The following is a 60,957-nucleotide window of genomic DNA, read 5'->3' on the forward strand; positions in this document are numbered from 1 at the left end:
AGTTGCTCTACATCTTAGTGCACCAGCAATATGGGCCTCAGGGGAATGTTGAAAAATATTATCCCATATCAAAAAGTATTATTTGGCCCAGGGATTATTCCCCCATCCGCCCTAGCCCCTCTCATTGGCTATGATTGTATATAACATTCTCTTATACCTGTGAATTTAAGCATAACTATCATGTTTTTATATTTAATTATAGAGTTAAGTTTATTGTACAAAAATAGTCACTATTTTAACATAATGTATTTATAGCTTCAACTATTCAAATTTTCTCAGGCAACCAAGACAAAAAAGATGGCACGATTGGCGATTAGAGATAGCAAAGTAGCACGATTTGCTAATAAGTGATCTCTGGCTCTAATGATTTGCTGCGATAAGACAGAAGTTTCAATGGAGGAAGATAAGAAGGAAGACAGTGAAGAAAGTAGTGAGGAAGAAAGTAATAACGAACCTTAAAAATAAAGCGGAAGATTATGTTTTAAGTAAATATTGATATCATGTGATAATATTAATACTATGTAAATGATAATGGTAATTTTTATTATATTTTATTAATAAAATAAAAATTTATAAAACGATCACGCTCTATTACTCTTTTTTAAATATAAAAATTGAATCTTCTTCAATTAAGTGAAGATTCAATTTTTCTCATAGTACCTATATGGTTTAATAAACCATATATGTACTATGAGATGTCTCGTTAAAGACCTCTTCAAGGAGCTCCTGGATGAGCTATGTGAAAACCAAATGAAGAGCTCAGTAAGAAGAGCTCTTGGCGGACTGTCTCCTTTAAGACCTCTTAAAGAAGCTCTTGGATGAGCTGCTGGGTTACTATAAAAAGAGCTCTTTGAAGAGCTCTTTTTTCTCAGTGGGAATATTTATATTTTGGCAAGAAAAATAATTAATGGGATAAATTGCAAAAAATATAACATTTCTACTTCAACGATACGGAATATTATAAAAAAGGAAGAAACTGGAAGTGTGGTCAATTGGAAACAATTAGGACGTCAGTACCTCTGGTACTGAAGACAAAAGCAGTATTACTTCGAGAAAAGAGAGACTATAAACTGCCCCAAAAATTTAAGTTTAATGAATTGCTCCCGAAAAGATCCAGTATCTGTGACAACAGTGAAGAAGAGATTTATGGAGGAGGGCTTGGTGGGAGAATAGCCGTAAGAAAACCATTTCTTTAGCGCCAAAATAAGAAAAGAAGATTACAGTAGATAAAACAAATTGAACATTGGACTTTTGATGCCAGTAATTGTTCTTATTGTCTTACCCACTATAGTCTTCTTTGGACCGAAAACTCATAATACCAAATTTTGGGTTCAAAGAAAAAAGTATTTTTTCGAAGAAAATTTTGTGAACGAATGATGAGACAGTCTTTGGTGTTAACTGTGCATGGTGGAGGTAATGATTTGGGGTTGTTTTGGTGTTAATTATACTAGTGATATTTTTAAGACAGAAGGAATAATGACGAAAGAAGTCCATTTTGAATTTTAAAAAATCGTACTATTCTTCAAGAAAATTTGATGATGGAAAACCATTCGTTTTTAGAGAAGATAATGACCCAAAGCTTTTCTCAAAAAATTGTAGAAATCATTTAAGTGAAATTAGAAAATGATAAAAAAATTTAAAGAATGATTTGGCCTCCCTAACTATCCGATCTTTCCCCAATTGAACTTTTATGGGATGAATTAGACAGAAATGTAAAAAAATTAATACACAAGAGTGAAAAAGATGTGGGAAAAACCTTAAAGTGATAAAAAAAGACTTTCAAAAATTGGAAAGTGTGTTATGCAGAATGCCGCAAGTATGTAAAGCAGTTATTGCCGCTAAAGGTAGCATGTCGCAGTTATTGCCGCTAAAGGTAACACGGTGCATAGGAACATACTCTAAGACCTTGCAACACATCCCCAGAAATTTTATTTTTGATTATCATTAGAAAACATTTCCTCATTCAAAAAATGAAGACTCCACGGGAAGAAACGGCAGGGTCACATTTTTTCATTTTGAGATAAATCATTATTAAACTTTTAAACCTTTATAAGTTTCGAAGTTTTAGGAAAATTTAGAAAAACTTTAAATATGCATCAAATCATTTATTTGTTTTGAATTCAAATACAAAATATGCTATTATGGTTAGTAAAGCTAGAAAGTGTAAAAAGTCGAAACTTTCAAAATGTGACCCTGCCGTTTCTTCCCGTGGAGTCTTCAAATGTAAACGACAACTTTTTTTAGTGGGGGCCTGGGGAGAAAACACATATTTTAGGGCAGTGCCCAGGAATTTTGTTGTTCAAGATAGGTAACTAAGAAGCATGTGGCATACTCAAATTTTTAGTATGTTGATACTGGTAGCAAATGAGGATGACTTGCAAAAAATTAAGGTTATTGGAGCTAAACCAACCACGCTCCGATCCCTAACTGCCCTCTTCCTAGAACTACGTCTCCTTTAATCGTAAAATTTTTTTTTTGTTCTATCATAAACTAGATCAAAATTCATCGACAGATTTCAAATTTCATCAAAAAATCTCTTTTCGTTGAAGATTTATAACAATGCAAAGCTTAAAATTACCCCCTGAAATAACTTTAAATGGTCTCAACTTTTAAACGAAAAATTTTTTTTTGATGTAATTTAAAATCTGTCGATGAACTTTGATCTAGTTTAATATAAAACAAGCAAAAAATTGAAAAGTGTTTTTAGGAACCATACCCTGGGGGGATTTGGGGGATCTTCACGAACACCACAAAATCGAGCCTATGCCCCATATTTAGATTTTCAGAAATGTTTATGATAGATTTATCAACTTTTTTTTTAAAGTTTTTAAAAATTTTTGTTTAACATTGAAATTTACAGATGGATAAATAATTTTTATTACTTTCTATTTACATTTTTATTGAAATAAAAACAAAGCAAAGCAACCTTTAATTATTAACAATTAGTAAAAGCTAGCAGTTGCTAATTGTTAACAGTTGCATAATAATTCTTTGCACGCGTTGATATACGAACTCAAAGCATATTTTTAGCCATGATATTGACATGTGTTTATAGCCATTATATTGACATTTGATTGATATGATAGATATATCATGCTAATATTATCAATCCATATCAGAAGTTTTTATTTGAAGCATTCATTTAAAATGCCTAAACATGAAAAAGAACATAGTGATTTTGTAAAAAAATTTTGCATTTGCTGCTTCAGGAAAGGCACGGATTTAAGACCAATAAATAATCCTGAAACAACTTATTTAAATCTAAATAAAAAGAAAAATGACTACTCAAACCTTATCAAAACTATATTCTGGAAAGATTATTCAGCGGATAATCCTGACCTTCCTACCATGCTTTGCTCAAAATGTAGAAAAAGGCTGGCAGGGACTGATTCTTACTTCATTATGCGGCCGTGTTATGAAGGTAATTATAACTATATTGATGTTTAATTTACTTCATTTAAAATTTAGTTTCGCTATTTTAGTTATTATAGTTGCTATACATGTGCTATAAAATTTAGACCTGAATACCAGAGTTATTAGAAGGAAAAAATGTGAGTGTTTTATTTGTGAAAATGGGCGCAAATCAAAAATGGAAAAAATATTGGCCCCTATGGTTGAATGTGTTTCGGGAAAGCTTGTTTATCAAGGCGCTGAAGATGTTTCAAATAAACCTGCAGAAAGACTAGTTTGGTCCGAAGCAACTCATTGTCTCTTTCGGAAAGACTGAGGTTAAAAAACCTTTCTTTTCTTTAGACAAATTGAACAAATTTCAATTAAAACTACATTCTAGGTAAGTTTTTGTTGCTTAAAAATACTTTTAAAAATAAATTTGTTTTGAGTTTAATGCCAATTTTTGTAATAACTTTATTATGATTTCTAAGTAATCGCAACATGATTGAAGTTGCACGATTTCTGAGAAGTGAGGCAGGACGAAAAAGTGTGGAATCTGGTTTCAATATTAAACTGATTGAGAAAAACGAAATGATTGGAAACTTATTCAATGGTGATAAACTCCCATTGCTATTAGAATTAAAGGAAAGCGAAGAGGTAAGCAAACTATTTCCACAAAAAAAAAATTTATAGCTAGATTGCAATTTGTATTACTCATTTTGATTTTTTATGAATGTATAGTTGGTAGAAAAAGATACTCCTATTGTGTATTGCAATGACATTGAAGAATTCGTAGCAATGGTACTTCATCACAGAAGTCAAGAAACAAATGATGTTGATATCAAATTAGGGGTAGATGGAGGGCAGGGATTCCTAAAAGTTACACTGTCAATAACCCTAAAACCAGAGTTAAAAAATAATAAAATTCCAGAGAAACTGAGCAAGTGTGACGGATATGCGTGCAAAGATTTTAAAGATTCAAGCGTCCACAAAACTATCATATTGGCCATTTTGCCTTGATTGAACGAAAAATACCATAATTTGCGGTTAATATTGGATAAACTAAACATTTCATCCTTAGATTACACAGTATCTGAAGATCTAAAGGTATTGCTTCAAATGGTTGGAAAACAAACTGCAACATCAAAACACCCTTGTCCGTCTTGCATGACGTCATCTCCTGACTTTCAAAAAGCTAATTATTATACTCTAGAGTCTTTGTGTACATTGTACGACCAATGGATGGCTGATGGTGCAAATTTTAAAAAAGCAAAAAAAGTACACTAATGTTGTTAACCCCCCTTTATTAACAGGCAACGAAAACAAAAAAAATACTAGAACTTGTAAATATTCCTGGACTACATATACTGCTAGGTGTTGTAGACAAAATTTTAAAAGAGATTGAAAAAAATTTATTTGAAAATAAGGAGTGTGAGTTACAGTTTGTTAACCAATATCTGTCTAAAATAAACATCTGCATAGTGTCCTACCAAGGGCAGCATCGTTTGGAAGGCAATGCTTGTCATAAATTTCAAAAAAAATAGACAGCTTTGAACTGTTTTTTCAAGAGTTTAGTCTTGGAGTTTCCGCTGCCAAATATATTAAGGTACTTAGAGATTTTGAAAAAATAGTCCATGGTTGTTTTGGAAAATCATTAAGCTCCACGTATGTTAAAGATCTAGAGGAGTTCTCTACGAGCTATAGAAATCTAAGGGCTACAATTTCTTTGAAGGTACACATAATTGAGCAACATGTTATTGAATTTATCAACATGAAAGGTGGAGTCTTTGGTATGATAAATAACTTTTAAATTTGATTAAAAATAATTTATAATCTTAGTAATTAAATACTCTATTTCAACTGTTGAATCGTAGTATTTGCATAATTTACAACGAATATTTATTAAATAAACTTGCATTTCTTTTTTACTTCTACTATTCTATAGGCTTAGGTTACTGGACTGAACAACCTCTCGAATCCATTCATCAGGATTTCAATCAGTTTTGGCGAATGAGAAAAGTTGGAGAGCACTGCCCAAACTATATAGAGGCGCTGAAAAACGCGTTTGTTGCTTACAACTACAAGCACTTTTAAAGTAGCTTTCTATTTGCAAGAATGTAGTTTGTAAAAAGTAAAGTGTTAAATCTCCTATGAACAAACTTTTAGTATGACTTTGAAATGTAAAATATCAATCATAATGTAACCATAAAAAGAGTTTTTTTTTTTTTTTACTGTAATAATAAATAGCCCTCCCCAGGGTATGGTTCCTAAAAACACTTTTCAATTTTTTGCTTGTTTTATATTAAACTAGATCAAAGTTCATCGACAGATTTTAAATTACATCAAAAAAAAATTTTTCGTTTAAAAGTTGAGACCATTTAAAGTTATTTCAGGGGGTAATTTTAAGCTTTGCATTGTTATAAATCTTCAACGAAAAGAGATTTTTTGATGAAATTTGAAATCTGTCGATGAATTTTGATCAAGTTTATGATAGAACAAAAAAAAAATTTTACGATTAAAGGAGACGTAGTTCTAGGAAGAGGGCAGTTAGGGATCGGAGCGGGGTTGGTTTAGCTCCAATTACCTTAATTTTTTGCAAGTCATCCTCATTTGCTACCAGTATCAACATACTAAAAATTTGAGTATGCCACATGCTTCTTAGTTACCTATCTTGAACAACAAAATTCCTGGGCACTGCCCTAAAATATGTGTTTTCTCCCCAGGCCCCCACTAAAAAAAGTTGTCGTTTACATTTTTTGAATGAGGAAATGTTTTCTAATGATAATCAAAAATAAAATTTCTGGGGATGTGTTGCAAAGTCTTAGAGTATGTTCCTATGCACCGTGTACATAGATGAGAATTATGAATTAAATTGGTTTATTAATTTATTTTTTATGTATTTTTAATTAGTATTTAAGAGCATATATTTCAAGTGATTTTCTTTTTGATTTTTCTCTTCATTTTTTAGGAAAACATTGAAAACATTAAAAAATAGTGTCTTTTGAATAATTATCTTTATACAGTTCCTTCAAGCTAGTGACCGGAACCGGGGCTATAGACAATGCCCAGCAAACATGTCTGCGTTGAATCAACGTTGAAAACCGGTCGCAGCGTAGAAAAAGCGTTACAGTGACAAAAACAATGTCTTTTCAACGTTGAATCAATGTCCGTTTTTGTATACTAAATCGCGGTAAATTGAAACGTTGAATAAGCGTTGAAATTGTAACGTAATTTAGCTTCTCAAAATGAAACGTTTATTCAACGTGGAATCACTTTACGCAAAAAGCCACTTTAAAAACGTTTCAAAATTTATGCTTTATCAACGTTAAAAATAAACCGCTTTTTAAACGTTACATTTTCAACGTTGAAAAAGCGTATAAATTTCAACGTATACTTTCTTCTCAAAAAATCGCGTTTATTCAACGTTGAATAAAAGTACGCAAATAATCACAGTAAAAACGTCGCAAAGTTTAAGGTTTATCAACGTTACACATTAGCTGCTTTTTCAACGTATTTAAGCTATTTATAAAACAACGTTTATTCAACGTTACATATACCAACGTTGAAAATGTGGTAATTAAAAAACGTTGAAAAAGTATTTTTTTGCCAACGTTAATAAAACGTTGCTTTTGCAACGTTGAGGAAGTAGCACATTGACAATCTTTGTCTCATTGATGTAGCCATTACAAAAATAATTTGCCGTAATGGAAAGGCAAGGAAAATTTAATAGAATGCATGCAGATGGTATAAAAAATAATTTAAAGTTATATTTTATAACCTATTTTTATTGCGACTAATTTAAAACTTTTAGATTTTATATCAAATTGTATATAATATACATAAATCTCAGGGTAAATTCGATTTATTCAGGTTATTTTTGTCTATATTTTTATTTTATTTTAAGTTGACCATTTTAATAAAAAGCTCAACTTTTTAAAAAAATGTTATTTCTTAGTTAGAAATAGTACTTTATTTTAATAATGTTCAGATGTACAAAGTAATATCAAAACTAATAATATATAATAAGTCAGACTAAATTTGTTAAGTTAACAGACTAAATTTTAGAGACATATTGTGTGTTTGTTTGTCTGTATAATATATACATGCTTTTTTTTAAATTTCACATAAATGTATATAAATATCTACACAAAATGAATTTCAGCTCAGTCAGTAGCAAACTTTGGACATTTTTAAATTAGTTGTTGGAGTAATAAGCCATTAAAAAACTTTTGGTCGGAGGAGGTATTTTAGTGGGCAAACATCCTGTGGTAGAAAAGTTTTTCAAACATTTTCAAAACATGACAGCTATTTGTATATATACATGTAAATTATGTGTGTGTGTGTGTGTGTGTGTGTGTGTGTGTGTGTGTGTGTGTGTGTGTGTGTGTGTGTGTGTGTGTGTGTGTGTGTGTAAATAAAAATATATATATCTATTTAGATAATCTATTATAATGGCTTCACAATCTTGGGCTTTAGTTGTTTATTTTGAAAATAAGATTGAAACAGAGGCAGTTGTTCCATCTTGTTGGGTAAAAGATGGTTATTTTGGCCAACTGGTGTTCATGCAATGAAAGCTGCCTATAATAAGTTTCCAATTGATGATTCCTGGAACAAGCTCAGAGTTAAAAGAATTAAAGTAACTGGAGGTCATTAAATTTTACTGTATTCATCGCTATTTTAATTGTTTATTATAAATAAAAAAAACTATTATTAATGTTTTATATTAATAGTGAAGTACAATAACAAATAAACTTTTTTCTTTCTAATTTGGGATAAGTAATATTTTGAATCTGTTTATTTTATTATTATTGCCTAGATATATATTGAATCTGTTTACACTTATTCTACATTTTAGTTTTTATATTCATTGTTTATATTTATTTTACTAAATAATTACTAATAGATAAAGAAGTATGTGAAGGAGTTAACTTCACAATTACAGAGGAATCTGAAGAAGAATGTGAGTAATTATGTTTGTGAATAATTGGTTTCTTTTTGAATTTGTCTTTTCTTTTTTTTTTATATGGTAAAGAATAAAAATAAAAAAAAGAACTGTATGTATTTAAAAAAAAAATGTGTATACATGCTTAATAAATTGCTTTTTTTTTTAAAAAATTTCAGAAAAAGGTTTTTAAACAACTTTTAGAAATTAAAAGTATGGTAAAGGATCTTCAAAATGTTTCTTCATTTCGCGAGGTTAGAATTATTTTGTTCTATCTCCAAGTTTACACGTTGGGAGAAAGTTTTTGATTTTTTTCTTTAAGTAAAAATTATTTAAAATTTTAGCCTTAATTTTTAAAGATATAATAACTTATGCTTTAAATGATTTATGTTTAAACAAATTATTTAGAAAAAAAACTTGTAAAATAGAGCTTATTTCAGAAGTAATCATTACATACTAAAATTAATAACTCATTTTCTCCCAACTTTTAAAATAGGAGATAGAGCAAAATAATTCTAACCTCGTGATTTGTATCCAAAGATCTGCAAATAAATGCATGGAGTTCAATAGAACAACTTATTGATCTAGATACTACGTTAAATGACAGTGTCATTTTTTCTAAATGGGTAAGTTGCCCTGTTGCTATTGCTAGTTTGAATTTTTTGAATTTTTCTTTATGTTGTCATGGTAAATTTATTTATATTATTAACTGAAAAGTTGATTAAACAATATAATTTTATTTTATTTATTATAATTTGTCATTCTATACATAATTACTTTTTGTTTTTTCAACTTTCAATGTTTTTTAATTTGTTTAAAAATGTAAGGGATTTTACAAAAGATTGCCTCTAATTATATAATTATTTAAACATTGATTAAAGATTTTTTTGAAAGCAGGTATCGCAAATAGCGAAAATTGGTGGAGTTAACTTAAAAGATAGTGTAAAACGTGTTATTGAGTGGTAGGTCAATTTTCTACACCTTTTCAAGCCAAAATGGCAATGGTTTTTAATGGATTATTTAAAAAGTGTTTGCAAAATATATTTATTATATTAAATATAATTATACGCTTTTTTAAGCATATCATTATATGCTTTCTTTCCTGTAGCATGAATGTTGTATTGTACAATATTGTAAATATTGATTCAAATAATTACTAACCTTTTAGGCTGTTAACGATTGAGTTGCGCTGTTTGTTAAACATGAAGGGGCAAACCAATACCACGAACAAAACCAAACAAAAGTTTGTTTCTTCAAAGACAAAATTGTATCGTGTTTTAGTTGGTAATATGTTTTGTTTAAACTTTTTAAGTATGCAGATTTTTACTAATAGTATTTAAGCAAGAAGTTTGAATTTTATATTTTAAAGAGTGTCTCAAAAAGATACCCAGATGAAGCAGGGATTTATGAAGCTGTAAAATCAGTTCTGAAATATTCGCCAATAAATTTTTGTAGAAAGCAGAAATCGGAAGATTAGAGTTTTTTAATGACATTTTAGGATATGTTATATGATTTTGTTTGTGTCTTCTGTAAAGCGCTTTTTCTAAAATACACGTTTATTTATTTAATCTTTCATTGTATTATAAATTGTATTATAAAAGTTTTATTTTTTGGTTTAGATTCTGTATCTCAATGATATCCTGGCCTATCGATACGATATCCTGTAAATTGTATTTTTATATATTGTATAAATATATATACAGACACTCACACACATAAATCTTTAAAAAAATCTTTATATTTTTATATATATCTATGAATTGTATATTTTAGGCTTTTTTTATATTTATCATTCTATATTACTGTTGTATTAAAAATCGATTTTGGAAATATTGCAAGTGTAGAGTTCAACAAACAATTTTGTTTTATTTGCCAATTCAATATATATATATATATATATATATATATATATATATATATATATATATATATATATATATATATATATATATATATATACATACATATATAAGCATTGTTTCAACGTTATATTTCAACCTTGATTCGACGTCTTTTAGTAACGTTAAATCGACGTTTTACTATCAACGTTACAAATCCTTGCAAAATCGACTGCTTTAACAACGCTTAAGCAACGCTTTTTTAGTAACGTCTTTTCAAAGTTATGTTGCGACGTTTATGCAACGCTTTTTTAGTAACATTTTTTCAACGTTTAGTTGCGACATTTTTGTAACGTCTTTTAGTAACGTTTTTTCAACGTTACGCAACAATGTTTAATCAACGTGTCTTTAACAACGTTACATATCTTTGCAAAATCGATTACTTTGTCAACGTTTCCGCAACATCTTTTGCGACCGGTTTTCAACGTTGATTCAACGCTGTGATGTTTGCTGGGTATATACAACACATATCTATATATAAACCTACACACACACGTAAATGTATATATGTTTAAACTTTTACTATTTATTTTTATTAATACACCGTTAATACCTCTGTTATGTTTAGTGATGCACAATTGTTGATTATGCAGGTTTTCAAAACTGCATTTAGTTTGGAAGAAGCACACAATTTCATTAAAGATCATGAACTTAAGTATACTGTTCGATTTAGTACATCCTTTTCTACCAAAGACTTCGGAAATACTGGTATATTAAATATATATATATATATATATATATATATATATATATATATATATATATATATATATATATATATATATATATATATATACCCAGCAAACATGTCAGCGTTGAATCAACGTTGAAAACCGGTCGCAAAAGATGTTGCGGAAACGTTGACAAAGTAATCGATTTTGCAAAGATATGTAACGTTGTTAAAGACACGTTGATTAAACGTTGTTGCGTAACGTTGAAAAAACGTTACTAAAAGACGTTACAAAAATGTCGCAACTAAACGTTGAAAAAATGTTACTAAAAAAGCGTTGCATAAACGTCGCAACATAACGTTGAAAAAACGTTACTAAAAAAGCGTTGCTTAAGCGTTGTTAAAGCAGTCGATTTTGCAAGGATTTGTAACGTTGATAGCAAAACGTCGATTTAACGTTACTAAAAGACGTCGAATCAAGGTTGAAATATAACGTTGAAACAATGCTTATATATGTGTATATATATATATATATATATATATATATATATATATATATATATATATATATATATATATATATATATATATATAAATACATACATATATATGCATATATATATACATACATATATATGCATATATATATATACATATATATGTATATATATATATCTTGAATTGGCAAATAAAACAAAATTGTTTGTTGAACTCTACACTTGCAATATTTCCAAAATCGATTTTTAATACAACAGTAATATAGAATGATAAATATAAAAAAAGCCTAAAATATACAATTCATAGATATACATAAAAATATAAAGATTTTTTTAAAGATTTATGTGTGTGAGTGTCTGTATATATATTTATACAATATATAAAAACACAATTTACAGGATATCGTATCGATAGGCCAGGATATCATTGAGATACAGAATCTAAACCAAAAAATAAAACTTTTATAATTCAATTTATAGTACAATGAAAGATTAAATAAATAAACGTGTATTTTAGAAAAAGCGCTTTACACAAGACACAAACAAAATTATATAACATATTCTAAAATGTCATTAAAAAACTCTAATCTTCCGATTTCTGCTTTCTACAAAAATTTATTGGCGAATATTTCAGAACTGATTTTACAGCTTCATAAATCCCTGCTTCATCTGGGTATCTTTTTGAGACACTCTTTAAAATATAAAATTCAAACTTCTTGCTTAAATACTATTAGTAAAAATCTGCATACTTAAAAAGTTTAAACAAAACATATTACCAACTAAAACACGATACAATTTTGTCTTTGAAGAAACAAACTTTTGTTTGGTTTTGTTCGTGGTATTGGTTTGCCCCTTCATGTTTAACAAACAGCGCAACTCAATCGTTAACAGCCTAAAAGGTTAGTAATTATTTGAATCAATATTTACAATATTGTACAATACAACATTCATGCTACAGGAAAGAAAGCATATAATGATATGCTTAAAAAAACGTATAATTATATTTATTATAATAAATATATTTCGCAAACACTTTTTAAATAATCCATTAAAAACCATTGCCATTTTGGCTTGAAAAGGTGTAGAAAATTGACCTACCACTCAATAACACATTTTACACTATCTTTTAAGTTAACTCCACCAATTTTCGCTATTTGCGATACCTGCTTTCAAAAAAATCTTTAATCAATGTTTAAATAATTATATAATTAGAGGCAATCTTTTATAAAATCCCTTACATTTTTAAACAAATTAAAAAACATTGAAAGTTGAAAAAACAAAAAGTAATTATGTAAAGAATGACAAATTATAATAAATAAAATAAAATTATATTCTTTAATCAACTTTTCAGTTAATAATATAAATAAATTTACCATGACAACATAAAGAAAAATTCAAAAAATTCAAACTAGCAATAGCAACAGGGCAACTTACCCATTTAGAAAAAATGACACTGTCATTTAACGTAGTATCTAGCTCAATAAGTTGTTCTATTGAACTCAATGCATTTATTTGCAGATCTTTGGATACCAATGAAGAAACATTTTGAAGATCCTTTACCATATATTTAATTTCTAAAAGTTGTTTAAAAACCTTTTTCTGAAATTTTTTTTAAAAAAAAGCAATTTATTAAGCATCTATATACATTTTTTTTTTTAAATACATACAGTTCTTTTTTTTATTTTTATTCTTTATCATATAAAAAAAAAAAGAAAAGACAAATTCAAAAAGAAACCAATTATTCACAAACATAATTACTCACATTCTTCTTCAGATTCCTCTGTAATTGTGAAGTTAACTCCTTCACATACTTCTTTATCTATTAGTAATTATTTAGTAAAATAAATATAAACAATGAATATAAAAACTAAAATGTAGAATAAGTGTAAACAGAGGCAATAATAATAAAATAAACAGATTCAAAATATTACTTATCCCAAATTAGAAAGAAAAAAGTTTATTTGTTATTGTACTTCACTATTAATATAAAACATTAATAATAGTTTTTTTTATTCATAATAAACAATTAAAATAGCAATGAATACAGTAAAATTTAATGACCTCCAGTTACTTTAATTCTTTTAACTCTGAGCTTGTTCCAGGAATCATTAATTGGAAACTTATTATAGGCAGCTTTCATTGCATGAACACCAGTTGGCCAAAATAACCATCTTTTACCCAACAAGATGGAACAACTGCCTCTGTTTCAATCTTATTTTCAAAATAAACAACTAAAGCCCAAGATTGTGAAGCCATTATAATAGATTATCTAAATAGATATATATTTTTTTATTTACACACACACACACACACACACACACACACACACACACATCTATACATATATAATTTACATGTATATATACAAATAGCTGTCATGTTTTGAAAATGTTTGAAAAACTTTTCTACCACAGGATGTTTGCCCACTAAAATACCTCCTCCGACCAAAAGTTTTTTAATGGTTTATTACTGCAACAACTAATTTAAAAATGTCCAAAGTTTGCTACTGACTGAGCTGAAATTCATTTTGTGTAGATATATTTATATACATTTATGTGAAATTTAAAAAAAAGCATGTATATATTATACAGACAAACAAACACACAATATGTCTCTAAAATTTAGTCTGTTAAATTACCAAATTTAGTCTGACTAATTATATATTATTAGTTTTGATATTACTTTGTACATCTGAACATTATTAAAATAAAGTACTATTTCTAACTAAGAAATAACATTTTTTTAAAAAGTTGAGTATTTTATTAAAAATGGTCAACTTAAAATAAAATAAAAATATAGACAAAAATAACCTGAATAAATCGAATTTACCCTGAGATTTATGTATATTATATACAATTTGATATAAAATCTAAAAGTTTTAAATTAGTCGCAATAAAAATAGGTTATAAAATATAACTTTAAATTATTTTTTTTACCATCTGCATGCATTCTATTAGGTTTTCCTTGCCTTTCCATTACGGCAAATTTTTTTTCTAATGGCTACATCAATGAGACAAAAATTGTCAATGTGCTACTTCCTCAACGTTGCAAAAGCAACGTTTTATTAACGTTGGCAAAAAAACAACTTTTTCAACGTTTTTTAATTACCACATTTTCAACGTTGGTATATGTAACGTTGAATAAACGTTGTTTTATAAATAGCTTAAATACGTTGAAAAAGCAGCTAATGTGTAACGTTGATAAACCTTAAACTTTGCGACGTTTTTACTGTGATTATTTGCGTACTTTTATTCAACGTTGAATAAACGCGATTTTTTTAGAAGATAATATACGTTGAAATTTATACGCTTTTTCAACGTTGAAAATGTAACGTTTAAAAAGCGGTTTATTTTTAACGTTGATAAAGCATAAATTTTGAAACGTTTTTAAAGTGGCTTTTTGCGTAAAGTGATTCCACGTTGAATAAACGTTTCATTTTGAGAAGCTAAATTACGTTACAATTTCAACGCTTATTCAACGTTTCAATTTACCGCGATTTAGTAAACAAAAACGGACATTGATTCAACGTTGAAAAGACGTTGTTTTTGTCACTGTAACGCTTTTTCTACGCTGCGACCGGTTTTCAACGTTGATTCAACGCTGACATGTTTGCTGGGTATATATATATATATATATATATATATATATATATATATATATATATATATATATATATATATATATATATTAATTATTAAATATAATTACTATTTAAAAGTATTAACAAACATAGTTTTTTTAGATGTAAAGATAAAACCCCACAAAGTTTATTGGTCAACTGATTCCATTGAATTTTCTGGTATACCATTCATGATGATTGGCACAAAAATCCTAGATTGCCAACATGGGTATGACAGAAACTTGAGTCTGAAAGAATTTAACAAACAAAAGGGGAAAGCGATGGTGAGGTTCACGGTATATATACTGCTTCAGAAAGTTAGCAGTTGTTAGCAGATTGCAAAAGATGCACTCAAAAGAACATTTTTATCGAACTTTTTTGCAGTTGTAGAATGCCATGGAATCCTGTGGAAAATCGAATCAAAGAGAAGCAAATGGCGCAGTGTAGTCGGTGTGAGCAGTGGTTTCACAGAATGTGCGAACGCATACCGGATTTTGTCTTTTTTAAAAAGAACCGTAGGTCACCATGGTATTGTTATTGTTGTGCACAAACAGTTTAGGGAATATTCGATCAAGTATTGCACCAAATAATAATAATCTTTACAATAATGATAAAAATAATAATAGCATGTTTTTTTCTGATTAGACCGGCTTTACTAACATAAATATTGTAACTAATTAATTGCCCTGCAAAAGGAAACAAATCACCGAATTCACCGGCAATTTAAAAAAAACACATTCTTTTTTCAAAAGTCAAAAGTACAATGCGAGTTGTATTTCTGACTTCTGTTCTTTATCGCTAATGAAAGATATAACTTGTTATTTATAGCTATTTTACATATAGCGATAACTAACAGATATCAAAAGTACAAATCTTACAATAGAAGTCAAAAGTACAATATCAGTTGTATTTCTGACTTCTGTTCTATATTGCTAATGAAAGATATAACTTGTTATTTATAGCTATTTTACATATAGCGATAACTAACAGATATCAAAAGTACAAATCTTACAATAGAAGTCAAAAGTACAATGCGAGTTGTATTTCTGACTTCTGTTCTTTATCGCTAATGAAAGATATAACTTGTTATTTATAGCTATTTTACATATAGCGATAACTAACAGATATCAAAAGTACAAATCTTACAATAGAAGTCAAAAGTACAATGCGAGTTGTATTTCTGACTTCTGTTCTTTATCGCTAATGATATATCTGTATTATGTCTAACACAAGTCAAAAGTACACAAACTATAGTTACGGCAACCGCTTCGAACTTGAAAACGAGTCGTACTTTTGACTTCTATTATATATCGCTAACCCTCTAAAACATGCTAAGCATACAGAGTGATTACGGTTATTATTATTTTTCTTTTTCTTTTATCAAAATGTGAGCTTAGATATGATTCTAAGCGTTATGCTAATTAAAAAAAAATCTCACTTCTTAAGACTGTATGTTTCTCATAAAAAAATAGCTTTTAAAAGGAACAACTTTTAAAGTAATATGACTACTCCAATAAACGGTTAATGATAAAAGTAGGATAAAGTAAAATTTAAAATTTAAAATTTAAATTATTTTTTAAATTTTATTAGAAAAATTATTTTAATTTAGGCTAATAGAGACTAAAAAGTATTTTTATTATTACGCTTTAAATATATATTTTACTTTGTAAATGTATTTGTTGTTTAAAACATATTTTTATTCTCATTAGATATTAGAAAATTTATTAGTCAATGGAAAAAAATAAAACAGTAGTTTTAGCATATAGTGGTGGTCTAGATACATCATGTATTTTGGTATGGTTGATTGAACAAGGTTATGATGTGATTGCATTTCTGGTAGGATAAATCTTATTTGTCACCTATTTTCTTTATTTGTCTTTTTTATATTCCTAATTCATGGAAAGTATTTTATGTGGACAGTATGCAAACTACCATCATTTAGCAAAATGAAATACAAAAGACTAGTGTATTAGTAATTCTTTCTTTTATCTGAAATAAATGGTAGATGGTTACTGCAACAAAATTGTAATAAGAAAGTTGGCTTGGGGTAAAATTGTGATATAAAGCTTAAGATTTAACTAAACTATAATCAAAAAATTACCTATTGTGTTTTATAAATATATGCATGATATTGCCTCCTTAATGTAGAACAAACCTAATTAATTTTTTTTTGTATGTTTTTTGTTTTTTTTACATCAAAGTTTCACAATTTCAATTAATGGCATTCTGTCAGAACAAACCCAACTGATCTTTTGATAGTTTTTTTTCTAATATGATACAAGTTAATAAAAATCACTATTTTAAGACAAAAATATGCAGAAAATAGTTCTAGAAAAAACGAGTCACTTGTTAAAAGTTAGAAAAAAGTTTTAAGACTTTAAAGTTGTCTATTTTTACCACTCAAGAAACCAAGGGGGCCACCCAAGAGTGCTTATAAAGCTATAATTTCTAAACTGCTGCACTTGGAACTCTGAAATTGCAAGCTTAACCTATTTATATAATGGTAAGTAAAAATCAGAAAAATCAGAGATGGTGCCCCACAAAGTTTTCTTGAAATTAGTTTAAATATAATGATCTGACTGACCCCTTTATTAAACAATTAGGGTAATTCTGTATAAGTCTTGCACAGTCATCATTTCAAATTTTGTTGAATAAATGAAGTTATAAGCAAGCTAGCAGCAGCCAATAACTAATTAAATTTTAACTGCAGAATATGTGCTTGTAGAAACTATATTGCATGCATCATGTTTATGTTTACTTTTTTTTATGTAAATCAAACTTTCAAAAAAGTCTTAAAAATTGATTTTCATTTGTAAAAAAATTAAATCTTATTGGTAATCAGAGTGTAGCACAAAGTCCTAAAGCACTAAAAATTAGAATATCCTAGTTCATGGTTTGTGAGTATTATGACCACTATTCATTTGGTATGGTTTTTTAAGGCAGATTCAAAAACATGCAAATTTTAATTTACATTTTGTAGACCCACCTTATCTCAGCAGACCAAACCAATGACTGATAAGCAATGATATTTGCTAGGTACCATATAAATATTTCAAAACTGATATTTTAACTGGTAAGTCTCTTTACTATCACTTGTCTCTGCAAAAAATAACAAAAATATGTTTGTACTGATCTAAGAAAAAGGTAATGAATGTCTTTACTAAATTTTTTTTTTTTTGATCTAATTGAATATGACTCATTTTAGCTTAAAAAAATAAATAGATACAAAAAAAATAAAATGCAATATTTTTAAAATAATGTTACAAGTATGATAATTTTTTCAATATTATTTCATGCAAATATTGGTTTTGTTATCAAATTGTACAAAGACAAAAATATAAAAAGTAATTTTTCTAATATATTTTTGGCTAAACTTTAGATGTGTCTACCAATTTTTAAAAATTTATTTTGTTCTTAGTTTTACATAGTTTATTAGTAATATTTATGTATTCTACTTTTAGGCTAATATAGGGCAAAATGAAGACTATGAATCAGCTAGAGAAAAAGCACTTAAACTTGGAGCTAAAAAGGTATTTTAAAATTTCTTTTCAGATTTTTTTACAATATGAGTTCATTTATTTTTCTGTTCAAATAAATAAGGTGCCACTATTCATGTTCAAACAAGTTGAATGTCAATATGCAAATTTTTGGGTATTTAATGCATTGAACTTGATTGGAGATCATACACTCTTATAATATTAATACTATTTTATCTTTTCAAAGTGCTGTTTTTAAGGGGTTTTTTCATCTTGTTTCTCATCTTATCCGAAATCTTTTTATTGAGGAATTCATCTAAGTGTAATAATAATCTCAAAGTAAGGTTGATTAAAAACTCAAACAATTATTATTGCTTTTGATTATCATAATATTCATCATAATATTAATTACATACAAATGTTATGATAATGAGCAACTGTTTGCTTACATCATAACATTGTATTTAAAGCAAAGACTGCTGAAAAATAGTAATTAACTTTTAATAACTTTGTACCATGAAACATAAAAAATTTAAATTTATATGAATTATCTGCTGTTGTTTCATTTATTACCATCTATTTTTGTTAAAGAAACTAATCCTTCCAATTAGTTAAAATTAGAAGGAAACCAGCACCTATTTTCCTGCTGTTTTCTAATTTTATTTGTAATACACATTGATTTAAATGTTGATTTTTTAATCAACATTTTAAATTCTGATAGTTAATTAGAACTAGCAAAGTAATTTATGAAAAAAACACAAACTTTAAAAAAAATGCAGATAAATCTGATATATTGTCAAGGAAAATTAAAGCTGGACACAGATTCTTAAAAGCTGCTATTTTCTATTTGTTAAAAGCTGCTATTTTCTAGCCTTTAAAAACAAGTAGAAAACTTGATTTTGGAGAAAGAACCTTTTTTCTAAAATGTAACATTGTTAGATCCTCATAACTACCATATTAAACTAAAAAATTGCAGAGCTACTACTTTTATAATAACATTTTCAAGTAGATTTTCTAAAAATTGATTTGCACTCCATTAACTGCATAGTAGCATGCAATCAAGTTGTGCATATTTGAAGAAAAAAAAAAAGAGAAGATATTTGGTGCTTGTCATTAACTCCTAGTCTGGATTCCTTTATCATTGATTTCCTTAACTAAGTGTGTCATTTCCTGCTAAAATGAAAAACATATTAGATCAATCACTACATTAATACCTTGGAAGTAATGGAGTGCAGCATGGACCATACAACCAATAAGCACAAACAAGTATTTTGACAAACTGGTAAAAAAGAAACAATAGGCCAGTGAATAAACTGCATTTGTAAGTTAGTAAGGCTTAAAGGTGATTTTTATGCATCAAGGAAAAAAAAAGAGTATTTGAAACCCCTATTTGGACTATGTTGGAATCAACTTCTGTTCATTAATAAAATGTTGCTCTAATTACAATATAAAAAAATATTTGTCTATTTTATCTTTATTCAAAATGGATAAATGAATTCTTGTTAAGTTAAGTGGAGTTAATCTAATTATGGAGGCATATTCAATTGTTATATTTGCTTGTTACTTGTTTAATATAATAAAAAAGTTGTTTTTTTTTTGTTTTTTTTTGTTTTTTTAATTTTCAGGTTTTTCTATAATTGTATTTGTAAAATTGATCGTTCACTGTAGTGTTCATAAATAGATAAATAGAGCTCTGGATGGTAGATCAAAACCATAACTCTATTTATCTTTAAATATTATGCTTTAACATGAATATTTTTATTATGTGTTAAAAGATTCTAATAATTTTAAGGATAGCTTTTACACCAAGTATAAGCATGTGAGTTAACACACTGTGATGATGCTGAACATTATCATGTTACTAATATTTTTTCTTACTGTTTAGTTAATAAAAAGTTGAAAAGTACTATCCTGTTTCCTTATCTAAGGTTAAAAAAATAACAATAGTTGTTTTAAAGAATTTAATTCTAAATTCTTTAAAACTGCTATAAATGGTGAATGATTGGCATGGTTAAATATGGGTTGGTGTTATTGAAGCACAGTCTCTCCCAATCCTCACTTGGGGGGATTGTGTGTTGATATAGTTGTTGATTTTTAAAAAGTTTATTAGTTATTATAGGTGAACACATCAGATGCAAACTCTGCAAGTAACCTCTTCAAAATGCCTAATGCAAAAACTTATGATGAGTATAGATTATTAGTTTGTCTAGTTATCTTTCAAAAAGGCAATTCAATGGTTAAAATAAAACCAAATTCCAAAGACTTTGATAATGTGAAAAACAACTATTGAGAAAATTACTCTTGTGACATTCAAAAGCTTCCAAAGGGGCTTTGTGCAAGATGTGGCAAGAGTTTAAAAAGAGTGGCTCTTGATAAAGCTGATGCTGATAAGATCCTAGAGCTTCCAGAATATTCTGAATTGGACTTTGGGAGATTAATTAAGAGACAGCTTATGAGTTTGGCAGACTGTAGGTGTTCTATTTGCAATATTGCATCTGTTCCACACCTGGTAGAGGAGGTGCACAATTTTAATGGTCTAGGGAAACTTCTGTCAAACTACCTAGAACATTTTAGGACAAAGGTATTCCCCATCAATGCAATATTAGCAATGCAAGAAAATCTGCAAGCACACTGCAACAAAGACCCTGTAGCAAAGGAAATGATTGTATCATCAATTATTAGAGAGAAAGTGGCTGCAACTCCTTCCAGCTCTTCAGTACCACTGAAAACTGGAGAATAAAAGGTTATGAGTATCCCTATTCCTAAGCAAAGATGTAGGAGCCAGACACTGTATCCAAATCAGCGAATTCCTGCAGAAGAGTGTAATAAGACTGTAGCTGCTGCTGGATTGACAAGCATACAGATAAACAGTGTAGCTGGAGTTAAGAGTACTTAAGAGATGAACATTCTTTGAACCTAACTTGAGGGACAAAAAGTTTAAGCCTTTATTGTAAGGTCAAATTGGTTGATTCAACTGAAAAAAATTGAGATCCTGAATCCTAATGGAAAAAAAAAAAAAATGGTTTGGAGAATATTTTCATAAATTAGGTTTCCTCTGAACAATGATTTACTGCTATACTATTTTGGAAACTTCAGACCATGTAGAAAAGGATACTGTTTTCCTTAGACATTTTTCTTACTTCTTTGACAACTTCAGGACCACTGTGAAACCAATACACTATTTAATATTGATTTTCATAAGTTTTAGTAAACATACTGCCTAAACTAGATTTTATTCTGGATTTTATTCTGTCTGTTGAGTTATATGCAAACAATGACCTGCTTACAATTACCATAGGAAATAGACAATATTGTAAATTATACTTAATTACACCAACTTTGCATATATATCTTCAAAACAAGGGTGTCTGGTCTTATTAAAGTTAATGATAACTCTTCTTCTGTATGCCCATAATTTAGAAATTTGCAATGCTTAAGGAAATGAAAAGATGTACTATAAAAGTTTCAGTCTTATTTTATAGTAGACAATATAGAAATACAATTTTAGACTTTTTACATATTTGTTTGGTTGCAAAATATGTTCTTAATAAAGGGATCTAGAATTATAAGGTTTTTTTTTTAAAGTTAAAAAAAAACAAAAAAAAACAATGAAAATTCATATCAATGAGCAATGTTTATTATAATTATGTAGAGCTACTTTTGACATTTATCTTTTAAAGATGATCCCTTTCAAATGTTGGCCACAACTTTGTTTAAACTCATCAATTCTGAGTGCTAATTTCTATGACTTGTACAAGCATTTTCATCAATATCTCACAAATAAGAGTGATATTGGCTTTTAGTACTTTAATTGTAGTTGGCTTTTCAAGAAAAAAGTCTAAAGATGTGATATAAAATGATCTTAGTGGCCTACTCACTGGTCCAAAATGAGGAATGAATTGGTCATGAAAATGATTGTGCATTAAATTGTTTTGTGGACTGTATGGCAAGTAGTGCTGTCTTATTGAAAGCAAATATTGTCAAGATCTAGGGCTTCAGGTAGCAAATAGTCTGTTACAATTGTGCAATAACAGGTGTATTTACATTTATTGGCACAGGCCTCATTTTTGAAGAAATATGGACCAATAATTCCACTGGCGCATAACTCACACCCAATAGTTGTTTTCGATGAATGTATTGGCAGTTCTTGAGCTGCGTTGGGTTGCTCTTCAACCCAAATGCAACAATTTTGTTTATTGATGTAGCCATTCAGCCAGAAATGAGCCTCATTGCTGAATAAAATTATAGTTAACAACAGATATTTTGTCACTAGGGAAGGACTGCCGGCTTCAAATTTTGCACGAGTTAAATATTATATGCCTTCAAACCAAGAGCTCTGCACAAAATCTCCCAAGTGGTTCCAAGCAACAAGCCAAGTTGAGAATGGTGCCATTTAAAAAGTCAAGTTGTTGAGAATGGAATGATTCTTCAGAGTCACTGTAAAAATCTGCCGCTACAACTGCTATATTTTATACACTATGTGCCGGACATGGTTTATTTGGTCAAGTATCATCCTAATAATGTAAAATGATTTCAATTTTGTTGATGTTATGCTAAATAGTGGGTTGAGGTGGCTTTTCTGCTTGTTTTTCTTCAGGTTTGATGCTATTGTATGGCTAAACATATTTGTCTCTTAAACATCAATTCAGAAGGAGAGATGCTTACTTAGAATTCCAGCAGATTATGAGTACTGTGTTTAATAATTGAATTGTGATACTTGCTTCTTTACATGATGTAACAGATATCCTGTTTTTTTCACCTGATGTTGTGCATGATTTTTTGGGAAGTTTGTAAGGGGAAAATTATTTACTTTAGTGCAGCAAATACTATAAGGTTTTATATGTATCATAGATTATTATGTTGGTATGGTTTTCTAAGTAGCTATAGCCGGTTTGTGTTTGAGTTTTTGTGTGGATGCATGTGTGTATGCATACATTGAAATACTCACATTTAGATATACAATATACACACACAGGCATACACATAGAGGCATACACATACATATATACATTAGGGTGATTACTTTTTTGTAGCTCCATGTTCCTATATCAAAAGTAAAATTTTATTTGTTAAATTTTTTTTTTATGTTTCTATGATATTTTGAAATCTATATTTCATTTTTTAAAAAACTTGAAAAAAGTTGAATTAATGCCTTTTTAATTTTACTTTTTTTTAATTTACTTTTGAACTAAAGTTCATCAATTTATCATACAGAGTACCTTATTACAGAGTACTGTAATAAGGTCTTGCATTTAAGTTCAGAAAGTCTTTTCAAATATTCAATATATTATTACATAAAAAGAAATCATACACATTTATACCTTTTCTTATTTCTACGCTTTTTTTTTTTTTCTACATTTAATTTTTTGAATTATAAATTTCAAAATATCATAGAAGCATAAAAAAAATTTCTCATCATAACAATTCTCTCTTCTTTTTGAATTGTGACAAATTAAACATTTCTCTCTGCTTTTTGAAATGTAAAAAATGTAGTAATTCTCTCTCATTTTGAAATGTAAACAATAAAAAATTTACATAAAAAATTTTCTTTTAGATTTTTATCGAAGACTTAAGAGAAGAGTTCGTTTCTGAATTTATCTGGCCAACTGTTCAAGCAAATGCTATTTATGAAGACAGATATTTGTTGGGAACAGGTTTAAACATTGTTTATTATTCATGCATTAGCAATAGGCCTGTTTAATTGTTGATTTAGCTATCTGTTTCTGATAGATGCCTGACTAGGATTGTAATTCATTGTCTCAGAACTAGCTAAATAGACTTTTTTAATTAAAGTTATACAAATTTTAAAAATTTACAAATTGCTTTTATATTATGCCCATTTATAATTTTACTAAAATCAACTACTTTTTACTACAAGAAAAATTAACTTTTAACTATGATTTGTATTTTTTCATTTATATTAGAAAGTAGGTGTTTAGATTTCTAGGGTAATTTATATTGAGGTATCAATAATAGTGAAACATGATGCATTTAACTATTGCTTTTCAACTTTTGATATAAGTTGCTCTTTTTTCAAAAATTTTAATCTACAAATAATTGAAAAAAAGTTATAGTTTTATTCAGCTAGTTTTTCCAAAATGTGAATATGTTATTCTATATATATTTTGAGAAGACCTGTTGACTAAACTTTCATTTATCATTTTTTTAATGTAAACCTTTAAAAAATCTTTTTTTTATTAAAATCCTAACGTTATAAAACATTTTTCTTTTAATAATATGATATTATAAATAAAATTACATCAGTGCCTCCTTGTTTATCCTTTATGCCCAGTTGAACCTGTTTCAACAGGTTATAGCTTGGAACATTGGATTGCTCTTCTTTCAATTTACAGAATCTAATATATTCTAGAGTTGAAAATTTTCAATATCTTATGGATGTGTAATGATTTAAGTATATTAGTATCAACAACAAGCTCAAGTCCCATCAATTTAGTCATCAACATCTTTTCTAAAGAGGTGAAAAATGTTATCAAAGCAAGAGGCACCAGCTGATACCATAGGTACTGTAAGTGGCGACAGAGAGCTTCAGAAGCAACTGCATATATGTCATCAAATTTATTAAGCTTTTTAAATAGTTCTAACCTGTTGAAAAAAAAAGTTTTGAAACAGCAAAGAGCTTTGAATTTCTGTTTGATTGTAATCTTGAAACCAGTTTTATCTTGAAACATTTTTCAGTCTCAATATACAGTGAGTCAAATATCATCTACAAATTGATTGCAAGGCATTATATAAGCGATATCAAATACATCATTCAATCTTTCTTTAAATAGTCTCCTTTGGTTAGAAAAACTTTTTTTTCTATATAGATCATTTGTTCAGATGCATCAATGATTTCCTGTTTTTAATGAGATAATAAATATCTTTAACATGGTTCAGAAATCAAGAGTTAAAGCAGCTATTTTTACGATTTCTCAAATGCAAGTAACTATCTGGTGTAGTGATGTTTTCTGTTGCATAATACTACTCTTATTTTCCTTTCGGTCTGGAGTTTTGAGATGTGCCGTTAATTAAATACAAATTTTGATCTATTTTACTTGTTTATTCTGTGATATATATTTTTAAAACTTAAATAAGATAACCTGGCAAGCAAGAGATACTAATGAACTACATGCTAGAATTGTCTCAAGAAATTTGATATTGAGCCAGTTTAATATAGCGAATTGAATTTCTACTATATGCTATGATATATTTATTTCAAACAAGCAGTTAAACAGACAAATTTTTTAAACATCTGAAAAAGTTTCAGTAATTGCAGCTCAGATTTCAATTGAAACTACAATGAAAATTTAATCTAAAATTTATTTTTTGTTTTTTAACATGAGTTTAGCTTATTTGATTTAATGTTACCAGGCTAAAGGTAGTTCCTCTGAAATTTTTTTTATGTTTTAATTATGTTATTTCACAAGCTATTGCAAGACCATGCATTGCAAGAAGACAAGTACAAATTGCTTTAAGAGAAAAAGCTGCTTATGTATCCCATGGAGCAACAGGAAAGGTAGTTTCAATTACCTTTTTTTATTCTCTTTTTCTGAAAAAGTTCTTGCGCTTATTTAAATTATACTTTCGTTATTTTTTATTTAGGGAAATGATCAAGTGAGATTTGAATTGACCTACTATACATTATACCCTGGAGTAAAAGCAAGTGTTATGATTTTCTATGTAAAGCAGCTTTAAGTAATTTTTGCCACAAAAGGAAATAATTTTTGTTCTTTTTCTTGTGAAAACATTTGACTATAATGTTTTTTTATTGTATTTATTATTGCTAGGTACTTGCTCCTTGGAAAATTCCTGAATTTTATGAGAAATACCAAGGCAGAGGAGCTCTGTTTGATTATGCAAAGGTAATTTTGCTAGTGAGGAGTTACAATAAATGGTTTTAAAAAAGTGTGCTAATTAAAATTAATAACTAAAAATCATTAAGCTTTAAAGTATTAATGAGAAAGGGTAAATCAATGCTGTAGCTCTAAATTTTTATACCAATCAGTTCAACTTTTATTTACAAATATAGATTCAATAAGAGTTTCATATTGTTAGTATAAGTTTCCTATATTTAGTTTTATATCAAATGTTGCTGCAGCATGGTTCATCAAATGTTGTTACAACAAAAGTTACCAATGGCTCCTTTTTCTGATGTTTAATTTGTCATTTATTACCAAATAAAATAGATATTTCATGGCTTTTTTCTTTTTATATTTTCCCTTTGAACTTATCATTAAGCTTTTCAAAACTGTTTTCTAAAGTGATTTTGCTCTGGAATACAGTAGTAAATGGAGTTACTTTTTTTTCAGTAACTAGCTATAAAAAATAAATGAGGTGATCAAAGTTTCCAATTTTCTTTTATCTAAAAAGATAATATCAAAATAAAAGAATGACCAATCACAGTGTACTTTGCAGTTCATTCTTTCACACTCAAAAAAGTTTTCAAGCTTTTGCAGTATCTTAGTTAAACTGTTAAATCAAGAGTAACAATAGAAACAAAACTGGTCTGTTAGGTGTATGGGAGATGAGAAATGTATAGGTAACTGAGGGTGTAATTTTTCAATACAGGTCGCTAAATAAGCATTGAAACATTAAAGGAATACTGGAGAGAAAACTGTTTGGCGGTGAACTATAGGAATGTAGGAGGTATAGGCAGTGTGCTGTTTAGTTATTAATATATGCTTATTAAGTGATAGAAGTCACTTTTTGTTTTTAAAGGTACTTAATTACATATTTTAGAAAAGAAGAAACAGAAAATCATTAGCAAAAGAATGTTTTTGAAATTTCAATAATATCACATTTTTGGTTTTATTAAAAGTGAAATACTGGCAAATTCTTATTTTTTATTTTTTACTTAACACTTAGCTTGTAAGCTTTTCTATAAATAGAAAATTGGTTGCTTAATTTTGACAAAAATCTGATGTTGTTTTTAGATATTTCAGTTCTTACAAAAGCAATTTTTTTTTTGTTAAATCTGTAGCCAGTCATCAAAATTTCTTTGTCTGAATATAAATTGATAATTTATTTTGTTATTAAATTTTGTTTAGCTGCATGATATTCCTTTACCAATAACTAAAGAAAGTCCATGGAGTATGGATGCTAACATAATGCATATAAGGTTCTCTCTTTTTATTTTCTTTTTTTCTTTAGTTTAATTTACATGGTAAAAGTTTCTGATTTATCTTGACTTGGTTTTAGCTATGAATCTGGTATTCTTGAAGATCCCAATGTAAGATTTTACAATAATAAAAATATTTTATTATTATAATTTTTTTTACTCAAGAAATAATTTATTCATAAGCAGAGAAAACTTCATTTAATTTGAAAAAAATTGCTAAGGTAAAGTTGAATCATTGAAAAATAACTATTTTAGAATCAGGGTTGCCACCAAATCAGGGAAATCAAGGAAATCAGGGAAATTTAAATACAATCAGGGAAAATCAGGGGGAAATAGTTGATTTTGGAAAAAATCAGGGAATTTTTAATTTTTATTTAATCTTTTGAAATATTTTCTAATAAAAATTTTCCTTTTCCAGCATACCAGGCTTAATGTTTAATATTTTTAAAGAAAATTAATCACATTTCGTTTACATTTGCTTATATGTATGTATATGTGTGTATATATATATATATATATATATATATATATATATATATATATATATATATATATATATATATACTAGGGTGTCCCGTTTTTAGGGTCATATTTTATTTTGACTGCTCCTAGCATTTTTCTGCTGCGTATATGTGAGAAATTGAGATTTGTAAAGTTTTAGAGCTCTAACTTTATTTTTGTGACTACACAAGCCACATTAAGTTTCAAAAATCATGATTTTTGGGTGAAAAAAGCCTATTTTCACAGTGCTTGTGTAGTCACACTTTGAAAGGTACAGGCTAATCTTATGTTGAACCATGTTCTAAAATCCCTAATTAGTTAGAAAAAAATTAGGAGCAGTTTGAATAAAACAGTTAATTAGGTTTGAAGTGAGTTCAAAGATACGCAGTTGACACAATTTACCCATTTTTATGCGGTTTGACGCGGTTGACAAAATCAAACAAAATACTGATGTAATCATTACAAAATGGGTCTAAATCGATCTCCGAACCCTTTTTACACCTAATTAGACCAACAAAAATTCTAAATCGGTTAAAAAGTACCAATTATATATTTAATTCAATTTATATATTATACATGATATATTTTAACCACTAATTCTACAACATATTAACATTTTCTTTTCTTTCCACCACCCCTTGGGGTCTTCCAGCCTTTCTTTTCTGGTCCACTGCTAGAAGAAGATCTTGCCTCAGCTCTTCATCATTGCTTCCATCAACAAAGCCATCTATAACCTTAACATTCCTCTCTGCAACATCATTAGTTAAAGGAATGTTGGAGATAAAATCCTTGAACTTTGTGTAGCCAATCAATCTGTTCCACATACTAGGTGGAATCATCATCCATTCAAGTTACTGGCTATCCATTTTTTTAATTCATTTTCAAGATGTTAAATATCAAAATGGATTCTCAATTACAAAACTCAGACAACCTGGGGCTCTCTTCTTCTTTCTCAATGAAACCTGATATATTAATCTTCTTATACATAAATGACAGAGGATCCTTTTCCTTTAAATCATTTATCATCAGGATTCTTTCAGCAATTTCAGTCTTTTTCTCATCTGACAAAGTTTATTTTGTTCAATCTGAATAAGAGAAAACTCATCCAAAAGTTTCTTGAGGAGTTGATTATCTGGACCTGAGGTTATCCTGAAAAGCTTTTCAACATTCTTAATATGACACTCATAGACATGATGTCTGCAAGCAAGATGCATAACAGGTCTTCCAAGATAGATGTATAACCATAACTTGACGCAGTGGTGTCAAATACTAGACCTTTAATGTCTTCTTTGAGTGAGTTTTCTTCTAAAATCTCAATAATCTTCTCAGTATGACAAACTCAAGTAGAATCAGTAACAGGAGGTACTCCAAGCAAAAAATGTTTTCCATCACAAGTTACACTTAATGCTAAGTGCTCTCTTTTGTGTTTCTTTCCATCAGTATACTCTTTGACTAGCTTACCATCATCATGAAGAATTATGTTTGATCCAGCCTTTGCTTTTTAAGCATCCCTGGCTTCCTCCGCTGTTTCCTGTATGACCTTTCTACAAATTCTGTGTATATTGGATTTTGAAATACCTTTACTGGAAAGTCCACTTATATCAGCCACCTGCTTTAAAATATTAGATTGAGCTCTGATGCTTATGTGTTTAACCTTCGAAACAAGGACAGTATCTCCTACTATGCCAGCAGATGTAGATGGTTTTGGATCTATCTCATCTTTACTCAAGTCTGTAGAATTAGAGGTGTCTGTTTCCTCTGAAGATACTTCTATTTCACTTGAAGATGAAATCTGCAGCTTAGACTGATAACTCTGGTCATGATCTGCTCCAGACATTCATTCTTTTGCCTGTTGAGATCTTTGAGCAGGACAAATGTACCTTTTATCTTTCTTCCCAAAGTACATTTTCCTGCAACTTCTTTGATCATTTATGAAAATAATATCTTCTGCCTTGTCTACCTGAGATCTTTTGTTATCTTTCTCTAATATTTGTATCACATCTCTGGGCATAACATCAAAAAGAACAGGCAAAATAATGTCTTTGAAAATTATTCTCTTTTCTTTAGTGTTTTGCCTTTTTTGAAGAGAAATCGGTAATTCACTCATTTGGTTCTGTACTTTGTCCACTCTGGATGTTGGAATTCCAGCTTTTTCATAAATAGCAGTGACCTTTTTAACCAAACACTGACAATTTTCCTCACAAATGAGCTTGAAGTCATGAGAAAAGCCACAGCAGAGAAGGGTGTTATTTTTGATCTTAGGATTTTAGGTCAGTATTTTGTTTGATTTTGTCAACCGCGTCAAACCGCATAAAAATGGGTAAATTGCAGTAACCTTTTTAACCAATTTTATGTTGAACCATGTATCTTTGAACTCACTTCAAACCTAATTAACTGTTTTATTCAAACTGCTCCTAATTTTTTTCTAACTAATTAGGGTTAGTAGTACATGGTTCAACATAAGATTAGCCTGTACCTTTCAAAGTGTGACTACACAAGCACTGTGAAAATAGGCTTTTTTCACCCAAAAATCATGATTTTTGAAACTTAATGTGGCTTGTGTAGTCATAAAAATAAAGTTAGAGCTCTAAAACTTTACAAATCTCATTTTCTTACATATACGCAGCAGAAAAATGCTAGGAGCAGTCAAAATAAAATATGACCCTGAAAACGGGACACCCTAATATATACACTACCGTGCAAAAGTCTCCGCTCATGTGTAATATTTGCAAGGAACAGTAAATGCAATACATTTTAGGATGATTTTAAATATATAAAAAGAATAAAATGTTAATATAAAAAGTTGATGAGGCTAAATCATAATTTTGCATACTTTTTCCTTTTCTTTTTGTTTCAAATAATTTTGTTTACCTTTGTTTTGTTGAGTTCTGCTGCTAAAAACATGGCAGAAATTTTTCTATATGAATAACCTTTTTCACGTAAAATACATATAAAGTTCTTCAGTATTCTTTATTAAATTTAAAACTGCACAAAAGTTTTAACCAAAATATTTTTTGTAAGCTTAGGTTTGACAGTAGCATGATACTTTCCGGCATGGTAAGGATGTTTTCAGTAATTTTAATTGGTTGCTTTTAATAGACTTATGTTTATATTTATACTTGAACATGGCATTAGTGTGCGCATTTAATGTCTTGAATTTAATAAAGAATTTGAGAAATGGTGAAAGTAAAGAAAGAATATTGTGAAGAACTTCGTGGCAAAATATGTATTTTACGTGAAGAAGGTTATTCTTATAGAAAAATTGCTTCCAGGTTAAAAATATCCGAATCAGGTGTGAGATATGCTCTACAACGATTGCATGATATTGGTTCCAACAGTGACAGATCACGTTCTGGAAGACCAAGAGTTACATCACGGCAAGAAGATACGTTTATTGTTGTGTCCAGCAAAAGAAATAGAAAAATTCCAGCCACAATTTTAACAGCAGAACTCAACAAAACAAGGGTAAAGCCAGTATCAACTGATACTGTAAAAAGAAGACTAAGATCAGTCAACTTAATTGGACGCATTGCTGCACGTAAACCTTTGTTGAGGGCAGTAAATAAGAAGAAAAGATTGGAATGGGCAAAAATGCATAAAAATTGGGGATTAGAAGATTGGAAGAAAGTTCTATGGACAGACGAGAGTAGGTTTGAACTTTTTGGTACCCGACGTCGCGTGCATGTTAGGCGTTTACCAAATGAAAGAGTGCTTCCTCAATGTATACAAAGTACTGTAAAACATGGAGGTGGTAATATTATGCTTTGGGGATGTTTTGGCAATGGGTTAACTGGAGATTTAGTTAAAATCACATCTACCATGGATAAACACATGTACCATAATATTTTGGTTAAGCACGCGATTCCATCTGGTATTCGTATAATTGGGAAAGGATTCATCATGCAGCAGGACAACGATCCAAAACATGCATCTGGATTATGCAAAAATTGTTTGAAACTAAAAGAAAGGGGAAAAGTTTGCAAAATTATGACTTGGCCTCCTCAATCACCAGATCTATCACCCATCGAAAAGTTGTGGGATGAACTGGATCGGAAGATCAGAGAAGCAGGTGAAACATCTTTTATTAATCAGCAAATGCTATGGGAACGTTTGCAAAAAGCTTGGAATGAGATAACAGCGGAAACCACGAATAAATTATTAGCCCGAATGCCAAGATTATGCGCTGCTGTTATACGCTCCAAGGGGTCTCATATTGATGAAAATAAAATTTAACATTTACAACTTAGTATATTAACATTTTCTTGATTTTATATATTTAAAATCATCCTAAAATGTATTGTATTTACTGTCTAATTCATTGTTTAATAAACAATTAAAAATAAACGCAATTTTCTTGCAAACTTTTGTTACTTTATTGAAATATTACAAATGAGCGGAGACTTTTGCACGGTAGTGTATATATATATATATACACATACATACACCCCTTCAGTTTTTATATTTTTTTCAAACAACAATTTCATGTGTTGATTGAAGTGTTTGATTATTTAATTTAATTTTCATACAAATTGATTGGTTCATTACTCATTTGGGATTATAGTATCTGTTTCTTTAGAGAAAAAAATGCTCTGGGGTTAATGAAAAAGTTTGGTTTGGAAGTTAAGTTTGGGTGTTTGAATGCTGGAAATATCAGGGGCAGATAAGCAAAATTTTAGCAAAAAATCAGGGAAAATCAGGGAGAAAAAAGCAAAATTTTAGCGAAAAATCAGGGAAAGTCAGGGAAATAAAAGTGAAATTTCAGCAAAAAATCAGGGAAAATCAGGGAGAAAAAAATGAAATTTCAGCAAAAAAAATCAGGGAAAATCAGGGAATTTTGTTCTTTAATAACAGTGGCAATTCTGTGGAATAGTCATTTCTTTTTCTCAACATAAAGCTAATCCATTTCAAACATAAAAAATTCTTGAATTTCTTAAAGTCAAATGCACCATCTCAGATATTGAAACTTAGTGGAATTGTTTGTATGTAAATGAGCAAAAGGCCCTGAGCCTTGTGCTGAGATTTGTGTTGACTGTGTTACACTTTGGTTTTTTTTTCTGATAATTGCTTTCAAGCTCAATTAAAGCCATTTCAATAACCAACTGTCAAGAAAGTGAGTAATTTTTTGAGAGTATTTTTCTTTAGCATCTTTTTCCTCTTTTTTTGCCCTTTTTTCTATTATTTACCTAAACTCAAATTTTTCATGGTTTTAATTTTTTGCTGTGGTCTCAAACACTTTTTTTTCTTATTAGATACTGTTTTTTCATTTCTTTATCTTTCCCTGTTTTAACTTAAAACATCCTTAATCACAAAATCACATCCTTAATCACATCCAAAATCACATCCTTAATCCTAAAATATCTCCTTTCAGCTTTATATCAATATTTTGAATTATTAATTATATTGTTCCTTGGCTCAAAAAAACAGTCATATGGAAATTATGTGCTTCAACTAGATGGTGCATCCTGTACTAAGCCAAAAAAAACTTAATTATTTTGATTTTTCTTTTATAAAGATTGCTTAAAACTTCAAATCAAAAAGGTCTGCACACTATAAAAGTATTTATTTTTACATCAAGCTGAGAAGTATATTAATGTTTTCTGAAACAGAAATTAATTAAACCAACTCTCTCTGAAAAAAACTTAAGTTCATTGATAAGCAATATTTAACTGATTCAATTCGATTTGAAGTTTACTGTATCAAATCAACCTTCTGTTATTTTTTTAAATATTTTTGCATATATTGTAACTGCTATTGTCATTTAAGCATTTTTTGAGAGTTATAATCTTGTAAGTATTTTTGAGGGAGCATTACAAACATTATAAAGCAGGAAAAAAAAGACGTCTTTAAGACATCATATTTAAAATTCTTTTAAATAATTCAAAGGGCATTCTTTAGGCAAAAAGACCTCATTAACCCTAGTTTTATAATGTCAGCTGTTACTTTTTTTCTCTCTAGATAGAAGGACCATCCAATATTTATCAAATGACAACAAATCCTAAGAAATCTCCAAGTGAGGTAAATTATGACCTTATGAAAATCTTTAAATTTTGTATATAAGTTAAAGTAAAAGTAGAAGAAATTTTTTTTTAAATTTGCCATTCAAATAATTATGAATGGTAGTGTGTATGTGTTTTTATTTTTTGATAAAAATTATTTTACTTTAGCCTGACAATATAGAAGTAGAATTTAAACAAGGTAACCTTGAGTTCTAATGTTTTTACTTAAATATTTGTTTCTAAAATCATTTCTTTGTCATTTTCTTTATTTTAGGAAAGCCAGTCTTGGTTAAAAATTTAAAAGACGGAGAAACTTATACAAATCCCTTGGAAATTTTTTTATATCTCAATAAAATTGGGTCAGTATAGTATTATTTGTTACAATTAAATTAAGAATCTTTTTGATTAAAAAGAGTTTTTGTAATAAAAAAAGGGTTAAAAGATTTTATAGAATTTTCAGTGTGAATCTTATTTGTGAGATTTGAAAGAAATAGTAGGTTTTAATTCTTTTTCACAAATAAAATTCACTTATCTTAGAAAGCATTTAATGTTAAGTTTCATTTCAAATTAATGTTTTAGAGGTCTGCATGGTGTTGGTCGAATTGATATAGTTGAAAATAGAATGATTGGTATGAAGTCTAGAGGTTAGCAATAAAAGTATCAGTGTTAAAGTAACAGAAAAATTTCAAAAATGATTGATTTTTACCTGAAGAAGATTAAAATTTGCAACATTTTTGTTAATTTTGCATTTGCTTGAAAATGATTTTTTTCTGGATAGTTTTCCTCTGCTTTAAGAAAAAATTATTACATAATTTAAAAAGTTTTCTAATAAATTATGCAATAAACATTTAAGGTATTTATGAGACACCTGGTGGGGAAATTTTACGACAAGCTCATTTAGATATTGAAGCCTTGACCATGGATAGGGTAAAATAAATTTTGTTGTTACATGTTTTTGCTTAAATGGGTAGAAATTCATTTTACTTTTATTTTCAATTGTGTATAGTGAAAGTTCTATCTATATTGTAGTGGCAGGTAATATTTTTCTTTTTTTTTTTATAAATAACTATCAAATTTTAAATTGGAATAGAACTTTTGCGACGGTTTTTGTCAGATAGTGATTAAAGAGTATTTAAATTTGAAAAGCATTTTTTTCAGGAGCTGCGGAAGCTGAAGTCTTATCTTAGCAACCAATTTTCAGAGCAAATTTATAACGGTAATAAAATTAAAGAATTTATTGTTTTGTTTTTGCTCTAAGATTTTATGCTCAATTACTAAATTTACTAAGTTTTTCAATGTCATTAAATTTTAACTAATTCTGACTATAGATTCAAAAAGTAAAAAAGAAAAAGTTTCTCAGCTGATTTAAAAAAATTTTTTTTTTCTTATAGGTCTTTGGTTCAGTCCTGAATGTGATTTTACTAAGTAAGTAGTAAAAAGACTGTTGTAGTGTATTATTTTTATTGTTGAGCTGGACTTCGAAGCTGCTTAAGCTTGCTTTTGCATTTCTACCCCTGTGATATTGCAATACTTGTTGCATATCTGTGAGTATTTTAAGCTCTACATGTGAAGGTTTAACTTATTGATTCTCCCCATAATTTAAGGTTTTTGTTAGAAATTAGGAATGGTTCTAAAAATGTGCGTAAAAGGTTTTTAGTTAAATTAAGTGCATTTTTCCATGCTTATGAACATTTTTATGACATGTTTATTTACAAATTTTTGTAGGTTTTGTATTGATAAAAGTCAGAAATATGTGGAAGGAGTTGTTCGATTAGCTATTTACAAAGGGCATGTAAGTTGCTGTTATAAAATTCCTAATCAAACATTAATGCCTTCACTACTATATTATCAAAATTGAGTTCATTTACTTAAGTTAAGTAAACTTGTTGGTTGCATAGAAGCTAAAGAAATTCTAAAGAAATCGTTTTTGTAATCAGGAATATATATGTATATATGTATATGTAGATGTAGATGTATATGTATATGTATATGTATATACATATACATATACATATACATATACATACACATACATACATACATACATACATACATACATACATACATACATACATACATACATACATACATACATACATACATACATACATACATACATACATACATACATACATACATACATACATACATACATACATACATACATACATACATACATATATACATACATACATACATACATGGTGTGTGTGTGTGTGTGTGTGTGTCTGTGTGTGTCTGTGTGTGTACTTCTTAAATTTGACAACCAAACTTTAAAAATAAAGATTTTGTCTATAGTTAATGAGCTGAAATTAAGGATTATTTTTTCAAAAATCCCCTATATTTTACCTTTCTTGGTAAAATTTAAAAAACAGTTTAGAGAAGTGGAATGGAGATAAACCATGCTTTATAACACATAGTGATTATTTATGATATTTATAATACTGAGAAAAGAGTTATGCAGTTCACAGTCTATGCTTTTTAAGTTTCTATGATTGTTGTTGTTTCAGGAAGCATAAGCGGATTTTAATGAATTAAAGTTTTACGTATTTATATCTCTTACAAATACGCAAAACTATTTCTAAGATTAATAACTTCAATTAAACACAAAGAAGTTTTGTATATGCTACTACAGAAACTTATTGAAAGACTTCCATCTCTAAACTTCCAATTAAAAAATCGTCAAGGGAGTTAAACCAATCATTAGTTCCTCATTTAGCATCAACTATTTTTAGTCTGCAACAAAAATGAAATTCCGTCCGTAATTCTACTGGTCATAATTCAATTTGCAATTTAGGGCACTTTTAAAATTTATCTTTTGTCTATTAACTTAAAATTAAAACCTGGGGCACCATATTTGAGTTAATCTTTTAACAACTTAGTCTATCATCTGCTTGTCTTTCAAAATAATTACGAGTGAAATGTAGCTTTTATCATAAATCACCAATAGAATTAAAATATTTTCTCTTTCAAAAAAATTATTTAGTTGGCTAAGACTATGCATTTTACCATTGCTAATTTATTATCATGCTCCCAATCAGATGGTGTGCAAAGTAGACCAAACGCGATATATTTACTGCTCTGATTAATAATAATGCTATCATCACAATTAAAATCAAGTTAAAGCGAAATCTAACTCTTCTAAAAATATCTACACCTTTTTTCATATTGGTAGCACTTTTTCCATTCAGTTGATTTTGAATCACGACTCAGCTATCAACTCTAGTGTGAGACCACTTAAAAGATAAAAATGAGAGTAGCATGATAAGTAGTTTACAGTGGACAAATAAGTGGGTTATAACTACTAGAAATGATATAAACTTGGTCCTTGCTAACCTGTTCTGGATGGCCGTTTATGTTCGAGTCAGCTCAGGAAGTAAATTCTAAGTAATTTATAATTGAAAAGGTGTATGTCCATTTGGTTACAGCACTCGATAAAGTGCAAATTTTTAAGAATGCACGTTTTCTAAAAGTGATGCAATCTGATGCATATTTTGTCAACCACTGACACTGATACCTTTGTAGGATTATTTTTTGATTTGATTATTGCATTGATTTGTAGGATTTTGAATTTTATAGGAATTAAAATTAGTTGCTAAATGTTTCGTCCGTAAGTAAATATATTTTCTGATTTTTTCACTAAATTTAGCCCGAAAATTATGATAAAGATTAACACTTATACTAGTGCATGTTGAGTTATTGTTTTATTAAACTACTGAAATGTTGCTACTGAAGTTACATTTCTCATGTAGGTGTACATAAAATCTAGGTGCTCGGAGTATTCACTTTATAACAGAGAGTTGGTGAGGTAAAATCTATTTTGTCTGTTTTAACTTTTTTATATAATGAAAAGGGCGTATTTTATTGAAATTCATTTTTTGAATATTAATTTTAGATTCAGGATTTGTATAATTTTTAAAGCTTAGTTCTTATAAATAATTCCCCTTTTAGCGCAGGGGAAACTAGAAACTAAATAATTATGATCTAAATAAAACAAATGTTATAATGAATTAAAGTGTTTTTGTCTAGAGGTGTAACGGATATGATATCCGGCCGGATTATCCGGCCAAAATGCCGGATAATCCTGTGTTCGGTATCCGGCCAGATATATTATTTATTCCGGCCGGATATGGCCGGATATGATATTTTGGTATTCCCACACTCCATCCGTGTCTACATACTTTATGGATGGCTCGTAACTCCAATTAACAAATTTTAGGAAGCAACAAGTCTTATATTACATAAGAAAGAAAAAATACATAGAAAATAACAAACAAAATTTCAACAAATAACTAATTTCAAATGAGTAAATGCAAATAAAAGAGTTAATCTATTTTCATACCATTGTGATGAATAAATAAAAGCATTTCTCCTGTTTTAGGTAATAATCTAGATCTTTTTTTCTCATAGATGTTACCATATTCTGAGAACATTCTTTCTGAAAATACGGATGATGCTGGAGTGCATAGGTGTTTTAAAGCAATTTCTTTTAATAGAGGAAATCGTTCTTCTTGCATCCAAGCCTTCAATGGACAGCATATTCTGTTTACCAGTGGTTCAGAAATAAATTTTTTTATTTCTTTTCTAATCAAAATCTCATTCGATTTTTTTTCTACTTTTCCTTTTTAGGAAGGTATCGTTTTTTCAGATGTTGCATTTATAATCTCTTTAAAACACGATTCAAGTGAGTCTTCTTCTTTTTCAGTATTTACTGAAAACTTTAATTGTGGTGATTCATTTACATGAAAATCTACTTCTTCTGAACAAACTATTGCTTTTTCAAAGGATAAAACATCATTTATTAACCAATACTTAGCCTGTTTTTTGGTATCATCATCAAAAAAAGAAAACTTATATCTTGGATCTATTGATGTAGCCATAACATAGCATCTATTTTTCGTGATGTGCAAAGACTACATCGTTTGCTTCTGCAAAAAATCGATTTTTTAAAGAAGTTTTAAGTTGACTCTGAGTTTTTTGAATACTTAAATCAACTTGACATTTGGACATATATTTGTTTAATGCGCATATATTTGGAATAACAGAGGACAAAGTTGTTATTTCTGAACTCATTTCCTGAGTTAATTGGAAAAAAGGTTTTAGCAGTTTAATAATGCTTGATATAAGTGTCCATTCAAAAGTAGAAAAAGTCATTAAGTCAGAACGTTCTGCTAAGTATAGTTGAACTGGAATTTTTAATTTGTTTAATCTTTCAAGCATCAAATAAGTGCTGTTCCATCTTGTTGGGACGACTTGAACAAGACAAAGATTGTCAAGATTTTGTTGTTGCTGAATTTTCTTAAAATTGCTACATGCTAGGGACGAATGATTGAAATGAGTTACAAGTCGACGACATTTTGCAAGGACATCAATTACAATATTTTCACTCATGATTGAATCTGAAACAACTAATTGAAGTAAATGAATGGTACAATGGATTGATGGAATTTCGGCTAGATTATTCCCTATAACCATATTGCTAGCACCATCTCTTACAAGACAATGAAATAAATGATTCGTGAGATATCGGGCATGTCCATATATCTGAAGAAAAGCTTATGTGGTTTGCTTTTTTTAACTTAATACAAACTTTATTCTTTAATTCCATGTAAAGTTGAGGAGTTATTGTTTGAGAAAAATATATTCTACTTGGTAAGGAATATCTAGTTTCTAGATGATTTATTAAATTATTGAAACCTGTATCTTCAACTAAAGTAAACGGCTGGTTGTCTAAGGCCATCATTAACCCAGTTTTACGATGAATAGCTTGGGATCTAGAATCATTAATGTTCCATACTTTTTTTTGACTTTAAACACTCATCTATTGAAGTCTGCTTAGAAGTTTCACAAGCGATTTCCTCACTTTCTGTTGTACCAGTTGAGAAAACTGCCGGTGTGAGCTGAGCTGTTCTTTTCTGTTCACTTTTATTTTTCTCTTTACGATATTCTTTTGGATGATTTATTTTAATATGGTTATGCAGAGGTGTCGTACTAAAACACTTTTGCCCAGCCTCCTTAGTTCCACGTTTAATTGTTTTTTTTACAGATATTACAGGTTGCATACGCATCACTTGCGTCATTTATTTTATATAATGACCAGATAAAGCTCCTCATTATTAAATTTTCCTGAAATATAAAACTATACGTATTCACAATTGATATTAAATATTTAACTATAATACACACATTTGATACCAAAATATTTGTTGGTATAGAATCTATAATAACAAATGATAATTTCGATATAACGTTATTATCTATACTATAGATAATAACGTTATATCGTATACACTATTCTTTTATTACAGAACAAATAGAAGTTCTATTGTTCTGTAATTAACGTATAAAAATAATGAATGAAAACTTCTTGCGAAACTCAATTTGAAGATAATAAAATGTAATAAAAATTTGTTGTTTCGAAAAATGATTTCAAAATATTCATTCAAAGAAACGTTTTAATTTCAAAATTCCAGTTATGTAGAAGTATAAATTCCTCGAAAATCATATCCGGCATATCCGGCCGGATATAAAAATAAATATCCGGCATATCCGAATCCGGCCGGATACACAAAAAACCATATCCGTTACACCTCTAGTTTTGTCCAAGAAGTTCTTAAGTACCTTTTCATGACGAAAATTTTATGGAAAAAACTTCGCATTATACACAAGCTTTCATCATTAAGTTTTAAAATTATTTCTGCTATTGGTGATTTTTTTGAGCCCACATTCGTTGTTAAAGCCAAATGTGACGTGTAGTTAATGAATTTTTATCTTTCACTTTGCCGTCAAAATCTGTATTTGTCACCAAACTAAACTTTATTGGATTCAGCTTTTTAATTTATATTGCAATTTTCTTTACGTTTTAGTAATAATAGAGAGGAACACCTAACATTATTTTACTTTTGTAGTTTGATCTAGTTCCAGCGAACTTATTTTTTACATAACAGTAGTTTCTGATGTGTTCTCATTCTGTTAATTTAACAGGAAAATATTTGCTGACTTTTTTTCTTCTCCAAACGCGATAAGATACGAAAAGAATTCTTTTATTAGGTGTTTTATTTTACGTCATTCAAGTATTGATTCAAGTCAATAAACTTTGATTGTTTTCCTTACACATTATCTTATCACTTTGTCAAGATTCCGTTCTATAAAATTATTTGCATTCAAGCTATCATGATTTTTTTCAATCTCACTCACACTTCCAGCAACATTAGTTTTTGAACAAAAATCAGCGCCCCGGTTATCGGTACTTTCCACTGTCTATGTTGTGGCAATGAATTCACGATATTTTATTGTTTTACTTTTTGTTTGGTAGCATGAACGAAAAGGGAGATTTCAACCCAGAAGATGCTGGAGGATTTATCAAAGTAGTGTCTCTAAGGTAATCAAAACGTTGTTAGCCTTTACTAATTAGTTACAAGAATTTATTAAGCTTTTAACTTTTCCATTAATATTTTTAGATTGAGTCAATATGCTCAACTTCAATCAAAAGCTCTAGACAATTGATAATGATAGTCGACCGACAAATTTTCAAAAATGGAGGATGATCAATGTGATGGTTATGTTAGATTAAAACACTTATCTTAGTCTTTGAAAAAATCTAAAACTTGTCTTTTAGAACTTGTTATTTGAATCCATTCCTTTCTAAATAAACTACACGACCTGAAAGATTTTTGTTCTTGTCGTAAAATGTTAAGATGAAGACGTGTTAAAGTTGATACCACAAGAAATTTAAATTTGCTTAGCGGATTTTAACAAGTGTCAAATGTAAGAGTGCCCAGCAAGCACAGAACGTTGAAACAACGTTAAAATAACGTTGATCGACGTCATTTCAACGTTGTTTCAACGTCGTGTGCTTCCTGGGTGAGCTGGATCTGATTTGATTTATTAAATGTAGGTTGAATCACAGGTAAAACTCATAATTAAAAAAAATAAAATTATTAAAAAATTTAGTAAAATCTCAATTTAAAAACTTCAAAGTTTGTCCTTTCTAAAAGGTGATCTCTCTATTTCCTTACTAAATCAGGAACCTACCTAGCTAACACAAAACGTTCGAGCACGTTCGACGAACGTTAGAAACGTTCGGGAACGTTCTCAGAACGTTCCGTAAAAGTTCTGGGTGCATATTCACCCAACTTTTTTTTAGCGTCAGTTTGGCATAAACTCAAAACTGTAAACGTCGTATTCATCAAACTTGCGTAGTTTCGTTTCAAAAAAAACTTTCATAAGTTTTTGCGTAAGTTCAGCCCTAAACTATCGGTATTCACCAAACTGAAAGGGGTTCATCAAACTTTTTAGAAACTTGCTCTGCTCTACTTACGCAAGAAAAGATAAGTATGCTATGAGCTGCATTAACTTTTACGTAACTTTAAAATCACTAAATAATGAATGGCATTACATTGTTATGATGCATATGTAGTTCTATTGTCAGATTGATATATTGTTAGGGATCTTAACATATACAAATTATATATATTATAATAAGGGTTAACAATAATCTTAGATATTAATAAAAAAAAATTGCATCATAATGATATAACATCTTATTAACTTAATAAGATATATCAAGCATCTTAATAATTAAGATGCTTGATATATCTTATACATAATGATATAGCATCTTATATTTGATGATATATTGTCATATTAATAATATCACATAATTTAAAATCTTTATAATGTAACACAGATAACATCTTATAAAGTTGTTATACTATTATATATATATATATATATATATATATATATATATATATATATATATATATATATATATATATATATATATATATATATATATATATATATATACACTACCGTGCAAAAGTCTCCGCTCATGTGTAATATTTGCAAGGAACAGTAAATGCAATACATTTTAGGATGATTTTAAATATATAAAAAGAATAAAATGTTAATATAAAAAGTTGATGAGGCTAAATCATAATTTTGCATACTTTTTCCTTTTCTTTTTGTTTCAAATAATTTTGTTTACCTTTGTTTTGTTGAGTTCTGCTGCTAAAAACATGGCAGAAATTTTTCTATATGAATAACCTTTTTCACGTAAAATACATATAAAGTTCTTCAGTATTCTTTATTAAATTTAAAACTGCACAAAAGTTTTAACCAAAATATTTTTTGTAAGCTTAGGTTTGACAGTAGCATGATACTTTCCGGCATGGTAAGGATGTTTTCAGTAATTTTAATTGGTTGCTTTTAATAGACTTATGTTTATATTTATACTTGAACATGGCATTAGTGTGCGCATTTAATGTCTTGAATTTAATAAAGAATTTGAGAAATGGTGAAAGTAAAGAAAGAATATTGTGAAGAACTTCGTGGCAAAATATGTATTTTACGTGAAGAAGGTTATTCTTATAGAAAAATTGCTTCCAGGTTAAAAATATCCGAATCAGGTGTGAGATATGCTCTACAACGATTGCATGATATTGGTTCCAACAGTGACAGATCACGTTCTGGAAGACCAAGAGTTACATCACGGCAAGAAGATACGTTTATTGTTGTGTCCAGCAAAAGAAATAGAAAAATTCCAGCCACAATTTTAACAGCAGAACTCAACAAAACAAGGGTAAAGCCAGTATCAACTGATACTGTAAAAAGAAGACTAAGATCAGTCAACTTAATTGGACGCATTGCTGCACGTAAACCTTTGTTGAGGGCAGTAAATAAGAAGAAAAGATTGGAATGGGCAAAAATGCATAAAAATTGGGGATTAGAAGATTGGAAGAAAGTTCTATGGACAGACGAGAGTAGGTTTGAACTTTTTGGTACCCGACGTCGCGTGCATGTTAGGCGTTTACCAAATGAAAGAGTGCTTCCTCAATGTATACAAAGTACTGTAAAACATGGAGGTGGTAATATTATGCTTTGGGGATGTTTTGGCAATGGGTTAACTGGAGATTTAGTTAAAATCACATCTACCATGGATAAACACATGTACCATAATATTTTGGTTAAGCACGCGATTCCATCTGGTATTCGTATAATTGGGAAAGGATTCATCATGCAGCAGGACAACGATCCAAAACATGCATCTGGATTATGCAAAAATTGTTTGAAACTAAAAGAAAGGGGAAAAGTTTGCAAAATTATGACTTGGCCTCCTCAATCACCAGATCTATCACCCATCGAAAAGTTGTGGGATGAACTGGATCGGAAGATCAGAGAAGCAGGTGAAACATCTTTTATTAATCAGCAAATGCTATGGGAACGTTTGCAAAAAGCTTGGAATGAGATAACAGCGGAAACCACGAATAAATTATTAGCCCGAATGCCAAGATTATGCGCTGCTGTTATACGCTCCAAGGGGTCTCATATTGATGAAAATAAAATTTAACATTTACAACTTAGTATATTAACATTTTCTTGATTTTATATATTTAAAATCATCCTAAAATGTATTGTATTTACTGTCTAATTCATTGTTTAATAAACAATTAAAAATAATATTATATGGATCAGTGGCGGATCAAGGGGGGGGGCTAGGGGTGGCTATAGCCCCGGGCCCCACAATTTTAGGGGTCCCGATTCAAAGTAAATAATTTTTTATTAACTCTGAAAATTAAATCTTTTATTAACTTAAAAGAGCCAAAGTTAAATTTACTAAACTGTCTGAAAACAAAAGCACAAAAATAAAATAACTGTCAACAAAAACGCTGCATTATATATTTTTTTCCGGTCTTTGACAACGAAGGAGCGCAACTACTTCTACAAAAAAAACTTAGCTCGTTTATTGAAAAAGACTATTCGGATAAGAACAAAAGAAAGGTAATTAAAAAATTGATCAACGTAGAAAACCAAGTTGGTTCTTTAAGCGTATCCGACAAGTTTCGAGTGAATACATTTTTTGTCATTATTGACAAACCTGTGACACAATTAACTATAAGAAGTGATGGTTACAACCACGTAAATAAGTTATTTGGATTTCTATCGAAGCTGTTAACTATTAGTACCATGGAATTGCAAGTTAGCGCGAAAAAAATTGTAGACGTGTACTCAAATGATTTAGAAGATAGTTTCATATTTGAAATAGAACAATTTGTAACATTATTAAAGTTGCAGCCTCCAGGGTTTTTTTTCGCATAAAAAAGATAAATCTGAGACTGAAAACACATTGATTCCTTTGCATGTTTTAAATTGGATTGTTGAAACCGATATTATTGATGTATTTTCAAATGTTTATATAGCATATCGCTTGTTTCTAACTATTCCCATAACAAATTGCGAGGCTGAGAGATCATTCTCTACTCTTAGAAGAGTTAAGAACATGCACCGATCAACAATGGTCCATAGTCGTTTAAGTAATATAGCAAGATTAACTATTGAGTCAAAATTATTAGAAACTTTGGATTTCAGCGATGTTATTGCAGATTTTGCGGGGAAGAAAAGCAGAAAAAAATCACTCAACATAGTTCAATAAAATAAATATAAAATTTGTATATAAATAAATATCCGTGATAGCGTTTTTAAGAAAGTCTTAGTTTTACTCATTTTTGTCGTTGTTAGTGGAACGGGGCCTCCTACTTTTAAATAGCCCCGGGCCCCGAAAAGTCTTAATCCGCCACTGCTCGATACTCTTAACTGCAATGGAACGTTCAACGCTAAAAGTATTTCATCGTTCGTAACTTTGTTCCAAGAATTTTGGGAAGTCAGAGGAGAAAAATCAGCTGAAAAAATTAGTTGAAAAAAGCATTTTTCATTGTTCTTATACAAGTTCAAAGAAAAGCCGACGAAACAGTTTATTCAAAAATGCGTTTAAATGCTGTTCGCTTTTGTCTGATCTATTTTTATGATTAAAACTTTCCTTTTTTTTTTTTAAAAAAAAAACAAATTTTTTTTAAAACCTTAAACCTTGAATAACTTTTTTTGCAGATATGAGATCGATGACTTTTAATACTCTATTTGTAATAATGTGCTCAAGGTATGTACAAATTTTCAGCTCTATGCGAATTATTGCAAATCTACCACTATTTTTTTTGTCTATTTTGACCGGATTAGTTGTAGAATAAAGAAGATTAGTGAATACTTTTCAAAAAAAGAAAATCAAATTGAAACAATTGCATTATTTTCTGAATCTCAAAATGCTAATAACTTCCAAGATAATACTCATGAAAGTTTATCATTTGTTCAGTTAGATTATGCAACTGATCCAACCGCTGTTGTCGAGTCGCCATTTTTTACAGAGGAGCCTAGACTAGGGCCACTCAAAAAGAAATAAACGAAAGAAAACTTATCGCGCCCATCATCAAAGCCAAAGCCAAATTTGGACTGGGTGTCTCTGCAAAAAAAAAAAAATTTCAAGTTTAAAATGGACGGATCAGCTTGCAGAGGAGCTTCACAAACCGGTTATTCATCATTTTAAAAAAAGAAAAGTGTTTGTGAACGACATCGATGAAATATGGGCCGCCGATTTGGTTGACATGCAATCGTTTTCAAAATTTAACAACGGCGTAAAATATTTGCTTACGGTGATCGACGTGTTTTCAAAGTATGGATGGATCGTTCCGTTAAAAAGCAAAACGGGTCTTGAAGTGGCTGAAGCGTTGAAAAAAATCTTTGAAAAAAGAAAGTGTGTCAAAATGTGGGTGGACAAAGGAAAAGAATTTTACAACAAGCACGTGAGAGCGCTGGGTGTACAATTATATTCCACTGAAAACGAGGAAAAAAGCTGTGTCGTCGAGCGATGGAACAGAACGATGAAAGAAAAAATGTTTAAATATTTTTCAGCCAACAGCACAAATAAATACATTGACGTTTTGGACGAAATGGTAAAAAATTACAACAGCACAGAACACTCTTCAATAAAAATGACTCCAGTTGAAGCCAACGATGAAAAGAATAAAAATAAGGTCTGGATGAACCTGAATGGAAAGACGCAAAAAGAAAGAGCAGTGCCGAAATTTTCCACGGGTGACAAAGTGAGGATAACAAAAAAGAAGTCCAATTTTGAAAAAGGGTACACGCCGAGATGGACTGAGGAGGTTTTTACCGTGTCAAAAATTCAGCGAACGGATCCACCCACGTACAAGGTTACCGACGCCAACGGTGAAGAAATTCAAGGAACTTTTTACGAACAGGAAATGCAAAAGACGCATCAAAAAATTATCAGAATTGAAAAAATAATTCGCCGAACAAAAAGCAAATCACTGGTAAAATGGAAAGGATATCCAGACTCGTTCAACTCATGGGTGGATAATAAAGAAATGATCCGTATGAAAAAAATGATATAAAAAAATTTTCTTTTCTTTTTAAAAAGATGAATTTTGTTACGATTGAAAATTTTGACGAGAGCAAATTATCGGTTGGAGAAATTTATTCCGCAACCAAACCAATCCAGTACCAAAAGATTCCGCTTTTTTATGAGTACCCCTCTGGAAAAGGTCCTTTTATTTTAAGAACCCCCGTTTTGTTTTCTCTGGGTGTGTTTGAAAATTGCAGTTTTGCAACGAACGAACTGGAGGGATATTCCATGTCCTTTCTCGGTTTCAACGAAAAAAACGGAATGAACGAAAAAGAAAAAAAGTTTATCGAGGCGACTGAAAAAATATCAAAATTTCTTCGCGAGAAAGTTAAAGAAATGATTCCCACTTTGAAAAAAGGAGGAAGAACGAAAAAAATTAACAACGGAGGATTTGTCCATTTTTAAAAACAAATCCGATAGTCCAAACGCAGCGCCCATTTTTTTCGGAAAGTTGTTTACAAAGAAAAACGAAAAAAACATTGAAGTTTCTTCATTGTTTTTCAAAAAGAAAACAAAAGAGTTTGTGAAAGTAAATCCTTTGGAATATGTTCGACAAAAGTGCTACGCCGTCGCCTCTTTGAAAATTGAAGGTTTTTTTGTCGGATCGCAGATCGAGTCCATTCAGGTTAGAATTCCCGAAGTGGTCATTGCAAAAAATGCACCTTCAGTTCAAAGCATCATGGGTGACGATTTGGATTTGGGGGAATGGAATCTGACGAAGAAATGTGAAAACACGAAAAAAATAAATTGAAAAAAAATTGAAAAAAAAAAGAAAATAAAAAGATTTAAAACATTTTCTTTTCATATTAAAAATGCACGCCCCTCACAAGTTGTTTAAAAACAACGCCTCAGCAGAGATTCACAATTCGTCAGGTTAAAATTATTTTGTTCTATCTCGAAATTTGAAGAAAATGAGTTTATATCTTTTTCTCTTTTTTTTTGTTATATTTTCTTTCTAGCTGTATTACTTTTAAAATTGAAAAAAAAAACTAAATAGTGTCAAATTAGGTGTAACCGATTGTTCTATGTGCAAAATAGCGATAGTTATTAATGTTATTTTGTTCTATTTCCAACAACCAATAAAATTGTTAATAAATCGCATAAAATAATACGTGTTCTTGTTTATTTCCTCTTTAAAATTTTAAAATGGTGGAAAATATTAATGTAGGTCTTGGAGTAATAAACCAAAATACAGGTATTTTTTTATATATTCTAGTGCTAATCGGCTTTTTTTAGTATTAATAAAAATTCAGCATATTATTCTAGTAGGAAATGTGTTATCTTATTAGAACCTCACGGATTCTCTTGTATATGTGACATATGCACTAGTGTGTGTATGTCACATATATAACAGAATCCGTGAGGTTCTCATAAGATGATAACACATTATATATATATATATATATATATATATATATATATATATATATATATATATATATATATATATATATATATATAATCATTATTACACGTTGTATATACTAAATAAATTAAGACTCAAATGTTAATGAATTGCTTCATATGTGGAAGAAATTATCTTATTTTTACCTATTTGCATTGCATAACTTTTTTAGGCTTCATTTTTATTTTTAGTTTACCCACAACAAGCTAATATCATGGTTACTCCCTATGTTTCAACACATCCTTCAATTGCTGGTTAACTGCAATTACCTCCGCACGGTGGGAAAACAAGAAAACGTCAGGCAAACTGTTATAACTGGAAACAGTCAAAAAGAAAGCGACTTAGGCAATCAGGAAAAGAATATATAAATACCAGGGGCAAGGTTATTCAACCAAAAAGTATTAAAAATAAAAAAGATTGTGGAAATTGTTGCAAGTTTAAGTGTTCCGTGAAAATTTCAGAAGACAAGAGAAAAAAATTATTTAATGGACTGTGGGGAATGTCTCAGATTGAAAAGCAACACTTTTTTAGTAAAACTACTGAGCGATTAGATAAAAAAATGACTCAGATCAATAAAGTAAGCAAACCAAGAAGAAAATATACTTATTTTTACAATTTCTTTGTTGATGATGTCAAACATCGTGTATGTAAGGTGTTTTATTTGTCTACATTAGACATCAGCAGCAGGCAAATATTATGCTATCATGAAAATAAGCTTGAAACTGGTATTCTTGCCCCTACAAAATGGGGGAAACGTTGTAAAAAAAAGTTCTTGAAATGACTAAACAGAGTATAGAAAACCATATTAACTTGTTTCCACGAGTTGAGTCACATTATTGTCGAAGCATTTCCTGCAAACAATACTTTGATGGTTCATTAAATTTGAAGAAACTTTATGAAACTTTATAAAAACTTTATAAAACTTTATAAACTTTATAAAAGCGTTCCGAGATATATCGTGTTCGGCCTTCAGACAAACAGACCTTCCAGTCAAACTGCAAATCCAGCCGTATTCGATCATTGCGATGTCAACAATTTTTTCGTGACCGTCAATGGGATAAAATATCCAAATTACAATTACGACTTGAATTTTGGAGAAAAGAAAATTGTCATGGCCCATTCCGACGCGTTCACTTTTGACGAAAAATATTACGGCACAAACGAGCTGGTTTGCCAATCTGGATTGTCTCTGCTTGAATATAAAAATTTGTTTCCGTTGTTTTTTGTCGACATCAGCAAGCAAAAGGAAAGAATTGTTTCCGAAACAGCCGAATTGGTTGTGAACCTCAAATTCCGAACGGCAGTGCCTGACGGCACCGTTATTTTCGCAGTGATCGTTTCCGACAAATTGATCAAATTTGTTTCAGACGGAACCAACATGAACGCCGTTTATTAGGTTCAAAAGACCGTCATGAGATTCTTGACAAAAAAACAATTTAAAAAAATTTTTTTCTTTTTAAAAATAAAACATGAGATTAACAAAAAAATATCTAAAAAATTTGCTTAGGGAAAATGGAGTCTCAAAAACCTCAAACAATTTGTTGACTTTGATGCTGATTGCGGTTGAGAACAATCTTGTAAGCAAAGATTTGCTTTTGGAAGGTGCAAAAGAATACAGACCGGTTGGTCGACCAAAAAAAGAAATAAAAACGGAAAATGGGAAAACGAAAAATGCGAAAACGGAAAATTCAAAAAAACCGATCGATCCAAAATACGAGAGGCTTGGTTTAATTCGAAAAAAACCTGTGTCTGTGAAAACGACCAACATTGAAACCGGGGAAGTGGTTGAATACGGATCCCTTTACAAAGCGATGAAAAGACGGGGCGTGGTTGGAGATATTTGGAACGTCGAGATGGAAAAGTGGAAAATGGAATAAAGATTGAAATTTTAAATTCTGAAAAACTCGAAAACAGAAAAAAATTGCCAAGCCCGAAAATATGAAAAAATGAAAAAAATGAAAAAATGCGAAAAAATCTCCAAGTCCGAAAAAAAATTTTTTCAATTCTCGGGAAAAAAGAATTGAAAAAATTTTCGGAAAAAAGAAAAAAAATTGATTTCGAGAAAAAAATTTTCTTGGCATAATAAAATGGAAAACGAAATGCGAAAAATCGGCAAGTCCGAAAAAATCGACAAAGAAAAAAAAAATTGATTTTGAGTTAAGAAAAATTTCTTGGCATAATAAAATGGAAAACAAAACTGTCAAAGAATTGCGAGAAATCGCCAAAGCTCAAAAATTGAAAAATTATTCAAAGATGCGAAAGGCAGATCTCGTTGAAGCAATAAAAAACGCGAGACCGGTTCCTGCTCCGCGTTCTGATCCTAGTTCGATTGCCTCGCGTCAAATTGTCCAAAAGCCTGTCATCGCTCCGAAGCCGTCTATAATTCCACCGAGACCTGTCATCGCGTCGAGTCAATCTCTCATGTGGAAACCAGCTCTTCCTCCAAAACCAACTCATTTGCAAAATTCTGTCGTTGCGACGGCATCTGTTCAAGAGCCATCGCGCTATATTGTTGACGCTCCTGTTCATACGTTGAAAATATGAAATCTAATGTAGTTTGGTTTTCGAGGTCATTGCTTATGATTCAGGAGCTTAATTAGAGCAAAAACATTGTAAAATTATTTCCAAAATTACGCTATTGATAAAAAAACAGAAATTTGTAATTTTAGTTTTATCATTTTTTTAAAATTGGTAAAAGATTAGGTCACATATATGTAAAAAAATAGTTTATTTAATCCTAGTAACAAAAACACGTATCCCAGTAAACATCGAACAGTTGGTAAGTAGTTGGCCCGATCCTAATAACCAACTATTAGCTACAGTTGGGCCAACAGTCGGCTATTTAGTTGGTACCGTGAAAAAAACGTAACGCTTTTACCAACACTTAGCCAACTGTTTTTAAACAATTGTTTGCCATTAACGGCCCAACAATAATAAAACAGTTGGCTAACAGTTGGTACCATTACCGGCCCAACTATATGATTTTTTTTCGCGATTTTTTAAATTCGCTTTTGCGCTTAAATTGAAAGTGCAAAAGTTATAAATCATGTTTTGAATATTGCTTAATAACAAAGTATAACTTTGCTTTTTAATATTTAATTTTCTATTTAATAGTGATTGTTTGTATATCAGATTTTACCAGTCAAACAGTACAACTGTCCACACAAAATATTGTATTATATTTATAGATAACTTAGTTGAATACACAAAATGAACAAATTTTTTATCATTACACTTTTATTTCCAGACCATTAAAGAAAAATATTTACAAATAAAAAACAAAAAATATTCTATTATTGTAGTTAATACTATTAAAGGTTTGAAATTAATATTGGCAGCTTTAATTAAAAACAATATTTTAAAACATTAGTATTTAAAAACATGGCGATTTCTTAGATAATTATTAATAATAATTAAGAAAAATTAGAATTATAAATAAAATCAAGATAAATAAACTTTTATAAATTTGCAAAAGAAAATGATAACTAAATATTCTTTTCATTGATTAACAGCAACTGATCTTTTATAACCTTGCTTTTCGTCTGTCTATTTATTCGCCCATCTCCTTGATCAATTGCGCCCTGAAACCATCTTGAAATGATCGGGTAAATATCTTTATCCTTGGAATTAAGATACTGAATTCTTACTGTTGCTAAATGAATAAAATGAAAATAAATTTAAAAACTCAATTTATTTTTTGTTTAAATATAAATTATTTTTAATTTATTTTTAAGCTCTTATATGTATACTTTGCAAATCGAGAATTACATTAACTGGTTGGCAGTTTTAAAAATATGTGCATATGATAACCGAGAGCAATTAGCTTATAGGTTCAAGAAAAACTTCTATATGCTCTTTAAGAATCATATAGTTGAATACTAATAAATCATGGTTTACATTGGCAATTAACGTCTCTAGTTAACAATAAAATACGGCATTGATAAGTTCAAGTCACCAAGGGAGAATATATTATCTTACCAACTCACAACTAATGACAACACTGGTAATTGTCATAAGTACTAACATATTATATTCTTTCTTAGTGTTGTAAACATTTTTTTGTAAATATAATAATACAGTTGACTTTAATAGACTAAAAATTTACATAACTAGTAATACTTACATAGTAAGCACTTTTCACAAAATGATAACATCGCAACTTAATCTTGCCCATTCCAGTAGCTATCATCTTACTTGAAGATCCGTTTAGATTACATAAAATGCTAAAATTTTTAGAAAACATGGCTCCCAACACACATCGTATGTATTTTGGAGGTTCAACTTTACCGCTAATAGAACGCAGATATTCGACCTAAAAACAAATAATGCTACATATTACAACTTTTTTTATTTAAATTATTTTTTCAAAGGTAAATGAAAATGTAATGCGGTATAATATAACTAAGGTATTATTAAATTACCTTTGATAAATTATAATTATAAGACTTATAAAAAAACTTATCTTTGATCTTATAAAATAATAATTACTAGTTTAAACTCAACCTGTAGACTGCTACAAACATTACAATATAGAAAATAATTTCAAATTACATAGAGAGCCAGCTCAGATTTCATCTGTAGCATAAGGTTAATCCTCTCCAAATCTTCCTTACTTTCCATTGGAAGGCCAGGGGGAACAACAATGTCGTCATTATCCAAAAAACTTTCAACCTCTAAAAACTTATTTTTTTGCTCCAGTTCTGTTAATCTTAACTCCAAAGCTGCTAACTTCTCTATAAACATACTTAAATAATTAAATAATATTTCATTGCATTTAAATCTTATAGGAAAACTGGTTTCAAAAACACAATCTAGTTATTAAATTGAAGACATACATGGATGAAGGTGTTATGGAACTCAAATATTTGGAGTTAAAGTTTTAAATATTCATGTTATTTATCCCTGTAGGTAAATTGATTGCTGTAAAAATGGTATTCTAGCACATTTTTGTGTTGTGTTATTAAGGTCACGGGAAAGAGCGTTATTTAAAACCTTTATCTGCATAAAAAAGTAGAAATGTGTATTTTTGTAACATGAAATATGTATTTTTTTAAATCCTTCATCCATTTATGACTTTAATTAAAACACAATTTTTTTTTTTACAAAAAATATAAATAGTTTTCTTTTGTCAATACATGTCAGCATCATAATCAATGTATGTATGCGTAACACATATACAATGTATAACAAGTAGTAAAACAAAAAAAAAACAACAAACAAATAGTTTATCCAAAACCTTTCCTGATCCCCAAAATTTTGAACAGTTTTCTCATAGTTTTTAGAAGTTGATGTCCCTTTTAATAAAATGCTATAATTATATGCATTATATGAATATGTATATATACACACACACACACACACACACACACACACACACACACACACATATATATAATATAATATAAATGTCATATATGCTTAATATGAAATGTATATGCCATATTGTATATGCAATTGCATATACCATTTATTCATATACTGCATATATTATGTCAATATTGTATATATGGCATATATTTATGCAATATATACAAAATCCATACATATAAATTATTTTACTATAACATTTATATTAGAATATAACAACTTTTACGCATGCATGTTATATACAGGATGTCTGCCAATATTATAAGGTGGATTTCCCTGACTTTTCCCTCATATTTTCCTGATCTTCTACCTGTTTTCCTTGATTTAATTTAAAGGTACCCAAATTCAACTTCACAAAAATTGACCTAGAGTTGTTTAGAAAAATGCTCTTCAACTGCAAAATTGTAAACAATAATACAACCCACAATAAATGTATCAAGTATTGATACATTTAATATGGGTTGTATAATTGTTTACATTTTTGCATTTGAAGATTCAAGATTCGCTTGATGCAAGAGAAGTTCATAAAACTATTTGCCAAATAAACTTTTATATTACATGTACTATATACAACTTATTTAAGTTATGTAAGTTTGATGAAGAGCAATTTTCCCTGATTTTTCTAAAATTCAACCTAATTTCCTAGATTTTTTGCAGATATCTGATTTCCCTGACTTTTCCCTGATTTCCCCTGATCTGGCAGACACCCTGTATATATATATATATATATATATATATATATATATATATATATATATATATATATATATATATATATATATATATACATATATATATACACATACATACATACATACATACATACATACATACATACATACATACATACATACATACATACATACATACATACATACATACATACATACATACATACATACATACATACATACATACATACATGCATGCATGCATGCATACATACATACATACATACATACATACATACATACATACATACATACATACATACATACATACATACATACATACATACAGAAACACATACAGAAATACATACAGAAATACATACAGAAATACATACAGAAATACATACAGAAATACATACATACATACATACATACATACATACATACATACATACATACATACATACATACATACATACATACATACATACAGAAATACATACATACAGAAATACATACAGAAATACACACATATACATACAGAAATACACACATAAACATACTACTATACACGCACATATACATTTTAGCTGTATTTTAACTTTTAATAATAGTTAAAATAGAGCTAAAATGTTTAATACAAATACAACAATAGTGTCATCATAAAAAAAACTCAACCAATGTCAAAAATTATATCTGAATATGTAACTAATGGATAAATGTAAAATATTTGTACTTACCAGCGTAACGGTTATATTAAGAGGTGTAGGAGAGTTTGAGTTTAAAAGTTTAATTAAGGGGTAAAAAAAGCGTTTGAAAGAAAAGAAATGATAAAAAGTTTCACTTAGACCATGCGACTAATTATTAAAATACATTTATAAAACTTACGGGAAACTTTTACGATTCAAAAACACGCGGTACACAGTCGGTTAATGGTTGGCAAAAAATGCCAACAGTTAGCCAACTATAGCCAATACTGGCCCGTCAGTTGGACCAACTAAAGCGTGTTTACTGGGATGTCATATTCATCAATGTTTGAATCATTCGATTCGGAATCTGATGTTGAACCACTTGTATCTAAATCGGAATCGTTCCTTGTCTCTTGTCTGGTGACTTCAGGTTGTTTTAACAATTGTAAAGTTTCTTGATGTAGAGATTTTGCCGGTCTCTGGGGCAATTTCCTGATGCTCGAGAGGGGTTGTTAACGTGACATCTTTAACAATTTGAGCAAAATAAACTTGACCAGAAGTCCTTAAACTCATTTGAGCAGCATATGCCAATTCTTCTGTAGAAAAAGTAGAACGTAGTTCTTGAGTCTTTCGCCTCTTTGATCTATCACTAGATGAAGCAAAGGATTGCGAAGTTCGCCCACATGTTCCTTTTTTATTATCATTCTTCACAATCTTCTAGTTTGTTATGCATTCAGTATTGGATAATTTTGAAAATTGTACGGTGCCCTTCAATCATTCTTCATTGTTTTTCAAAAAAAAAATCTTCCCATCTTCCTGCTGCTCTCCATCTCGATCGAAAATTTGAAAATAACCGTGATAATGACATTTCATCCTCGCCAACTTGTATCAAATGTCCCATTTTTTTGAAAATTGCATCTGTCAAAACATCAATGATTAATTAATATTCATTTGAAGACTCCACGGGAAGAAACGGCAGGGTCACATTTTGAAAGTTTCGACTTTTTACACTTTCTAGCTTTACTAACCATAATAGCATATTTTGTATTTGAATTCAAAACTAATAAATGATTTGATGCATATTTAAAGTTTTTCTAAATTTTCCTAAAACTTCGAAACTTATAAAGGTTTAAAAGTTTAATAATGATTTATCTCAAAATGAAAAAATGTGACCCTGCCGTTTCTTCCCGTGGAGTCTTCATTTTTTAAACTGTCTTTCACCTTAAAAGATATATCTTTTCTTGACAATTCCATATTTGAAGATTTAGACAGTTTTATTTAAATAACTCAGACAGTTGTAACGGCTGAGAGTTTTTTTGAGAACTCTTAGAATTTTATAAAATTTTGAGATTATCATAAAACGGAACGAGAAGTAACTTGTAAAGCATATATTTAAAATAAAAAAATATTGTATTAAAATGCAATTAGTGCCATTAAATAATGTTAATTCACTAATTTCCATGACCATTTTCAGACATTAATCTATTAACATAGATTAACGTCGCACCACGCATTCCTCCATAAAAACTAGTCTCACTATTAAAATGGCACTCAATGGCAGCCAGTTTTTTTATATGTTATTTTTAACACTATACACTATTAATTCCTTTTCGAAAGAAGGTGGATAACCGCGGCACGTAGGAGTATTTGACGATTTTAGCTGGCCAAAATTATTTCCCTCATTTTAACAGCTGAAAACTTTACCATATGACAAGAAATTGTAAATTAAATGTTTTTTGTACAAATCCAAGCCAGTGGCGTTCAACATAGGGGAAAGATGGGTACTTTAGGGATTACATTTTATTCTATTCAATAGGATTTGAGGAAATAAAAGATATATTATTTTTCAAACTTTATTATGGTAAATAACATACTATATTTTGATATTTGATTAGATTCCACTTCGTCATTGTCAGAATATTCTTCATTTTCGTTGTTTTCAGTGTCGGAATCTTGGACTTCTCCAGGAAGAAGCAATTCCACAGCTTCTTTTGAAAAAGGCTTTGTAAGTTTGTGTTTCTTTTTCCCAATGCTGGACAACAGAGGGTCGGATGTTAACAATAACCTATTGATGATATCTTGGTTACAATCTTTTCTAGAAAATTTTCTAGCATAGCTAAGTCTGTACTCCCGGAAATGTTTGTTTCTGGCTTCGGCAGCTTCTTCCGAGAATTGTCCAATTGGCAAAAGCGCATTCTCTACTATATCAGGACCATGTACTAAAACTTTATGCAGAGTTGGAGTCATTGGACACCAGGGGTATAGTTCAACATAAAGCTTTGCAGTATCCAAAGTATACTGTCTGAACTTTTCTACATCAATCTTGTGAAACACGGTGAAAGAATTGACAAAAACTTTATTGAAAAATCGAAAAATTTAAATTGGGAAGGGATTGAATTTCCAGTCAAACTCGATCAAATAAAAAAATTTGAAAAAAATAATCCAGAAATCACCGTCAACGTTTTCATGTGCGAAAATAAATCCATTCAACCTTTACGAATATCCAAATTTTTGCAACGGAAAAATGAAATTGATTTGCTGCTTATTTCAGACGAAAAAACAAATCATTATTGTCTGATCAAAAATCTAAGTCGACTCAATTCCTCCCTAGCATCCAAACACAACGGAAAAAAATATTTTTGCAGAAATTGCTTGCAGGGGATGAAAAGCGAGGAGGATCTTTCAAAACATTCGTCTTATTGCAGAGAGCACAGCGCAGTTCGAATCGATCTTCCTCCAAAAAATTCGTTTATGAAATTTGAGCACATAGAAAGGTCGATGAGAGTCCCATTTATTGTTTACGCGGATTTTGAAAGTTTTTACCAAACCGATGGATTCGTGCGAACAAAATCCAGACTAGTCGTACACCAAAAAGGCACGTTCCAAGTTCCTTTTCCTATTACATCAAATGTTTTGATGAAACCGTTTATGACGGCGATCCATCAATTTCCGAATCGTCAAACGAGAACCAAGACGTGGCCCAATTTTTTGTTGAAAGTTTAGAAAAAGAAATAAAAGAATTTTTTGGAAAAACCGGGAAAAAAAATATGGTCTTCACAAAGGCCGATGAAAATAATTTCAAATCCGCAACAGTTTGCCACATTAGCGAAGAAAAAATTCTCGATAAAGAAAAAGTGCGCGATCACTGTCATTTTACTGGAAAATATCGAGGAGCCGCACACAACGATTGCAATTTAAAATAAAAAATTCCAAAATTCGTTCCTGTCGTTTTTCACAATTTGTCGGGTTACGACAGCCATTTGTTTATCAAAAAATTGGGAGGAGAAATAACCTGCATTCCATGCAACGAGGAAAAATACATAAGCTTCTCAAAAAAAATAAAAGTGGGAGAGTACATTGGGAAAGATGGAAAACCAAAAGAAAAAAAAATTGAATTGAGATTTATCGACAGTATTAAATTCCTTTCCTTCAGTTTGGATACTTTGTCTAAAAATTTAAAGACAGAACAGTTCAAAAACCTCGCAAAATATTATGAAGGAGAAAAATTTGATTTACTTTGTAAAAAAGGCGTGTACCCTTACGATTGGGTAGACACATTCAATAAATTTCAAGAAACGCTATTGCCGCCAAAAGAAGCGTTTTTCTCAAAACTCTACCACGAGGGAATAAGCGACGAAAATTACGCGCATGCGCAAATGGTTTGGAACGCGTTTAAATGCAAAACGTTCAGAGATTACCACGATTTGTACAACGTGACGGACATTTTGATTCTGGCGGATGTCTTTGAAAATTTTAGAGACATTTGCATGAAACATTACAGGCTCGACCCCGCCTGGTATTACACGTCTCCCGGGTTGGCTTGGGACGCTTGTTTGAAAATAATAAAAATAAAATTGGAATTGTTGAGTGATCCCGACATGCTTCTAATGGTACAAAAAGGAACCCATGGAGGAATCAGCATGATTTCAAACCGGCATGGAAAATCGAACAACAAATACATGGGCGACTCGTACGATCCAAGCCAACCGTCTAAATTTATCCAATACTTGGACGCCAACAACTTGTACGGATGGGCTATGTGCAAACCTCTTCCCACTCACGGTTTCGAATGGATGAAAGAAGATGAACTGTCCGATTGGAAATCGATTCCGTGCATTTTGGAGGTTGATTTGGATTATCCGGAAAGCCTTCACAACGAACAAAACGATTACCCGTTGGCCCCCGAGAGAATGAAAATTGAAAAAGTGGATAAACTCGTTCCAAATTTAAACGACAAAAAGAATTATGTCCTCCACTGCGAAAACCTAAAATTGTACGAACAATTGGGAATGAAAGTTTCAAAGGTGCACAGAGGCATAAAATTTGAGCAACGGGATTGGATGAAACCGTACATTGACATCAACACCGAATTGAGAACAAAAGCCACCAGCGAAGATGAAAAAGAATTTTTCAAACTGATGAACAATTCGGTGTTTGGAAAAACCATGGAAATCATTGAAAAGCGAGTGGACGTTAGACTGGTGACAAAAAAGGAAGAAGCAATAAAATTATCTGCAAAACCAAATTACACCCGGCACACGATTTTCGACGAAAACTTGCTCGCCGTTCACATTAAAAGAACAAATCTTTTTTTCAACAAACCAATTTATTTGGGAATGTCCATTTTGGATTTGAGCAAAACTTTAATGTTTGATTTCCACTACGATTACATTAGAAAAAAATACCCCGGAAAAGCAAAATTATTGATGACGGACACGGACTCGCTGGTTTACGAAATAAAAACGGACGATTTTTACAAAGACATTTCCGACAATGTGGAAAGCAAATTCGACACGAGTGATTTTAGCAAAAGCCATCCGGCCATTCAAAGCGTTGGGTTCAAAGTGGGTTTAAACAAAAAGGTCATTGGGATGTTCAAAGACGAAACCGGAGGAAAACAGATTGAAGAGTTTGTCGGCCTCCGGTCAAAATTGTACTCTTACAAAATACATCAAGAAAAACAAGAAAAAAAATGCAAAAAATGCAAAGGTGTCAAAACAAAGGTCGTCGAAAAATACATTACCCACGACGATTACAAAAAATGTCTCGAAACCAAAAAAGAAAAAGTAAACAAATGAACGTCATCCGATCCCATTTGCACGACATTTACACGGAGGAAATCAACAAAGTCTCTCTGAGCTCCGACGACGACAAAAGAATCTTTTTGGAAGATGGAATTCACAAGTTGGCTTATGGCCACTACAAATTAAAAAAATCCACAGAGGCAGAACCCGAGGCAGAGTCAGAACCCGAGGCAGAGGCAGAACCCTAAGGCAGAGGCAGAACCCGAGGCAGAGGGATTTAAAAAATTTTAACAAAGTAAAAATGAGAAACAAGAAAATAAATGTGCAAAAAATTTTAACCAATTTTCAATTGGCGCATGGAATTAATTTGCCAAACGAGGCTTTGTCCACTTTTCAGTTAATGGAAGCAGCAAAAAAAATAAAAATAAAAAACTTT

At 29.7% G+C, this 60,957-nt stretch overlaps 3 protein-coding genes and 2 pseudogenes across 9 annotated transcripts; 3 read left to right on the forward strand and 2 right to left on the reverse strand.

Moving 5' to 3' along the window:
- Nucleotides 1-3,147: 3,147 nt before the first annotated feature.
- LOC149886910 (uncharacterized) lies at nucleotides 3,148-5,484 on the forward strand (annotated as a pseudogene).
- Nucleotides 5,485-6,539: 1,055 nt separating this feature from the next.
- On the forward strand, nucleotides 6,540-10,149 carry LOC149886911 (uncharacterized; annotated as a pseudogene). The gene is made up of 6 exons (XR_016453787.1): nucleotides 6,540-8,036; nucleotides 8,294-8,350; nucleotides 8,921-8,958; nucleotides 9,227-9,294; nucleotides 9,501-9,616; nucleotides 9,952-10,149. The product of XR_016453787.1 is annotated as an uncharacterized LOC149886911 (transcript).
- Nucleotides 10,150-11,596: 1,447 nt separating this feature from the next.
- LOC149886912 (uncharacterized) lies at nucleotides 11,597-13,709 on the reverse strand. Of its 4 annotated transcripts, none has more exons than XM_090089511.1 (6): nucleotides 13,459-13,709; nucleotides 13,160-13,216; nucleotides 12,832-12,971; nucleotides 12,496-12,563; nucleotides 12,174-12,289; nucleotides 11,597-11,838 (listed from the first exon to the last, which is right to left on the reverse strand). In XM_090089511.1, exons 3-6 carry the CDS (start codon nucleotides 12,958-12,960, stop codon nucleotides 11,822-11,824), a joined length of 330 nt encoding a protein of 109 aa, XP_089945637.1. In that variant the 5' UTR covers nucleotides 12,961-12,971; nucleotides 13,160-13,216; nucleotides 13,459-13,709; the 3' UTR covers nucleotides 11,597-11,821. The 4 variants fall into 4 exon arrangements, with proteins under 4 accessions (XP_089945637.1, XP_089945636.1, XP_089945634.1 ...); XM_090089510.1 differs by lacking the exon at nucleotides 11,597-11,838 and adding an exon at nucleotides 11,906-12,088; XM_090089508.1 differs by lacking the exon at nucleotides 11,597-11,838 and having other exon boundaries at nucleotides 11,923-12,289.
- Nucleotides 13,710-16,711: 3,002 nt separating this feature from the next.
- Nucleotides 16,712-41,775, forward strand: LOC145189796 (argininosuccinate synthase-like). 2 transcript variants are annotated; one of them, XM_090090003.1, is made up of 19 exons: nucleotides 16,712-16,852; nucleotides 18,478-18,546; nucleotides 24,047-24,146; nucleotides 25,920-26,008; nucleotides 26,095-26,151; nucleotides 26,280-26,354; nucleotides 27,540-27,610; nucleotides 27,691-27,721; nucleotides 34,067-34,126; nucleotides 34,276-34,306; nucleotides 34,382-34,466; nucleotides 34,687-34,751; nucleotides 34,961-35,034; nucleotides 35,266-35,323; nucleotides 35,499-35,532; nucleotides 35,833-35,899; nucleotides 37,860-37,915; nucleotides 41,423-41,488; nucleotides 41,568-41,775. In XM_090090003.1, the coding sequence occupies exons 1-19, from the start codon at nucleotides 16,748-16,750 to the stop codon at nucleotides 41,611-41,613; spliced, it is 1,239 nt and encodes a 412-aa protein (XP_089946129.1). In that variant the 5' UTR covers nucleotides 16,712-16,747; the 3' UTR covers nucleotides 41,614-41,775. The 2 variants fall into 2 exon arrangements, with proteins under 2 accessions (XP_089946129.1, XP_089946130.1); XM_090090004.1 differs by having other exon boundaries at nucleotides 16,724-16,852; nucleotides 17,997-18,546.
- Nucleotides 41,776-52,133: 10,358 nt separating this feature from the next.
- LOC149886913 (uncharacterized) lies at nucleotides 52,134-54,532 on the reverse strand. Of its 2 annotated transcripts, XM_090091893.1 has the most exons (3): nucleotides 53,322-54,532; nucleotides 52,894-53,082; nucleotides 52,134-52,422 (listed from the first exon to the last, which is right to left on the reverse strand). In XM_090091893.1, the coding sequence occupies exons 1-3, from the start codon at nucleotides 53,511-53,513 to the stop codon at nucleotides 52,414-52,416; spliced, it is 390 nt and encodes a 129-aa protein (XP_089948019.1). In that variant the 5' UTR covers nucleotides 53,514-54,532; the 3' UTR covers nucleotides 52,134-52,413. The 2 variants fall into 2 exon arrangements, with proteins under 2 accessions (XP_089948019.1, XP_089948020.1); XM_090091894.1 differs by lacking the exon at nucleotides 52,894-53,082 and having other exon boundaries at nucleotides 52,135-52,422; nucleotides 53,322-54,522.
- Nucleotides 54,533-60,957: the final 6,425 nt, after the last annotated feature.

This window comes from Hydra viridissima, unplaced genomic scaffold (assembly GCF_058129835.1).
Source record: "Hydra viridissima isolate aposymbiotic clone 2 unplaced genomic scaffold, HvirCarnegie_v1 scaffold_6, whole genome shotgun sequence".
In the NCBI taxonomy this organism is placed as follows: domain Eukaryota; kingdom Metazoa; phylum Cnidaria; class Hydrozoa; order Anthoathecata; family Hydridae; genus Hydra; species Hydra viridissima.

Excerpts from the sequence above, each read along its gene's own strand:
- LOC149886912 (XM_090089508.1), bottom strand. The coding sequence starts at position 12,960 with ATGGTAAAGGATCTTCAAAATGTTTCTTCATTGGTATCCAAAGATCTG. Across the intron at positions 12,564-12,831 it reads GTGTCATTTTTTCTAAATGG|CAGGTATCGCAAATAGCGAA; the intron begins GTAAGTTGCCCT and ends TTTTTTTGAAAG. Across the intron at positions 12,290-12,495 it reads GTAAAATGTGTTATTGAGTG|GCTGTTAACGATTGAGTTGC; the intron begins GTAGGTCAATTT and ends CTAACCTTTTAG.
- LOC145189796 (XM_090090003.1), top strand. The coding sequence starts at position 16,748 with ATGGAAAAAAATAAAACAGTAGTTTTAGCATATAGTGGTGGTCTAGAT. Across the intron at positions 34,467-34,686 it reads TTATATCTCAATAAAATTGG|AGGTCTGCATGGTGTTGGTC; the intron begins GTCAGTATAGTA and ends TTAATGTTTTAG. Across the intron at positions 37,916-41,422 it reads TATAACAGAGAGTTGGTGAG|CATGAACGAAAAGGGAGATT; the intron begins GTAAAATCTATT and ends TTTGTTTGGTAG.
- LOC149886913 (XM_090091893.1), bottom strand. The coding sequence starts at position 53,513 with ATGTTTATAGAGAAGTTAGCAGCTTTGGAGTTAAGATTAACAGAACTG. Across the intron at positions 53,083-53,321 it reads AATCTGAGCTGGCTCTCTAT|GTCGAATATCTGCGTTCTAT; the intron begins GTAATTTGAAAT and ends ATTTGTTTTTAG.